Source organism: Zingiber officinale, chromosome 4A (assembly GCF_018446385.1).
Source record: "Zingiber officinale cultivar Zhangliang chromosome 4A, Zo_v1.1, whole genome shotgun sequence".
Classification (NCBI taxonomy): domain Eukaryota; kingdom Viridiplantae; phylum Streptophyta; class Magnoliopsida; order Zingiberales; family Zingiberaceae; genus Zingiber; species Zingiber officinale.
Window position 1 is genome coordinate 154,157,978 of NC_055992.1, and position 72,089 is coordinate 154,230,066.

General features: G+C 37.8%; 3 protein-coding genes across 3 annotated transcripts in view; all 3 read left to right on the forward strand.

Annotated features, from left to right (window-relative positions):
- Positions 1-1,209: 1,209 nt before the first annotated feature.
- On the forward strand, positions 1,210-2,855 carry LOC121972943 (probable polygalacturonase At1g80170). Its single transcript, XM_042524553.1, has 7 exons — positions 1,210-1,344; positions 1,425-1,733; positions 1,813-2,020; positions 2,094-2,175; positions 2,249-2,357; positions 2,436-2,552; positions 2,622-2,855. The coding sequence occupies exons 1-7, from the start codon at positions 1,210-1,212 to the stop codon at positions 2,853-2,855; spliced, it is 1,194 nt and encodes a 397-aa protein (XP_042380487.1).
- Positions 2,856-25,264: 22,409 nt separating this feature from the next.
- On the forward strand, positions 25,265-29,701 carry LOC121971766 (phosphomannomutase). Its single transcript, XM_042523196.1, has 11 exons — positions 25,265-25,622; positions 25,695-25,739; positions 25,844-25,910; positions 26,472-26,548; positions 27,168-27,203; positions 27,275-27,330; positions 27,414-27,513; positions 27,620-27,715; positions 27,822-27,911; positions 29,089-29,140; positions 29,429-29,701. Exons 1-11 carry the CDS (start codon positions 25,554-25,556, stop codon positions 29,482-29,484), a joined length of 744 nt encoding a protein of 247 aa, XP_042379130.1. The 5' UTR covers positions 25,265-25,553; the 3' UTR covers positions 29,485-29,701.
- A 41,840-nt stretch (positions 29,702-71,541) lies between these two features.
- Positions 71,542-72,089, forward strand: part of LOC121971767 (RNA-binding NOB1-like protein) — an 8,838-nt gene continuing 8,290 nt past the window's right edge. The window contains exons 1-2 of the mRNA XM_042523197.1: positions 71,542-71,959; positions 72,071-72,089. The exon at positions 72,071-72,089 is cut by the window's right edge and continues 1,074 nt beyond it. Of these exons, the coding sequence (XP_042379131.1) occupies positions 71,614-71,959; positions 72,071-72,089 (365 nt within the window). The 5' untranslated portion in view covers positions 71,542-71,613. The remainder of the gene's footprint in view (positions 71,960-72,070) is intronic.

A 72,089-nucleotide genomic window follows, 5' to 3' on the forward strand; every position in this document is an offset into this window, starting at 1 on the left:
TATGTTTTTACCTCACTCTATATCATTGAAGCCGACACTAGAGAGGCAATTAAGGTAGTATATCTATCTTTTTTAAATTAAAAGTTTAATAATATCTAAACAAACCAAACTCAAACCAAACTTGAACAATTATTTTAAAAACTTAGTATATTTTAGGTTTGGTTTTACTCGATTATCTTATCAAACAAACTTGAACACCTCAAATCTTGGCTCAACTTGGCTTGTTTATAGCCCTTGACAAAGTTGGTATTTGTATTAGTGATTGTTTCAATATATTTTAGGGTCAAAATATCTCATTAATTTAATAAATTAACTTTTTTTTATCATAAATTTAATAAACTATGCTCTAAATAAGGTTGACATGTTGGACACTATGTAAATGAGGTTGACAATTAAGTAGAAGACGGATCAAAATAAATCTAAATTATTCCTAAAATTTTGGAAAGACAGGTTAATTAACAATAAAATTAGCAAAACTTTCCACAATTCCACATTTATTTATAGAATAATTTCAATACTCTCTCCACAAGTCTAAAAAATAAATAAAACTCTAAATTTCACTTTTAAGTCAACTTCGAATACCTTACATTACTAAAACATTCCTTTAAATCGTAATTTTTGAAACTAATTAACGACCCTAAATTTGTCCGAAACCCACAAATAGACATGCTATAGTGTTCAAAGCATCTTGTAATACTAAATCGATCAACCCATATACTTTCGTAACTAACACAACGTGTGGAATACTCAATAAATGAGATAAGGAACAAGTTTATCGTCCCTACATATATAAAATGTCCGTCGAATGCCTGATCTTCTTTGGGGTCCCAGTCCAATTAGACTTATCGCCAACCTAAACAACACCACTTGATTCTCATTCAACTAGTTGATTCGATCGGTGTCTAACCCATTCATAACATTTTGGAAAGGCAGCATAACTTCCTAAAATATATTATGAATCCTCACTTCCCTTGAATTTTCAGGATTTTTTCGTCCGGACATGAATGCCTTCCCTACATAATTTTTACTATTTTGCAAAAATATTAAATTATTTCCAAAACCCTTTTTTCCCCCCAAATATTAAAAATCACATCGAAGAACCATATCCCTGACAACTTTCATCTTCTTTCCAAACAAACTACTCCGCAGTATAAATAGAGAGGAAGCACAAGGGTCAACGCGAGCCCAGGACCTTCGATCTCAATCGCCATGGAAAAGGGCGGCGTCGGCGTTAGGGTTCTTGCTCTGTGCTTTCTGTCCCTGCTTCATCTCGCTGCTGCCGGTAGAGTTTACGACGTGTTACGCTACGGGGCAAAGGGAAATGGAAGAACTGACGATTCCAGAGTCAGCACTGGCTCTCAAACTCGATCGGTTTTAATCATTCGAAATAAAAAATATATATATATTTATCTGAAATTTTACAGGCGTTCCTGAATGCTTGGAGAGATGTCTGCGCGGACAGGGATAATCCGACTCTGCTCATCCCTTACAGAGCAAGGTTCCTTGTCAAAGGGTTGACCTTCCAAGGAAAGTGCAGTTCGAGTGTTACTGTGAAGATTGACGGAGACATCGTGGCGCCGGAGTGGTTTTGGACGAACGAGTACGTCAGCCTGATGGCGTTCCACAACGTCAACAGACTCACCGTCGTCGGCGGCGGGGAGATCGACGGCAAGGGCAAAATCTGGTGGGACTGTTTCAACCGCAAGGAAGGGAAGTGCGTAAACCGGCCGAATGTAAGTGCTCGCCGGCGACTCTGTCTTTATCATCCTCGACGCGAGAGTTCAAATGGATCTCACTTGTTTCTCGTCGCAGATTATGAGCTTCGCGTTCTGCAACGACCTGACGCTGAGAGGCATCGCGCTCAGGGACAGCCCCAGCAAGCATCTGACCTTCTTCGCCTCCGCCCGCATTTCCATGAGCAGGCTCCGGATCAGCGCGCCCGGCGATAGCCCCAACACCGACGGGATGCTCATCGCTCTGTGCAAGCATGTCGTCGTCTCGAGTTCAACGATCGGAGTAGGTTCGTGCCGAAGTTTCGCCTAAACTTGTGTGATTTTACCACTACTTGATTGTGTCGCTTCTCGCCGGAGCAGGGGACGACTGCGTCGCCATCGGCAGCAACACCACCAACGTCACCGTATCGAACGTCAAGTGCGGCCCCGGCCATGGATTCAGGTAGCCTCCGTCATAGAGACACCTTCGAAGATTAACCTATCGCATCCAAATTGCTCGGTCGTGTTTTTTGCAGCATCGGAAGTCTGGGAGGCGACAGTTCGCCGGCCACTGTGAAGAGGGTTCACTTCTTGAACTCTACGTTGACGAACACGACGGTGGGAGTCAGGATCAAGACATGGATGGTAGTTTCACCGCAGATTTTCTCGATAAAATTAAGAATCGTGTATTATTTTCGATCCAATCTGTTTACTTTTCTTCAGTCTGGAGGCACTGGCCAAGTCAGAAACGTTATGTTCAAGCACATAAATTTCACTTCAGTGCGCAAGCCGATTCAGATCGATCAGTACTACTGCCCTGCTCGAAATTGTCAAAACAGGGTTTGAATTCTCAAATTATTCTCCTTCTTCTCGTTCTTCGATTTATGATTCTGTCTGCGAAATCTACAGACAAGCTCGTTGACGATAGAAAACGTCGAGTTCGCGCATCTACACGGGTCGTCGTCCGACGAGCTGGCCACCGAGTTGCTCTGCAGCAAGTACCACCCGTGCCGAGGTATCGTGATGCGGGACGTGCATTTCACGTGGAATGGAGTGGCTCCGGCGAAATCTGCCTGCTTCAACGTTCTCAGCAGCAGATCCTACGGTCGCGTTCTTCCGAGTTTAAACTGCGTCGCCGGCTGATTCGTTTTGTTCTCTTTAATTTGGTCAGGGAGAGAAAGAAGTTGTAGCGATCGTGTGATAATTCATTGCGACCAATGTAAATAACTCCCCTGGTGTCTGCAATCAAGAATTGTTCGATTATGAACGTACGTACTATGCATTCAATTGTTTCGCCGCCTCGTCATCACCTTTTTCCTTCAGACACGTCTACCTGCTCCGGTGGCTGAGAGTGATGGGAGGGAGGACGGGAATCGGCAAGGCAGCGGCGGCGGCCGCCGAGACGGCAATTAATACATTGTTTTACAGCGAATATTTCATTTTACTCTTTACCTTTCCATTAATGACACAAATATAAATTGGTAAGTTTATAAAAGGAATTAATTTTTAATTCCCTGGTGTAAATGAATAATAAAAAAAAACATTAATATTTTTGTCAATTTCCATTAAAAAAAAGTTAATTAGAAATTAAGTTGAAGTTTGCATATAGATAAATAAAAAGAAAAACGTACCGCATTGCAATTTGCAATATGAATCGAAAGTCGCAGCGCTCGAATGCAAATTCTATTCGTACCAAATCAGGAACTCCCTCGATCGCCTACCTCCCTCAGATCTCTGCTGAAATCCACATCGCCTTCGCCTTGCTCCGCCGCGGCCGCTGCCTTCTTCTTTCTCACCATCTTCCACGTCGCCTCGTAGAGCTCCCGAATCGTGACCATGTTCCGGCGAGAGCCCACCCCCGCCTCCGCCAAACCTTCGCCCCCCTTTATCCCTTCCGCCAAGTTTTGGATCGTCAAGATCGCCGACATCATCGTCGTCAGAGTATCGTCAAGCCTCACCAGGCCCTGCTCCAGAGAAGCCCTCGCCGTCGGCCAGCTCAGCCTCCCGCAAGAAGCGGCGGCGGCGCCCTTAATCGTGTGGCGGGCGATGGTTAGCGCGAAGCCGCGCTGCCGAGTCTCACTGTTGGAAAAAAAAATTATGGGAAAAAAAATAAAAGAGTTAAGAAAAATCAACTCTAGGGGAGCAGAATCTCTATATGAAAAAACAGGAGAATAAAATAAATAAACTCAAACTTATTTTATTTATTGAAAAAGATAAATATTTATAGATTTATTAGATAAGTATTAGTCTAGATTTTTTTTTTAATTCTATCTCTACGAACTTTTATCTTTATCAATATCTCATCAAATTCTATTCCTATTTTCTTATCACGAACTCTCATTCTTATCAAAATTATCACCTCATCTCATAATATTCTATCAACACTTTTATCTTTATTAATAAAATAAAGTTTAATTTCCAACAACTTGATTTTGTAACTCCAAGCGCATATCGCAACTTGATGAAGTCTTCAAATTTGAGTGGCTTGATAAAAGTATCAGTAACTTGATCTTGAGATTTTATGTATTCCACTTAAACTCTTTTCTTATAATGCACTCTATGATATAGTGATAGCACATGTCGATGTGCTTGCTTCTATCATGGAAGACTATATTTTTTGCTAGTACTATTGCAGACTTGTTATCAACTTGAATCTTGATTGTCTCTTCTTGTGGAAAACTTAACTCATTCAACAAATTTCGGAGTCAAATAGCATGACAAACACATGACGTCGTAGCCGCGTACTTTACTTCACAAGTAGAAAATGTGACAATAGGTTGTTTCTTCGATATCCGAGTGCAAGTTGTATCTCCCATAAAGAACATAAATTCTGTAGTACTCTTTATATCATCCATATCTCCACCTCAATCACTGTCGCTATATCTTTGAAGTTTGAAATGGTTAGATGTTGAATAAAGTAATTCAAAATTTGTTGTACCTTTGATATAACACAAAATTCTCTTAGCGATCTTAAGATAGGTGATAGTTGGAGCTTCCATGTAGCGGCTAACAAGTCCAACAACATAAAGAATAGTAGGCCTTGTGCACGTCAAGTATCATAAACTTCCAACCAAGTTCTTGAAAAATGTTAGATCAGCTCTTTCTCCTTCATCATGCTTTGATAGCTTGACTCCACATTCTACTGGGGAATTTATGGGCTTACTATTATCCATCTTGAACTTTTTAAATATCTCTCTTGTATAAGCTACTTGTGAGATGAAGATTCCATCTTCCCTTTGGTTGACTTCGATGCCCAGATAGTATGCCATGAGCCCAATATCAATCATCTTAAATTCCTTAGTCATCACTTCTTTGAATTCTCCAAACATACTTGGATTGTTTCCTGTGAAGATCAAGTCATCAACATATAGACATACAATCAAAACATCTTTATCATTATTCTGAATGTATAGTGCATGTTCATAAAGACATTTGATGAAACCTTTTTCTCACAGGTACTTGTCTATCCGACTATTTCATACCCTTGGTGCTTGCTTTAGCCTGTTGAGAGTCTTCTTTAATTTTAAAACTCTATCTTCTTGTCCTTTGACTTTGTAACCTGATGGCTACTGAATATAGACTTCTTCTTCGAGAATTCCATTCAAAAAAATATTTTTTACATCCATTTGATGTATTCTCCACTTATTTTGGGCTACTAAGAAAATTATTAGTCTGATAGTTTCTAAGCGAGCAATGGGAGCAAATACCTCATCATAGTCAATGTCAGATCTCTGACTGTAACCTTTTGCCACTAATCCTGCTTTCTATCTTTCAACTTCTCCTTTAGCATTTTTCTTTATCTTGTACACCCACTTCACACCAATCGCCTTATATCCTTTAGGAAGTAGAGTTAACTCCCATGTACCATTCTTCTTGATCACATTGATTTCTTCATCCATCACATCTTTCCACTTTTTACTCTTTATAGCTTCTTGGAAATCTATAGGCTCACAATCGACAAAGAGACAAAATAGAGTAATATTATCTTGATTTTTAGTTACCTCATAAATGTCCCGTAAACTTCTAAAGTTTGGTACTCTTTCACTTGAATTTCCACTTGAAGTTGATGCAGATGAATTTCCTTGAGTACTTGATGTTGGTGTTACTAGTGGAGTAGTAGACTCCTCTCTTGTTTGCTCCACCCTTGGTTGCTCAACATCTTTTTCTTCGAAGTATGGGAAGAAGTTGTAATCTCCATTTTGAGATGCTCAATTCCATTCTTCTTCTTCATTAAATATGACATCCAGTTGATGATTGTATTCCCAGTATCTGGATTGTATATCTTATATCCTTTTGAGTTAGTATTATAGCCAATAAAAATAAACTTCTTACTTTTATCATCTAATTTGTTTCTTGCTTCATCAGGCATATGAATGTGGGCTATACTCCAAAAAATTCTTAGATCAGAAATCCCAGGTTTCCTTCCGCTCCATGCTTCTTGCGGTGTCTTGCCCCCATACACTCTTTGTTGGTGATCAGTTGGATAGGTAAACTGCACATGCAACTGCTTCAGCCCAAAGTTCTTTTGGTAGCCTTTTGCTTTTGAGAATGCTTCTTGCCATGTCAAGGATGGTTTGATTCTTTCTTTCTGCCACTCCATTTTGTTGAGGAAATCTTGGAACCGTCAAGGGTCGTCGTATTCCGTTAGCTTCACAAAATTCTTGAAACTCCTTTGAGGTAAATTCTCCTACTCGATCAGAACGCATAGCTTTGATTTCGAGACCGCTCTCCTTTTCTACTGTAGCTTTAAATTTCTTGAATATGCCGAAGACCTCTGATTTTTTGCTTCAAGAAATATACCCAAGTTTTTCGAGAAAAGTCATCTATGAAAAGAATGAACTAATCACGCTTACCAAGTGAACTTGACTTTATCCGACCGCAAACATCTGTATGTATAAGGTCAAGTAGCTTTTAGGCTCTTGAACTTGACTCCTTTGGAAAACTTCTTCTAAATTGCTTCCCACGTAGACATGCTTCACATAATTGATCAAGATGTTTGATGCAAGCTAAGGTAGTCCTCTCACATCTCTTTCTTTGAAAGCAATTCTAGTCCTCCAAAATTGAGATGCCCAAATCGAAGATGTCGTAGCCAAGTGATGTCTTTATAACAAGCTTTGAGACATTTGACAGCATCATTTTGAATATTAAGCAAGTACATTCTATTTCTTGGCATAGGTACTTTAGTAATTAGGCAACTAATATCATCTTTTAGATGAATATCATATCCTCTTTCCAAGAGTTGTCCTAAGCTCAAAATATTGCTCTTCATAATTGACACAAAGAAAACATTCGAAATAAATTCAGGTTTTCCATTCTTCAAACGGATGAGAATGTTACCTTTGTCTTTCACCTCGATCTTTGATTCATCTCCGAAGGATACATTACCACCAACTAATTCATCAAGCTCTAGAACATGTTTCTTTTACTACACATATGGTTGTTTGCACCAGTGTCGAGATACCAGATTATATCTTCGCCTTTTTCATTATCTTTATATGCAAGCAGTAAGGTGTCATCTTCTTCTTTCCTTTCTTCTATATAATTTGCTCTTTCATATACTTTATTCTTGGGCGATCTACATGTTGGGATATGCCCGATACGGTGTGTGCTAAAACATGTTTCGTAAACATGCGCAGCGAAAAATAAAACAATAATAATTCCTAAATTATTACATCACACACACCACATGTATATAAGGATACAATATACCAAACATAATCGTATAATTAAATTTTTATGGAAAGTAAATTTACATTAGGTGTACCTTATGGATGACTTGTAACGAGAAAGACATCAATCGTAGCGACGTTGTCGAACCTCGCCTCTATTCGTATCCACGTCAAGCTCCTCAAAACAACTTCTTAAGTACAAGTCTCTCCTTCGGAAGTTACTAGCCACGAGCGAAGAAGAGGGATCAAGAGGAATAGGAAGAGAAGCACACAAAGGAGAGTATGGTGGTCACGACAATAAGGGGAATTGTTGGCGGCGACAAAGAGAGAGGGGAGAGGGAGAGGAGAAGTGAAATTTGGTTAAGATTTTCCTAAAATCTTACAAGCCAATTAATGCTCTCATGTGTGTAATTTTCTCTCAACCATATCAATATATAACCCTCATTAATGAGTTGGATTATAAATCCCAAATTCAACCCATTATCCCTTAACAAAAAATTAGTCTATTAACCTCTTGATTTGGTTCACAACTAAACCAAATTGGTTCATGACTAATTCATTATTAAACCAAATATGTCCAACTCTTCCATAAGAGATGTGGCCCATCCATGCTTCCATTGTGACAAATATTTCTATATTTGTCTTATGTGTGGTTCAACCAAATATTTATCTCTTGATCTAAGAATCATATTCTTTAACTTGTTTTACATCTTTTAGAGACTTGTTAGTGTGTGTGACCCAATAGGTTCCCAGTTTATCTTGGTTGTGTTGGTGCAATATTTCCTATGTCAAGGTTGACCTGGTTGACTGAGCTTGAATTGGTTCAAGCTCGAGTCTTGATGTTTGAGTTTCGATGTTTGACAATACATGGAGACAAGACATGGAGATTGCAGGTGCAATTATTCTTGTGAAGGAGAGTCAAGTAGGTCAAGGTTGACTGGATACTTGACTGGAAAATCCTGGTGAGTGAAGCCAGGTGAAAGTCCTAACTGGGAGGTTAGGCAGACTGGAAAGTCCTAACTGGGAGGTTAGGCAGACTGGAAAGTCCTAGTGAGTGAAGCTAGGCAGTATCGAAAGTCCTGGTGAGTGAAGCCAGACAAATGAGAAGTCCTAGTGAGTGAAGCTAAGCAGAAGGAAAAATCCTGGTGAGTGAAGTCAGGTGAAAGACCTAGCGAGTGAAGCTAGGAAGTATGGAAAGTCCTAGTGAGTGAAGCCAGGCAAATGAGAAGTCCTAGTGAGTGAAGGTAGGAAGAAGGAAAGTCTTGGTGAGTGAAGCCAGACACAGGAAATCCAGATGGATCAAGTTTGATCAGACATCTAGTGTTGGGAAGCCCAAGTAGGTCAAAGGAATTGATCGGATACTTGGCACGAGAAATCCAGGTGGATCAAGGTTGATCGGACACCTGGTGGAGATAAGTCCAAGTGGGTCAAGGATGACCGGACACTTGGTACGAGGAGAAAAGTCCAAGTGGGTCAAAGGAATTGATCAGACACTTGGTGAGGGAGTCCTAGCAGGTCAAGGGTGACCGGATGCTAGACATGATGTACCAACAGGTCATGGTTGACCAGATGTTGGTTTAGGGGACTTTGGACTTGTTTTTGGGCAAAAACAAGAGTTGGATCGATCAGTCGATCGATTGGCTCATGCCCAATCGATCAGTGGATCGATCGGGGAGAAGTGTCGCGCGAACAGAAAGCCTCCAAATCGATCAGCCGATCGATTGGGAGCCTCCGATCGATCGGTCGATCGATTGGGAGGCTCCGATCGATCGGTCGATCGATTGGGAGCCTCCGATCGATCGGTCGATCGATTGGGAGGTGTGATTTCTCACGATAAGCCTTGGATCGATCAGCCGATCGATCCAGGCGATTCCCAAGAGCACAGAGGCGCTCTGGATCGATCGATCGATCAATCCAAAGCCTTCCCGATCGATTGGGAGCAATCTGATCGATTGAGATTTGACCGTTGGTACAGGATATAGCTGTTGGCGTGCGTTCTTCTTCGGAAGAACTTCCAGAGCTCACGATTTTCATCCCAGATCTTCACAGTAACTCCACAAAGCTCTCACGTCAGATCTTGAAGGTTCTTGGAGGCTTGTGCTGGTGCACGTCCAAGTCAAGAGGCGAGGAAGAAGCTAGGGTTAGGGTTTTTGTGCATCTCTTGTAAGCTTTTGTATTTCCCTTCCCTTTCTTCTTGTACTGTGAGCTTGTAGGGCTTCTCTGCCTTTAGTAGTTACCGAAAAGGAGTGTTTACATAGTGGAGGGTGTGTGAGTGTGTGGATCCTTGGATTAGTCACTCATTCTTGAGGTGGATACCAAGTAAATCCTTGTGTTAGCATTGTATGTATTATTTCTTATTTTTTTCACTCCAAATGTAAGGCTCTTCTTGGTGTCCAAGAAGGGGGTCAGACCATTGCTTGGTGACCAAGCAATGGCCGGCCACATCCTCTTATAGGGGCCGACCCTATTGCTTGGTGACCAAGTTTGTAGGGGCCGACCAATATTAATTCAAATAGGAGGGTTGTTTTGAATTTTTAAAATCTTCTCTTTGTAGAAAACTATAAGTTTTAAAAGAGAGATTTTAATTTTTAAAACTTTCCTTATTTGAATTTAGGACACATGTTTTAATAGAGAGTTTTAAAAGTTTTAAAACTTTCATTTTTTAATCATCCTCATGGTTTAAGAAAAAAAAGGAGATAAGTTTTAAAATTAAAATTTTCTATCGTCATGTTAAAAAAGGAAATTTTATAAGAGAGTTTTTAAATTTTAAAACATGGTTTTAATTTTTAGAAACTTTCCTTTTTTAACTCCTACTTTAGGAAAGAGAGCTTGTAAAATTTTATAAGAGTTTTTCTTATAAAATTTTATAAAAAAAATAATTTCTTTTTCCTCTTGATGAGGTGGCCGACCACCTTGCTTGGTGCCCAAGCAAGGGGCCGACCATAATAAAAAATATAAAATCATCACAAAAATTAATTTTGGTGATTGATTCAATCAAGAGGAAAGAAAAGGAAAAATTAAAAGGGAAAAGGAAAAACTCTTAGATGATTTTATTTTTGTAAAAAGTTTTTCCTTATTTGCCTTGGGCAAGTAATATAAAAGAAGGGGTGAGAGTGCTTCATAAGACACAACTCTTATTCTCTTGCTTGGAGATCTCTTGGTGGCCGTCCCTCTCCCTTCTCCCTTTCCCTTTGCGCTCTTCTCCTTGGTGGTGGTGGTGGCCAGATTTTAAAAGAAGAGGAGAAAGCTTTTGGGTGGTGTTCATCTTGGAGGATCGTCGCCCACACGACGTCCAAGGCGAGGCGAGGAATACGGCAGAAGATCTCGAGGTCATTAGCTTACAAAGAGAAGGTATAACTAGTAATTTTCTTCCGCATCATACTAGTTATTTTCTTTGTAAGAATTCTAAATACAAGAGGCAATTAGATCTAGTTTATCGAATTTATTTTTCAAGTTTATGTTTTCTTCTTTTTCGAATTTATGATTCAATTGTTCTTTTTTGGTTAACATAGAGTTATTTAAGGAAATAAATATTAGATTTCCTTAAAAGGCTTTGCCTAGGCGGTGGTGGTTGCTCCCATATCCAAGAAGGCCATGTGCCTCGCCATGCAGTCCTGGAAGCCAATTTTGGAAATTAATATTTATGGAATTAATAACTTAGGTAGATTTGAATCAATAGTGTTAAGTTCTGCTTGCGATTCAAATCTAAACCATTAAGAACAGCTAAGTTAAAATTGGAATCAATGATGTTAAGTTTCGTCTGCAATTCCCAATTTAACTTCTAAAGAACATAATAGGTTATTTAAGGAAAGGTTCAACACTTGTACAAAAAATTTTTGTACAGTGGAACCGGTACGTTTTCCTTGGACTAACCAACAATAATATGTACTCAAATAATGAATCTATACTTATCAAATAAATAGAAAAAATCGTAAGGTGATTGCCTTAGAACATCCCTCAAATTCTAACATTCTCACTTGGCCTAAAGTCAATTGCCACAGTGTCCTAAATCGTAAGCACAGACGTGACTCTTAAACTTGTTTTATGATAGAGCCTTTGTCAAAAGATCCACTAGATTCCATTTAGTGAGAATTTTCTTGAGTTGTATTTCTTTCCTACTAACGATCTCCCTGATAAGATGATAACGACGAAGCACATGTTTTGATCACTGATGAAACCTCGGTTCCATTGCTTGCGCAATGGCTCCAAAGTTGTCACAGTAAACAGGTAATGCTTCAATAATGGATGGAACCACTCCAATTTTAGTAACAAACTTTTTGATCCAAACCGCTTATTTTGCTGCTTCCGAAGTTGCAATGTATTTCACCTCACAGGTAGAATTTGCAACAGTGTCTTGCTTGAAACTTGTCCAACTAACTGCGCCTCTATTTAATATGAATATGAATCCAGACTAGGACTTGGAGTCATCCTTATTCGTTTGGAAACTAGCATATGTATATTCGTGTATGGTCATATCACCATCTCCAAAAACTAAAAACATATCCTTAGTTTTTCTTAAATACTTAAGGATCATCTTGAAAGCCACTCAGTGATATATTTATGGATCAGACTGGCATCTGCTCATAACACTCAAAGCACATGATACATCGGGTATTGTATATAATATAGCATACATGATATATCCTATTGCGGACGCATAAGGTATCTTATCCATGCAAATCCTCTCGTCTTCTGTACGTGGGCACATAGACTTCGAAAGTTAAATTCCATGGCTCATGGGTATGAAACCTTTCTTGGATTCAGATATGCTAAATCATTTTAACACTCTGTTTATATATGTCGGCCGTGAAAGACTAAACAACTTTTTCGATCTATCTCTATAGATTTTTATCCCGAGGATGTAAGTTGTTTCTCCCATGTCTTTCATCGAGAATGTATTGGACAACCAAACTTTAACTGACTGTAGAACCGACACATTATTTCCTATAAGTAATATGCCATCAACATATAATATTAGGAATATGACTATACTCCCACTAACCTTTTGATATACACAAGGTTCGTCTGGATTTTGTGAGAAATCAAACTGTTTGATCGTTTCATCAAAACGGATATTCCAACTCCTGGATGCTTGCTTTAGTCCATAAATGGACAGTTGAAGCTTGCATAATTTATTCTTGTTGACAGATGTGAAGCCTTCGGGATGTGTAATATACACATCCTCGAGCAGATTTCCATTAAAGAAAGTTGTTTTCACTTCTATCTGTCATATCTTCATAATCATGATAAGCTGATATGGCCAGGAGTATCCGAATGGATTTAAGCATGGCCACAGGTGAAAAACTTTTATCATAGTCAATGTATTGCCTTTGACGATAGTCTTTCACCATTAAGAAAAGTTATTTTTACATCTATATGTCAAATCTCATAATCATAATGAGCTGATATGGCCAGAAGTATCCGAATGAATTTAAGTATGGGCACAGGTGAGAAAGTTTTGTCATAGTCAATACCTTGCCTTTGACGATAGTCTTTTCACCACCAACCTTGCCTTATAGGTAATAATCTTACCATCCATGTCGGTTTTCTTCTTGAAAATCCATTTGTACCCTATAGGCATAATGCCTTCAAGTGGGTCCACCAAGTTCCAAACTTGATTTTTGTACATGGAATATATTTCTGACTTCCTGGCTATTAGTCACTTATCCTTTTCTAAACTATTCAGAGTCTCTTCATAATCAGTAGGTTCCTCATCCTCAAGGAGTAACACATCATTCGATTATCTTATAAGAGATCCATATCTGTCAGGAATATTGTGTGTCCTACTTGATCTATATGGAGGTTGTGTCATAATCGATTGTGGTTCTTGACTAGACATCTCATTAGTATTTATTAGAGTCTCTTAACTTCATCAAGTTCAACCATACTCCCACTTGCTTCCTGTAAGAGAAATTTTTTCTCTAGGAAGGTAACATGCCTTGAAACAAACACTTTTTGTTCTAAGGGGTGATAAAATTGGTAACCTTTAGTTTCCTTAAGGTATCCAATAAATAAATACTTATCAGACTTGACGTCCACTTGTCTGATATAATCCTCTTCACATAAGCAGGACATCCCCATATTTTCAAATAAGATATGAGGAGTTTCATACTAGTTCATACCTCATATAGAGTAGTTGAGATTGTCTTTATCAGGACTCTGTTTAGCAAGTAAACAACTGTCATGAGTGCATAACCCCAAAAGGTCTTGGGAAGATCTGTACGATCCATTATTGATCTAACCATGTCTAACAAGGTTCGATTATGCCTTTCTGATACACCATTATGTTATGGTGTATAAGGCAGAGTCCATTGAGACAATATACCATTATCACTTAGATAATCTAGAAACTTTTGGTTTAAATATTCACCACCTCGATCGGATCGAAGTATCTTAATATTTTTACTGAGTTGTTTCTCTAAATCACTTCTGAATTCTCTAAACTTTTCAAAGACTTCAGACTTGTGTTTCATTATATACATATACCCATAACGAGAGTAATCATCAATGAAAGTAATGAAGTAGCTATAGCCTCCTAATGCATGAGTTGCTATTGGTCCACATACATCGGTATGTATGAGCCCAAGTAACTCATCAACTCGTTCACCCTTTCGAGAAAATGGTAACTATGTCATCTTATCTTTTAAACATGAATCATATGTATCAAATGGATTTAATTCAAATGATTTGAGAACTGTAATCTTTTACAATTCGAACATGCATTTCTTGCTTATATGGCCAAGGCGACAATGCCACGAGTAAGACGTTAATTGATTATCTATTCGGGTACATTTATTGCTCTTTTCGATATTAAGTACGTCACTAGATATATCTAATGTGTAGATGTCATTGCATAAAGTTTCAGTGCCATAAAAAACGTCATTTAAGGTTATATAACAATAATTGTTACTAAAAGTTAAATGAAAATATTTTCTATTTAAGCAAGAAATAGAAAAATATTCTTTATTAATGTTGGAACAAAATAACAATTATCTAGTTCTAAGACAAGTCCACTAGGAAGCTTTAACAAGTATGTTCTGACGGCGACTACAGCAACCTTTGCTCCATTCCCAACTTGCGATTTGTTTCTCCCTTGACGAGTCTTCTGCTATTTTTTAGCCCCTGTATGTTATTACATATATGTGAACCACACGCAGTATCTAATATCCAAGTGTCTGAGGAAATAGCATGACAATCAATAATGAACATACCTGAAAAGGATGAGACATCGGATGTTTTATTCTTCTTCACGGACTCAAGATAGATCTTGCAATTCCTTCGCCAGTGTTCCATCTTGCCATAATGATGTCTTGAGCCCTTTTGTGCTGGTTCTACTATCTTGGCCTTTTTGCACTTTCCTTTAGCCTATTGTTTTGGCTTCCTCTTAGAACATTTCTTGGAGGAGTCTACTAACACCATAGTTTTCTATTCACCCTTAACAGAAGGCTCTATAGTCTTGAGCATATTTATCATCTCGAGGATAGCCGATTCCAAATTGTTCATCTGATAGTTTATCACAAATTGTGAATAACTTTTTGGTAAATTATGCAGAATTAAGTCAATACTTAACTCATGATCCATTATAAAATCGAGCGATGCTAAATACTCTATGTAGTTGTTCATCTTTAATATATATTGTACTACAGACAAACCCTCTTGCATCTTTGGGCAAAAGAGAAACTTGGAGACCTCGCTCCTTTTGGATCTAGCTTGCTCATCAAATAGCTTACGAAGATGATATACAATATCATAAGCATCTAAATGCTCATGCTGTTTTTGTAATTCAGGAGTCATAACGGCTAGCATTATGCAACTAGCAAGTACAGAATCATCCTTATATTTCTGAAGGGTCAACAGTTGGTCCGCAGTTGCATCGACATCAGGACTGGTGGGAAGAGACTGATCAAGGACATAAGCTAGCTTCTCAGCTTTTAGAACAATTCTCAAATTTCGAAACCAATCCAAGAAGTTCGACCCAGTTAGTTTGTTCGAGTCCAAAATTAATCGCAGATTAATAGAAGTCATAATTAAATGATTAACCTAGAAATACAAAAACGAGAATGTATAAGAGACATAATTTTATTTATGTAAATAATTTACATAAAAGTCTGTTTATTTATCAAATTCAAATACCCTTATTTTGAATTCGGGAGATGGTAGGTTTTCTCCAAGTGGGTTGATATCCACCATAGATAAGAATAATCTTGACTTTGGCCAACAAGTCATTCTTAGCTATAGCAGTAGATAACATATTTACCGATTACATATCACTTATATGCAACTATCACATTATGCTAGCAACTAATTGATCTTCGCATAAACATCAGGTTGTTAACATATTAACAAGTATACATCAAATGTACATCACCCAACTTCACCTCTATCCACATTGATCATGGCTTTGGCACAACAAATCAACACTTCAAGTTTAAAACCAACCCGTTAATCATGAGATTGTATCTCTATAGTTTGAACATGTTTAATTTTAAGTTGATCTTGACTTTGGCCAACAACTCAAATAAGAACTTAAACTCTGGTTCTAAGCATATTAACGGAAGGTGTAGGTTTTAATATTAAGTAAGGGATTTAGTCTCATCTACATCATGCAAAATTCTATGTACATGACATTACACGCATGATATAAATGATGACATGGCATGTCGCACGCATGACATAAATAATAACATGACGCATCACACGCATGACATAGCATAACACATCATACATATGGTAAGATCTAATAACATCACACGTATGACAAAATCTAATCATGTCATAATTAATGCATTTACATGACATACAATATGGTATGTTCATGGTCTAAATTTACATATGTTATAATTCTATTTTAGAAATAAAAAATATGTTATAAATCTGATTTTAATAAATAAAGATTTATTTAATCAAATTAGGAAACTAATTTCTAAATTTAATTAATATATCTCATCAAGAATCTTTCTATCAATCAAGAATCTTTAATTATTACGAAAATAAAATTTCAAATTTATTTCCTAACCATTTAGGAAATACATAATTAATATTTCTTAATTTATTACAGAATCATTTAAATCTAGATTTGTTGTGATTTTTAATTTTTTTCAAATTAATATTTCCTAACAATTTAGGAAACTTTCCAAAAATAGAATATTTTAATAAATCTGAAAATTTTAGAAAATATTAATTCTATAATTTAATTTAGAATATCTCAAATCTGTATTTTTATGATTTTTTAAATCTTTCCAAATTTAGTATTTCTAACAATTTAGGAAATTATTCAAAAATAGAATATTTTAATAAATCTAAAAATTCTAGAAAAAATAATTTCTAAATTAATAGAATATTTCTAAATTTAATTTTCTAAAATTATATCAGAAATTTAAAAAAAATAAAATTTCCTAACAATTTAGGAAACTTTCCAAAAATAAACAAATTATAATAATTCTAGAAAAATTCTAAATTAATTACAACACAAATTATGAACTATAAAATAATTTTACGATCTTGTCGAAGCACGATCTAACTCTGATACTATTGTTGGGATATGTCTGATACAATGTGTGCTAAAACATGTTTCGTAAACATGTGCAGCGGAAAATAAAACAATGATAATTCCTAAATTATTATATCACACGTATCACACACATACAAGGATACAACATGCCAAAAATGATCGCATAATTAAATTTTTATGGAAAGTAAATTTACGCTAGGTGTACCTTACGGATGACCTGTAATAAGAAGGGCATCAACCGTAGTGACGTTGTCGAACCTTGCCTCTATTCATATCTATGCCGAGCTCCTCAAAACAACTCCTTAAGTACAAGCCTCTCATTCGGAAGTTACTAGCCACGAGCGAATAAAAGGGATCAAGAGGAAGAGAAATAGGAGCACACAAGTGAGAGTTTGGTGGTCACAGCAACAAGGGGAATTGTTGGCGGTGGCAAAGAGAGAGGGGAGAGGGAGAGGAGAAGAGAAATTTGGTTAAGGTTTTCCAAAAATCTTACAAGCCAAGATCTCATGTGTATAATTTTCTCTCAACCATATCAATATATAGTCCTTATTAATGAGTCGGATTAGAAAGCTCAAATCCAATCCATTATCTCTTAACAAAAAATTAGCCCATTAATCCCTTAGTTTGGTTCACAACTAAACCAAGTTGGTTCATGACTAATTCATGATTAAACCAAATATGGCTCAACTCTTCCATAAGAGATGTGACTCATCCATGCTTCTATTGTGACAAATATTTCCATATTTGTCTTATGTATGGTTCAACCAAATATTTATCTCTTGATCTAAGAATCCTATTGTTTAATTTGTTTTACGTCTTTTAGAGACTCGTTAGTGCGTGTGACTCAATAGGCTCCCGGTTGATCTTGACAGTTCATAATTAACTACTTAATTATAGAACGATAATGTGTAACATCTAGTAGTACATCATGATCCCCAATTAGTCGGAAAATCATAGTTGATCTTAGAATTAATTCTAAACCCTTCAACAACTATAGTGAGTCATGTCTCGTTCCTTTCACTTGTCTTATACCCACTTGGTTCAGGACATGATCTGTGTGTTTTGTCCCCACTAGCTGACTACGTCACACCTAGCTAGCCCAAGTAATACTTCTTTGTTCTGCGGATTCAAATTATTTGTACATGTGTACAAGAGTCTCGTACTCTTAACATGTGATGTTTTGACCAAAGATTTTGAGTAATAATCCTAACAAGTGGCCATAGGGTATACGTCTCCTCGCAAGAAGCGGTGAGTCCTTTGTGGGCTATCCAAACACTTTCGGGCACTTCAACTTATACCCAATCATACCAGGTCCACACTTCAATGAGATGCTTACTTAAGATGTTAAAGTATAAGTCTCCATGATCAAGATGACTTGTATACCTCAAGTCAAAGGAAACTTACACTCGTGCTATAGTAAAAACTTCATAGACATATTTATATATATGTAGAGAACTATATGAAGTCTTACAGCAAGTCACTCCAATGAACTAGTTACCATAACCAGCATCCATGTTTAACTCTCAACATCCTAATGTCTCTAGTGAGTGAGAAAACAACTGCTTGGCCGAACCAAGGAGTATAGCCCGTGCTAATCTTACAGAATTGATGATGTTCGAATACATCAATTCGACGACTAAGAAAATTTCAATATATTCATAATTATACATGTAGAGATAATCATTAAAATTAAATGAAAATTTAAACATTAAATACACTCCTTTGAAGAAGGACAATTTGACTCATCTAATTAATTCAAAATTAAAAACTTACAAATTAAATAAAAATATACAAAAATCTTAAAAAGAAAATCAATAATTTAGGGAAGGCTCCAACCTAGTTGGTACCTCCAAAAATAATCTACCCGACAGGGTAATTAGGATTAAAAAAAAAGGACAAAGTTTAATTTTGCCTACGGTACTAGTGAAGTTTTGGATGATAGTATGTTAGGGAAGCTTAGTCTATGCATGTTTAGGAAGATATGACTTCGACCTGGTGCATTTGGCTAAGTGGAACTAACCGAAGTTACCCTTTATGAATCTTAACTAGTTATACCAAAGTTTTGTATTAAATTCAGTGGATGGGACTATTTGGAAAATCTCGAAGGATGGTTACTTTAATGATGTCCAAGTGACTCACCATAGCCCAAAAGTTTATCCAGAGAATGTCTATTTGTTGAGCTTAAAACTAAACCTGAATCTAACACAAAGTTAAACCAAATCCTGAAATTGAATCCAACTCATCTCAAAAAAATTATAGGATTCCCTGATTGGAAATTTAGATCGGGTGAAATGACTAATGATTTCAAATCGAATCGAAACACATCGAACCAATTCGAATCAAATCGAACCAATTTGAATCAAATTGAACCAATTCGAATCAAATCGAAATGAATCGAAGCGAATCGAATCGAACCAATTTGAATCAAATCGAACCAATTCGAATCAAATCGAATCGAATCGAAACAATTCGAATCGAATCGAACCAATTCGAATCGAATCGAACTAATTCGAATCAAATCGAATTGAATTGAAAAAATCGAATCGAATCGAACTAAATTAAATTAAATTAAATTTAAAATTAAATTAAAAATAATATTAAAAATAATTTTAAAAATCATTTTAAAATTATTTAAAAAAATATTTTAAAAATATTTTTTTTTTAAAATATTTTTTAAAAAATTATTTTAAAATTTTAAAAATTATTTAAAAATTCTTTTGAAAATTATTTTAAAATATTTTTAAAATGATTTAAATATTATTTTAAAAATATTTTAAAACTTATTTTAAAAATATTTCAAAACTTATTTTAAAAATATTTTTTTAAAAATTATTTTAAAATCTTTTTAAAAATATTTAGAAATTATTTTAAAATTATTTTAATAACTATTTAAAAATTATTTTAAAAATTATTTTTCAAAATTATTTTAAAAATCCTTTAAAATAACATTTTTAAAAAATTATTTTTTTAAAAACAAACTGTTTTAAAAATTCTTTAAAAAAATCATTTTAAAAATCCTTTTAACAATTATTTTAAAAATTATTTTAAAAATTCTTATTAAAAATCTAAAAAAAAATCATTTTAAAAATCTTTTTAACAATTCTTTTAAAAATTCATTTTAAAATTCATTTAAAAAATTCTTTGAAAATAATTTTAAAAAATTCTTTAAAAATTATTTTAAATTCTTTAAAAATCATTTTAAAAAATATTTTAAATTCTTTAAAAATCATTTTAAAAATTCTTTTAAAGATCTTTAAAAAAAACATTTGAAAAAAAATCATTTAAAAAATTATTTTAAAAAACTCTTTTAAAAATTCTTTAAAAATATTCTAAAAATTATTTGAAAATCATTTTAAAAATTCTTTTGAAAATCTTTTAAATAATTTAAAAATTATTTAAAAATTATTTTAACTTAAAAATTAATTTAAATTAAAAATTATTTTAAAAATTAATTTAACTTAAAAATTATTTCAAAAATTAATTTAACTTAAAAATTATTTTAAAAAATTAATTTAACTTAAAAATTATTTTAAAAATTAATTTAGATTAACAAATTAATTTAAAAATTATTTACTAAACTAAAATTAAACTAATTTAATTATGTAAACTTAAAACTTAAATAATGTTAAAAATTAAACTTTAAACTTAAAATTTAAACTCAAAATAAAACTTAAATTTTAAATTAAAATTACACTTTAAAATTAAATTTCGATTAAGTTAAACTTAAGTTATTTAAAACTTATATTAAAATTTAAATTTTAAACTTAAATTATAACTTTAAATATATACCTAATTTAAAACTTATAATTCAAACTTAATTTAAGATTTAAAATTAAAATTAAACTTAAATCTTTTTATTATTTTTTAAATTACTTTAAATTATCTTAAATTTCTTTAAAATTATTTTAAATAATAATAATAATAATTTAAAAGTTAGATATTTTATAAAATGATTAAATCTCTCAAAATTGAAACTTTAAATTTAATTAAGTAAATAATAAGTAAATAACTAAAACTTAATTGTTTAACTCTAACATTATTTGTGAACTAAGGTTGACTTGATTAGGAGCTAGATTTAACCTAATTAAAAACATTAAATTGACTCTAAATATTTTTTAATCAACAATGGCTTTACATTAAAGTATTAATGAAAATTCTAACTATTTTAATTGAAACATAATTGACTTAAATTGAACCTTACTTAACCTTGTTTAATAACTTTAATAAATTTAACTTCAAATTACTACTAACCTTAAACTAAGTTAATCCTACTTAAATGGAAGTAAATGAAAAGTTAAATTATAACGAACACTTTCATTAATCAACTCAATCAATTAATATGAAATTTTAATTATTATTGAATCAAGTAAAAGTGTGTTAAATTAAATCTCCTAAAACACTTAGGCACAAAAATATGTTAACATACCCAAATATTAATGTTAAATTCAGGGGGAGTAATAAATTCAGGGGAAGATAAATTAAGGAAGAGTAATAAATTAAGGGAATATCAAATTCAGGGGGAGGTTCAAATTTTATAATTTACTTAAAAAATTATGTGATTCAGGGGGAAAATTAATTATTTTTTCCTTTATTTTGAAATTAGTTTTTGGAAAATATTTTCTTAAAATTTTTTTCAATGTGTTTGAAAAATCTAACTTATTTTTGCAAATCTAATTTGATAAACCTATATTTGAAAACTAACTCATATAAAACTAAGTTATTTTTAAGAATTGGATCCAACTTAGTTTTGAAAGTTGATTTTGAAAATTAGATTTTACTTAGTTTTGAAAATTTATTTTTTCAAACATATTTTGAAAATGTAATAAAATTAGTTTTGAAATTTGGAACTTACAAACTTAGGTTTAAAAATTGGTTTTATTTAGTTTCGAACTTTAAACTTTTCAAATTTAATTTTGAAAATCGTATTTATCTGCTTAATCTGGAACTTACAAACTTAGTTTTGAAGTTTGATTTTTCTGCTTAGTTTTGAAATTTAAAACTTATAAACTTATAAACTTATGTTTGAAAAGTGTTCAAACTTAGTTTGAAAATTTAATAAAATTAGTATTAAAATTTGATAAACTTCATTTAAAAATTTTACTTTTGTAAAATTGTCTTTATAAAACTTATGTTTAAAAATGTGTTTTAAAAACTTACTTTTGAAATTTGGTTAATTTTGCAAAGTTTATTTTTAAAAATAATTTTCAAACTTAGCTTTTTTTGAAAAAGATAAAAAAAGAAAGCTGAAAACGAAATTTTCAAGAGTTTTCTATGCTTTTCATTTAAACTCCCCCAAGAAAATCTGACTTACACTTCTAGACTTTTCTAGACTTCCTTGCAATGTTAATTTGTTCTATGTTAATTTTTTATGAATGCCAAAGGTGGAGGGTTAGGTGGTTTAAGTTAGTTAAACAACAAATTTTTTTAAAAAAGTTGAAACAAAGCTAAGCTAACTTAACAACCTAATAAATGCTTACTTTTACTTGCATATGTTTTTCACTAACTTAACTAGGTTGTCATTTCATCAAAAAGGGGGAGATTGTTGGTGTGGTTAGCACTAACGGTCTAACTCAAGTTTTGATGAATGACAAAAATAGGTTAAGTTAGTTTCGTCATTATCTAGCATTCTGATCGAGTGTGCAAGAGAAGTCCAGACAGGTTGACAGCTGACCTGATGTTTGACACGAAGGTCAGCTAGGTCAACATGTTGATCGGATAGCTGGCACGAAGTCCAAACGGGTCGACGGGCTGACCGGATAGCTGGCACGAAGCCCAGACGGGTCGAAGGGCTGACCAGACGTCTGGCAGGTAAGTGAAGGTAAGCCACTGGAGGGGAGTGACTGTGAGGACGCACTCTCAAGAAGGGAACATTAGGCGTCGATTTGACTTAGTCCCATTTTGGATATCTAAGTTGAGATCGTGACTAGATTCTGGTCTCAAGGAGACGGAATTTAGCTAATACTCTGCTTGTTAATTTTAAACTGTGCTAACACTTTCTTTTGCAGGATAATATTATTTGTATTTTGCCTCGGACTAACTCTTTCGTGCAGGAGAAGGACTTGCTGGAGAAGAGTGGTCCGGGCGCCCGGAATGCAATATTTATCCAAAACATCGCTTTGCCACGTGGAGCACCCTGGTTGGCTCGGCTACGTCATATTCAGGACGCCCGAAAAGATCCAGGCGCCCTGAACCTCCTATATAAGGAGGGTAAAGGCTGGAGTCAAGACACGACAACAAACGATCCGCTCTCCCGTGCTCTTGCGACGTCTCCCGACAAAGTGTTGCCGTTTTTTCTTTTCTTATTGTCGGTATTAAGTTTCTATTAGCATTCTTGTACTTTAATTGTAATTACCTTTCGAATTGCTAGTGGATTGCCCATCGAAAACACCCTTGCGTGCGGGTCTTGGACTAGGAGTCGACAAAGGTTCTGAACCAAGTAAAACAACTTGCGTTAGCATTGTGTTTTCGTTTTCCGCTGCTTACTCTATACGTAATTTTTTTTAAATCGATATTCACCACCCCCCCTCCTCTATCGAATTCACGACCCAACAGTCTTGAGGAACTCGACGTGGATACGAATAGAGGCGAGGTTCGACAACGTTGTATGGTTGATGTCTTTCTCATTACAGGTAATCCATAAGGTACACCTAACATAAATTTACTTTCCGTAAAAATTTAATTATACGATTATTTTTGACATGTTGTATCATTGTATGCATGTGGTGCATGTGATGAAATAATTTAGGAATTATTATTATTTTATTTTCTATTGCGCATGTTTACGAAACGTGTTTTAGCACACACTGCATTGGACATATCCCAACATATACATAGTGTGAGACCGTAAATACGCTAGAGGGGGGGGGTGAATAGCATTTTTCGAAAATCGAGAGCGAATTACGCAGCGGAATAATAAAAGAAAAAGACTAGAAAGAAAAAGATAATCACATGCTAACACAAGTAGTTTTTATTTGGTTAGGAGCATTCAACGACTTCTACTCCAAGGTTCACACTTGTTGAATGTTTTCATTGGACAATCCACTAATAGCTCGAATGATTACAAAAGTTAAGTACAAGACCTAAAAATAATGTTATTGACAACAGAGAAAATAAGATCTTAATCGTCGGTTGTCAAAGGAGCTTTACAGAGTCGTAGGAGCTTTTTTGGAGCACTGCGTATAATAGTGAAAGTCATAACAGTTGATGTCATGAATCTGCTACTCAAAGACCCTTATATAGGCTCATTCCGGGCGCTTGGAACCCCTCCGGGTGCCTAGACCATGCTGACGTTGCTCGACCAGTCGACGTGCTCCAACTCAGCTCCTAGATAAGTTTTTTAGTCTAGGCGCCTGGACCAACTTCGGGCGCTAGGACCACCCGGGTGCCTGCGACACCCGCTCGGGCGAGCAGGTCTCGACGCTCGAAGTCCGAGCACCCGGATCCCTTCCAAGCACCTGGACTCCCCTTTTCTTTAACAGCTTCTTCCTTGCCAAAGAGAATTAGTTCAGACAACAAAAAATATATTTACTCTATAAAATAGAGTTACCACAACACAATAAAATAGTAGTAGTAATGAGATCCTGTCTCTCCGAGATCAGATCTAGTCAAGGTCTCAGCTTAGGTTTTCCAAATAGACCTAAGCTGGACCGACACCTACATTTCCTTTAAGGGGGAACACGTCCTTACTGGATCTTTCCTCAGTTGCTTACCTCCACTTACCAACTGCAGTCGCTTGACATACCTTTGACCACCAGGTCTTTCCACCAGTTGTCAGGTCCACAGATCCAATTGGATTTTAGCCGATTGTCAGGTCCCGTTGCCCCAACTGGACTTCTCGTCAAATATTGGGCCTCGCGGATCTATCTAGACTTCCCATCAGCTATCGGGTCCCACAGACCTAACTAAATTTCAGTATGGTGTTAGGTCTTTCAGACTTGTTAACTTCTACACACTTAGTAAAACAATTAGATCACAAAATACTTTAACTTTAATCCACTTATCATTCATCAAAATCTTAATTAGATCATTAATGTAAATTGCATCAACGCATAGTTATATTAATAGTAATAAAAAATTATTAAATATATAAATAAATTAAAAAAAAACCTTTTAAAATGTACCAATATATTGATAAGTTGATAACCTTCAACTCACTAACGAATTAAACAAAAATATACAATTGAAATAATCAACCAACTTCAAAATTAAGGCTGCATCCAAACTACAATTGTTAGACTAGTTTTTTTTGGTTAGTTTACGGATAATAAAAATGGAGTTAATTAATTGATAACATATAGCTTAAAGATAATTGAAATGCTATTAATTAATTGATAAAATATCTAGGGTATTTTTAAGTGAGCCTTGAAAGAATATCGGAGCGGCCGCTCATATCCTTCGGCCGCAAAAGGCGTGAGATCTGGATTCACGCGTTCTGTTTCTTATAGCGCACACAATCTTGCTACCTTTTCGTCTCTAGATCTGAGTTAATCCCATCTGCTTATTCTGGGAAATCTTTACAACCTAAGCCGTTGCTGCACTCGTCAGATCCCCTCGGCTTTGCGATCCCTCCCTCGGCTTTGCGATTTCCTTTGCGATCCCTCCCGTGTATTTGGATCCATAAAGACTCGATCTTTCGGCGATTTTTGGGTGAACTGGTGGGGAATGGCAGCGAGAATGTCCGGCGTTATCGCCCTTTTCGACGTCGATGGGACGCTCACTTCACCTAGGAAGGTTGATTTTTGGCTTCCGGGGATTGAGTGAATCCCTCTCTCTGTACAACTAACTCTTGATTTCTTTTCTTAGGAGATAACGCCGCAAATGCTCGAGTTCATGCGGGAACTCAGGAAGGTAGGCCGCAAACACTTGTCCGGATCTGCGTTTTTTTTTTTTTTTGGTGGAAATGTGGAATTTTGCTTAGTTTATCGAATGTTTAAGTGGCTTCGTTTCGGCAGGTTGTCACCGTAGGTGTTGTGGGGGGATCTGACCTGATTAAGATTACAGAACAACTTGGAAATTCAGGTCAGTTCCAACCTTTCGTTGAAACAGTATTTATATTGCAGGATGTACTCTAACGATATGATCTCATTTGCTGGTTGTATATTAAGAATGAATAACTATTAATAATTTAAAAGCTCGATTTTCAATCATTCTACGAAGCAAACAATGACGTTCTTCAACGGAAATGTCCCGTTTCGACAACCAAGTTTGATTGTCTAGTGCTGCTACTACTCCGAACCTGCAGTTTTGCTAATGGTTCTTATCACAAATGCTAGCCAAACACCTGCTGATTGACTTGAATAAAGATCAATTTTATTAACATAGTGACGTCTCTTCTACCGGCAAAGATTTAATCGTCCTTCTGTCACGCTTTCACTTAATGGATTAGCATGAACTGAGTTCAATGCTTCAATTGGTTGATTTCAAGATGAAGATATTATGTTTTATTCATTTCTTACTGCTTGAGTTGGTGAAGACAAGCAATGCTGGTTTTCCTGATATTTTATTATGGTACCATCTATATGCATCTTTACATTTCTTTATCATTGTGGTACACTCCTAATGTCTAACCTTCTTATGCAGTTCTAAATGACTATGACTATGTATTCTCTGAAAATGGTCTTCTTGCTCACAAAAATCAGAAACTAATTGGTCGACAGGTAACGATGACTTTATACTATAACTTGGTTGTCATAAGATAATATTTAGTACGATTTATATCATGGTGAATGACACTTGATCTGTTTTTCCCTCTGGAAAATATTTTTTGAAGATTAAAAAAAAAGAGGAACCAATTAATAGGCAGAAATATAATTGCATTTTCCAATATTTAGTTTTTTCTTATCTAATTTACAGGGTACTACTTGCTTTATTTAATAATTTGATCTGTAAATCTTATTTACTATAGGCTTTTATGGTTCATTGTTGTTGGACTAAACCAATGTTTGTTTGCAAAATATTATGATTTTAATTAGATCTGTTTACTATGTGGCATGCCTACAATCATTCAACCTTCTATCCCTGAACATGACAGTTTGTATCATTGACGGAGGTTTATTCTTCTATTAGTCAAGGAGCCTTGTCAATATTTTTTCTTATTTGTATTATTCATTGAAGTTTAGCTAATCATATTCAGGTAATCTAGTTCTCTTAATTTTACAGCATAAGAGAGATTCGGTGTAGAATTCAAATGAATGTTCAGTATTACACTACATAAGTTATAGAATTGTAAGTGGTTCTGGTCTTGGTAATCTAAAGAATTTCTCTGATGTCTTACAGAGTTTGAAATCATTCCTCGGGGAGGATAAATTGAAGGTGAGGTACTATATTTAGACTGCTATTTGCTACAGTGTTTAACTATAGCTAAATATTAACTTCTTTTATAGGAGTTCATTAATTTTACTCTCCATTATCTCGCTGATTTGGAGATTCCAATAAAAAGGTGACACAATATTTTTTAATAACAATTTGCAGTTTAACCTTTATACTTCCAACTCATTTCCCTTGAGAGTTATTGGTGTTCAGAGGGACTTTTATAGAGTTTCGAAGTGGAATGTTGAATGTCTCTCCAATTGGAAGGAACTGCAGCCAAGAGGAACGTGATGAATTTGAAAAATATGATAAGGCTTGTACATTTTTGTAAAATATGTTTATAATGTTCACTGTTTTGGATTTAATATTGGATGTCTCCTTGAACTATTGGTGGAATTTTATGTACTATTATCTTTTAGGTTCATAATGTACGACCGAAGATGGTCTCTGTGTTGCGTGAAAAGTTTGCACATATGGATCTAACATTCTCAATTGGGGGGCAAATAAGTTTTGACGTAAGTTAACTTATAAGTATTACAATGCGTTTATATTTTGTAGATATAATATATGACCTCAATAGCAAGATTAATCACCATTTTACTTGTTTGTTTCTGATTGTAGGTATTCCCTAGAGGTTGGGACAAGACTTACTGCTTGAAATACCTTGATGAATTTCAGGAAATCCACTTTTTCGGTGACAAAACCTACAATGTATTTTTTCTTCAACTTTCTTCTTGAGTGCCAGTTGCTTGTCTCTTTCACAAAAATTGGACTTGCTAGCAATAAGTAGTTTCACATGGATTAATTACTCTTTGCTAAGTTACTCCATAGAAATTAGTTCACAAATCTAAGTTGGATTTGATTTTATATTCATTTGGTCCTTTTTAATTGCAAATTACATCAATCTCGGACTATATACACACACTGACAGTTTAGTTTAAATGAAGATACAAGCAAATAGGGATTACTCTTTATTTCTCATGTCCAATTTGTTTACTATTCTAGGAGTAATTGCTTGACCTAGTTTAGTAAATTGAGTTTGTAAGAGAGAGGAAAGTAATCCTCAAGTAGCTAAATCTTAAATGAAAGTTCAGTACATGAATTTTATATGGTTGTTACAATAGATTTGGATGTGATATTAATCAAATCCAACTTTTGGCTATCAATAATGATGGGGTTTGAGGGATGGATGGCAATGGGTCAGATTCCATATCCTCTGTTACCATACCTGTTGGGGATTGGATATCCATCCCTATACCTATATTCATACTCATTAAAAGATTGGATATCTTCTATACTAATAATTTGTTTCTTTCCATCCAATTATCATCATTCAACAAAAGCATATTAGAATTAACATCCTATTAAAAAAGAAAATATAATTAAAAAAATAGATTAAACATCTATATAGCCCACTCCTAACGCAACAAAAAAAATAGTTATTAGGTTTTGGGAAAAGAAAATTTTCTTATATATATATATTCGGGTATTCGAGTCGGATATTGGATATCTGTAGTCTCTCTATACTCATTCATTCGGGTTGGATATCAGATCTTTTATCAGGTTTGGAGAAAATTACCATCCCCACTAATAGGCTTTAAAATCATATAGGAAAATGTATTGTAATTTTTAGATTTAGTAACTTGACTATTCATTACTGCGACCTCAAATCATTGAAATCTTGGAAATTCTTTTCTTAATCTTTCTTGGTGATACCCCAAACATATTTTTTGAAGAATGTCAAATTTGTCATTGCCAGTAAAAATAATTCTTGGTATTATATATATTTTTTCTTTAGATTACTTTACTATTGTTTGCATAAAAGAATCAGATTCTTCAACGGAGGTTTCCTCTTCATATTACTAATATGTGATTTATCAATGTTCAGGGAGGAAATGACTATGAAATATACGAGTCTGAACGAACTGTTGGTCATACAGGTATGCCTTATGGATATGGTATGCTCTTAACATGTATAGTAATTTTTCACTAAGTATTATTTTTCATGTCTAGAACAGTCGACTAGTATTATCTCATGGTTGTATCCTCGTGAAACGTCCTGAGTCATTAAATAAAAAACGATATTGTTTTTTCTGGAGTATACTCTACCTTCTTGACATGAAATAAAATTCTAATAGCAACGAAAGAACTATTAATACTTTTATCCAGTTAGTTGTAAGCTTGCTTGGTTATTCCGACTAATACAAAGATATTTGCTCTTTATGCAGTCACAAGTCCAGATGATACAGCAGCGCAGTGCAAATCTCTGTTCTTTGAAAATTAATTGGAGATGAACACATCAGATTGTTCGATTCAATACTGATACTTCCTGAAAGTTACATACAAATTCCTAATAGGTCTTCTTGTTCTCAAACATTTTATGTTCTCCAAGTTTGTAATAAATTGGCTAATTAGCCACTAGAATTTATAACAGCACAAAGTTGTTTCGCTCCTTCCCAAAGAAGTGTGATAATAAATTCTGATTTAGTTCATTTGTTTCATTGATAGTGTTTTACAATGAATTAAAGATTGAAACAGAAAATTGTTCGATGTATGTGTGGATGCAGTAATTAAGTAATGGAGATCGCCGGTAAAGGAAGCATATTTTTAAAAATAAAAAATCATAATCTTGTATCAAATTGTAATAGTCAGGAGGATTGCAAATCTAGGATTGCACTAAATTAAGTTGCAGTGAACCAAATTGAACGTGTCCATGATCTGTACATGTCGAATGTTGGATCGGTTGGAGTAAAAATTTATTAAAGTGAATGAACGTTGCTCATTGATTTGAGCTTTTATATAAGGAGGTTGCGATCACAGACAAAGGGTATATACTGAAGCTCTCTAGTTACGTTTCCTCTCGCTCTTTTCTATCGTGCATTTCTTACTCGGCGGTGTATCTATGATAATAATCGAGTATCTCTCAGTTCGTCGTGACCATCAGTGCTAGGTGTGTATCATGGTTAACCGTTATATCTTGAGAAACATGTACACTCAGTGGTGCGACCATTATGCATTGGCAGAAATCAGTCTCCGCTGATAGCCTACGATAGTCGACAGATAAATTAAATTTAATTAAATATAATTTTAATTCAACTAATTCTTCAAAATATCCAATTGATTATTCAACAAACACAAAACACACAATGCTCTTCGATTTATCAAACCTCTTATGGGAGACATTGCGGTTTGATTTCAATATGTTTTGTTCAAGCACTACCGAACTACTAGTTAAACTGACGTTGTACTGATACTCTTTGATATGCAGCACCATGATCAGATATTCGTCCCCTCGGGGCGGTGCGATGGTTAAGACATGGGGTGTTGCCACATGAGGTCTTGGGGTCGAAACTCGGCGTGACCGAGCATAACCTCCCCCATGTCTTGACCATTTGCACTAATAGCCACCCGTGATTTACCTCCTCCGTGTTAGCCTAGGGACGGGTTGGCGGGGATGCTGGGGGCGAACGAATCGTCTTTTGCCACATGATTAGATATTCGCTCAATAGCACATATATATATGAATAATATTTATAAATTAAATTTATGAGTCCTATTAATCAATAAAAAATATATTAAATATGTAAAAAAATTCTTAAAATGCACAAACAAATTGATAAGTTTATAGCTAACTAAAAAAACAAAATCTAAAAATTTTAAATAATCAAGCAAATTCTAATCAAGAGCTCCATTCAAACTCTGACAATTGTTAGACTATTTTTTTTAGTTTAAAGATAACAGAAATGATATTAATAAATTTATTATATTATATTATTAATTTATGGATTTTACTGAACCCCATAAGAAAATTTTGGTATTATTTAAATTATATACCCAACTTTCATAATGCCTGATAGCATTTTTTTTTTTATTTGCTTGGGTTTCTCCTCTGCAAGTCTTCTCTCGCACAACCTTTAGATATGAGAAAGTAATACTGATTAGAGTTGGGTCGGCTCCTTCGGCATGACCCCTCCGATGATCAAGCTAGTAATTGGTAGACAGAGAGTAAAAGAAGAAAAAGAACTCGAAGAAGAAAGAATTACCTTCACTAATTAGAAACATAAGACCATCTTACCTAGAAACTAACATTCAAGGTGTTTATATAGTTGTTAGAAGGAATCTCATATCACCTACTTTGCGTCTTTCTACTTCTTCCCGCCTTAGTAAGTGAGGGCATCGTTTCTGATGATTCGTTATGGTGCTTCCAATCCTTGACTGCCACATATGATGAAGAAGGCTTATAGGGAACCACTTTTGACACCTATTACTTATCTCTCATTCATTGATTGCCACGTATTATGTAGAAGGAATTAAGGAAACCATCTCAGAAATTCATTTCTTGTGTTTCCAATCATCGATCGCCGCGTAAAATGGGGAAAGGATTAAAGGAACTGTCTCCGACACCTCTCCATTCAACCATCACCATGTGTTGATAATCAGAAGCTTCATAGCGAAAGAGTAGTTGATTCTTTAATAGAGGCTTTTCATATAACCATTTATCAATGTTAAGGGAGGAAATGACTATGAAATATACGAATCTGAACTTGTGAATGTTTAACATGTAAAGTATGCTTAGCTTGTGGATGTTTAACATGTATAGTATGCTTTCACTAAGTATTATTTTTCATATCTAGAGTAGTTGATTAATATTAACTCATGATTGTAGCCTTGTGAAACAGCCTGAGTCATTAGATAAAAATTGATATCATTTTCTTTCGAGTATACTCTTCCTTCTTGACATGAAATAAAATTAAATAACTACTAATACTTTTATCTGGCTAATAATAAGCTTGTTTAGTTATTACCACTAATACAAAGATCTTACTATCTATATTGCCCTTAATACAAAGATCTTTTTCTATTCATTGATTTTGCTCTTTATTCAGTCACATGTCCAGATGGCATAGCAGCGCAGTATTGCAAATCTCTGTTCCTCAGAAATTAATTGAAGATGAACGCATCATATTGTGGTAATAAATTCTGATTTTGTTCATTTATTTTATTGAAAGTATTATCTAAATTATGTACCAAATTTTCATAATAATCAAATCATGTACTTTTCTCGAAATATCCCTCCTCTTTATGTATAGGTCCATTAATCCAATTTCATCTAAAATTTATTGATGGACCTAGAAAAATTTGAATCAATTTAAACCAAGATTAATGTTCTATTGGAAATCTCTTTAATGTATTATGCCTCTGAATTTAAATTTGATAGCGTAAATTGAGAAGAGTGAATTAAATTGAAAACATTAAATTAAGTTGAGAACATATTTCTAAATTTTTACCATACCAAATTAAAAATTGACAATTTATGCTATTGAATTTAGATTGAAAGCCACAGATATATTAATGAGGTTTGCAAGAGTATATTAGTTTTGAATTAAAGTGATTCGGAGTGTAGGAGGATCGGTGGTCGGCTTGAAGGGGGGTTGGATAGACGACGCCCCCAAATACTCGCTTCCTACGTATTTGTTAGCACAGCGGAATGCAAACAATACAAATATAAATACGAAAGCTAAGAAAAGAAACACAAATCGCTAACACGTTCGTTTACGTGGTTCGGAGATAACTTGCTCCTACTCCATGGCTGTCCGTAAGGTGGACGATCCCTCAATCCGTCGGTGGATTAGTCCCCGGAAACTCCGGCTAGCACAATCCTCCTTGTAGGTGGAGAAACCTCACCACAACTTGATCAAGAACACTTGGATTGCTAGAGCACTAGATGACTACTAATTAGGTTTTAACCAAGTCTAATTTTGTCACCTTGGCCGGCCATCCCAAGCTCCTTCTTATAGAGCTTGGAAGAAATCAGCAAGCTGATTTGCCCGTTACCAGTCAACTGATCCTTGCACCAGTCGACTGGTGCCAGCCAACGACTATCTATCTGTCGACTGGTCCCAGGACCAGTCGACTGATCCCAGCCATTTCGGGCACAGAGAGCTTCTGTGCTCACCACCAGTCGACTGATCCCAGTACCTGTCGACTGGTACAACCCTATACCTAGGGTTCCGATCCCGAGTACATTTCTCTCAGCACTCGGACCCTCACGACTCACTTGACTCTTCTTTGCAGCTTTGACCTCTTGCCTTCAAGCTTACTTCCTTTGACTCTTGTCTCTCGGATGCATCCAAGCCCGCGGCTCGTTCACAATGGCATCTTTCGCGTATGCCTCGAAGTCGCTTCCCTTAGCACTTGTCCTTGCTGCCTTGTCCACGGTCCCTCGGATGCTCCATCCTTCATCGTGTTGGAGTGTATATTAAAAGCCTAGTTTTTGTAAACATTTAGAATCACATTGGTCAATATCTGCATTTATTTATTAAATGTAATTGTTCAATTAATTTATATAGTAGACAACATGGAGTGTGGTGTCACACTCAAAAGATCATGTTGTCGGTTCTCTATAAATTATAAACAGTTGCTCGCGACTAAGATAGAAAGGAACAAACTATCAGTATAGTCGTAGTGTAATAAAGTATTAGTTTATCTTGACTAATAAATTACACTAATACACTTTAAGTGTATTGAGTAAGATCATTTAGGTATGTTCTTTTTGTACTGACTTAGTAAAAGAACTAAACCTTAGTTATTATGAAAGTGTGTGCTCTTAATCCTAATATAATAACAAGCACGTATATTTAATATTTATTTATTTGATTTATCAAAGGGTGAGGTTTAGCTCGATAAATCAATATGCCCGATAAGTTGGGAAATGATATTACTTATAGTGTGTGTTGTTGATTATAGAAGGAATCTGTGTCCTAGTTATCTAGGTTGAGAATGTCCCCAAGAGGAGCTCATAAGGATTGCCATGTTAAACCCTACAGGTGGACCTAGTCCAACATGACAATAAAGTTGAGTGGTACTACTCTTGGAGCTAGATATTAATTAAGTGAGTTGTCAGTAACTTACTTAATTAATGGACATTCGTAATCTTAAATACAGGGAGACAAACACACTCATGATAAGAAGGAGTCCATAATGTAATTTGGGATTGGTGCGGTAGTGCGGTAATAACTCTCTAGTGGAATGAGTTATTATCGATGAACTTGAGTTGTGTGTTCGGGGCGAACACGGGATACTCAAGCTCATCGGAAGGCCAAAACCAATTTCTCCTCTAGGTCCCTGTCGTAGCCTCATTATAGCCTCAAGTCCATCCAAATGTAAGGCTCTTCTTGGTGTCCAAGAAGAGGGTCGGACCATTGCTTGGTGACCAAGCAATGGCCGGCCACATCCTCTTGAAAGGGGTCGGCCCTATAGCTTGGTGACTAAGCTTGTAGGGGCCGGACATAATAATTCAAAAAGGGAGGGTTATTTTGAATTTTTAAAATCTTCTTTTTGTAGAAAACTATAAGTTTTAAAAGAGAGATTTTAATTTTTAAAACTTTCCTTATTTGAATTAAGCCACATGTTTAAATAGAGAGTTTAAAAGATTTTAAAACTTTTCTTTTTTAACCATCCTTATGGTTTAAGAAAAAAAAGGAAAATAAGTTTTAAAATTTAAATTTTCTATCACCGTGTTAAAAAAGGAAATTTTATAAGAGAGTTTTTAAATTTTAAAACATGGTTTTAATTTTTAGAAACTTTCCTTTTTTAACTCATACTTTAGGAAAGAGAGCTTGTAAATTTTATAAGAGGATTTCTTCTTGTAAAATTTTTAAAAATTATTTTTCCTTTCCTTTTAATTGTGGCCGGCCACCTTGCTTGGTGCCCAAGCAAGGGCCGGCCAATAGGATTAAACCAAATTCAATCCTAAACCAAATAGGATTGATCATAACCATTGATTGGTGATTGATTCAATCAAGAGGAAAGAAAATGAAAAATAAAAAGGGAAAAGGAAAAACTCTTGGATGATTTTATTTTTTATAAAAGGTTTTTCCTTATTTGCCTTGGGCAAATAATATAAAAGAAGGGGTGAGGGGGCTTCATGAAATACAACTCTTATTCTTTTCCTTGGGTGATCTCTTGGTGTGGCTGACCCTCTCCCTTCTTCCTCTCCCTTTGCTCTCTTCTCCTTGGTGGTGGTGGTGGCCGGATTTTAGAAGAAGAAGGAGGAAGTTTTTGGGTGGTGTTCATCTTGGAGGATCGTCGCCCACACGACGTCCAAGGCAAGGCGAGGAATACGGCAGAAGATCTAGAGGCCATTAGCTTACAAAGAGAAGGTATAACTGGTATTTTTCTTCCGCATCATACTAGTTATTTTTCTTTGTATGAATTCTAAATACAAGAGGCAATTATATCTAGTTTATCGAATTTATTTTTCGATTTTGTGTTTTCTTCTTTTTTGAATTTGTGATTCGATTGTTCCTTGTGGTTAACCTAGAGTTATTTAAGGAAATAAATATTAGCTTTCCTTAAAAGGTTTTGCCTAGGCGGTGGTGGTTGCTCCCATATCCAAGAAGGTCATGTGCCTCGCCATGCAGTCCTGGAAGCCAATTTTAGAAATTAATATTTATGGAATTAATAACCTAGGTAGATTTGAATCAATAGTGTTAAGTTCCGCTTGCGATTCAAATCTAAACCATTAAGAGCAGATAAGTTAAATATGGAATCAATGATGTTAAGTTCCGTCTGCGATTCCTTATTTAATTTCTAAAGAACACAATAGGTTATTTAAGAAAAGGTTCGACACTTGTACAAAAATTTTTGTACAGTGGAACCGTCACGTTTTCCTAGGTCTAACCAACACATCGGATCCAATGTCATCAAGCTGAATCACATGTGTATCCTACAAACATGCACACTCACATACACATATCAAATAACGAGAGTAATCCTAACTTAAAATCTTTGCCCAAACACCAAAACACATGGTCGCACGGACCATTGAGATTGCTCCAACAATCTCCCTTTTTTGGTGTTTGACAATACGTTTAAGTTAGGGAAAACAAATAGCAAATAAACATGCTAAAAACAATGGGCTTACGATGCCTAGGCTACACACTTGGACTTACACCACCGAATGAACTTACGTTGCCAAGACTACACACTTGGACTTACACTGCCGAATGGACTTACGTTGCCAAGGATACACACTTGGACTTACGTTGCCAAGGCTAGACACTTGGACTTACACTGCTGAAACAAAATGCAACATGCATTGGAACCTATCAAAAGGCTCCCCCTACACCTAAGCTCCCCAATGAGCTAGGATTTTTCCACAGGGATATTTAAGAATCAATCACAAGGCTCCCCCTACGCAAAGACACTTAAGATTTTCCTAACTAAACCTTACTTCTCCCCCTTTGCCTAACATCCAAAAAGTTCTCCAACAATATCCCAATTGTTGAAAATTTGTCATCTAAACTGACCCTAAACTCATGTATTTATCCCCCCATGGATCTCATACATCTAAACGAATTGACATGGTCAAGAACAACGCTGAAAAACACTATCAGGCTGATATCAGTCGACTGCCCCAAGTGTTAGTCGACTGCCCCCTTCGACACAATCTTACAGAAGCATACTGTGATCGAAAAATACTGTTACCAGTCGACTGGTATCTGCACCAGTCGACTGATACCCTATTTTTGCAAAAATCAACCTTTTCAGACCAACTTCAGAAATGCACCAGAAATTCCATAGACCTCTAAAAATTCTGAAATTTTATGGAGAGGTCTATTGTACCCTTGTCTACTTGGAAAAAATACATTACAAAATGTATCTATCACCAATCTCAAGATTCATAGAAAATCCAAAACTAGCTAAATGGTTCAATTGAATCTTGACCTAAAGACCTAGTTTTGGCATCCTCTTGATGTATTTGCCCATACTAACCCACAATGCATCCCTAGCATTGGTATATATGACATCTATACATCCAAAATCAATTGTCGTGTATTATGACCCCAATGTCATATTTCTTGCATGAAACACAACCCAATTGTGTCAATTCCCTGAGGTTGAGACTCAAATCCGTCTCCAAACCTTTTGACACATTTCATAACTCATCTAGAATCTCAAGTAGTACCCACTTGAGATCCATTGGTCATGGGTCCCAAATTGACTCTTTGAGCTCCCCCTAGAGCTCTTAGCCTTAGCCACCTCCCTAGGTGACTCATCCAGAATCGCTAGGTCACATCGGTGCACCTCCGGTGACACTTGGCCTACAAACCTAACCTTCTTAACCTTGGGCACTTTATCCTTGGTTAATTTAATCTTACCTTTAAATGGCTTTCCCTTGCCATTTATTGACTTCTCCTTTCTATAGTCATATGCAACCCTAGCATAAGACTTTCCCTTAGCATTGGAGCTACTAGATCGGTATCCCAAACCCGATCTATCATTGTTGGGTCTTTGGCTACCCAACACCATACCTAAATCCTTAGATCCAACATTGAATCTTTCTAGGGTTTCTCCAACTTATCAAGCTTTGCCTTCAAAGCTTGATTTTCCTTTTCTAGGTTCCTAAACCTAGAGTCGACATGTCCATATTGGACATTCCTAGACCTACCCATTTTTCTAGGCATATGTCTTCCCTTCTTGGGATTAATGTCTTGGGTCTCCTTGGGTCTACCATTTCTAGAGTTATCATGAATTGGTCTCCTAGGGGTTTGATCTACACTTACCCTATTCCTATCATGATATTTAAATACAAAATTTTGCATAGGCATGTAATGATTAACATTATTTTTCCTAGCATGCAAGGAGGAATGAAAATTTGAATTGCATTTCAAATTAGAGTATACCTCCCTTACCCTTGAAGCTCCCCCTTGACTTGAGCTCTTCTTCTTTTTATTCTCCTTCTCCCATTTCTTCAATTGCGCTAGCTTCTTGATCTCTCCCTTCTTGGGGCATTTTGTGTGGCAGTGACCCTTCTCTCCACACGTAAAGCATATAATGCACATTTTCCTTCTTTGGACTTCTTCATTCCTACAACCCTTGTTAGTGTCTAAAATAACTTGATTGAGTTTAGGAGTTACCTTCTTCTTACCCAATGGACACCTATTCTTCTAGTGTCCCTTCTCATTGCACCCGAAGCACACAATATGACCCTTTGACTTTGCTTCGGTGGAGGTGCTCACTAGGTTGACCTCCAAGACCTCTTCTTCGCTTGTCTTGGATTCTTCTTCACCCCTTGAGGATATGGATGATGTCTCATTTTCCTCATCTACACTTGTGGATGGCCTCTCTTCATCCTCCTCCTCGGACGTGACCGAATTCACTTCCTCTTCTTCTTTTGATGTTGAATTGGTCTCCACATCCAATTGGTCCTTCTTCTCCTCTTGGACCACTTCATCCTTTTCTTCGGATTTTTCCTCTTCGTGTGTTGGCATGAGTTCTTCCCATTGAACCTTCTTTATCTTGCTCCATAAATTGTGAGCATTCTTGTACTCACCTACACACCTCATCACATCATTAGGCAAAATATCAATTAAAATCGATATTACCTTTGAATTTGCTTTTGACCGTGAGGTTTGCTCTTCCGTCCAATATCGCGGTCGGAGTTTCTTCCCTTTCTTATCCTTCGGGACTTCGAACGGTTCCTTGATCACCATCATGGTGTCCCAATCCATATTGAAGAAGACTTCCATCTTCATCATCCAAAATGTGATGTCCCCAAGGCTTCCTCCTCCAAACTTTGGAGGTTCAATCAAACCGATCATCTTCTTGTAGTTGCTCTTCTCGGCGGTTAGTCCGGTGAAGTGCGAACCTCGCTCTGATACCACTTGTAGGAGGATCGGTGGTCGGCTTGAAGGGGGGTTGGATAGACGGCGCCCCCAAATACTCGCTTCCTATGTATCTGTTAGCACAGCGGAATACAAACAATACAAATATAAATACGAAAGCTAAGAAAGGAAACGCAAATCGCTAACACGTTCGTTTACGTGGTTCGGAGATAACTTGCTCCTACTCCACAGCTGTCCGTAAGGTGGACGATCCCTCAATTCGTCGGTGGATTAGTCCCCAGAAACTCCGGCTAGCACAATTCTCCTTGTCGGTGGAAAAACCTCACCACAACTCGATCAAGAACACTTGGATTGCTAGAGCACTAGATGACTACTAATTAGGCTTTAACCAAGTCTAATTTCGTCACTTTGGTTGGTCATCCCAAGCTCCTTCTTATAGAGCTTGGAAGAAATCAACAAGCTGATTTACCCATTACCAGTCGACTGATCCTTGCACCAGTTGACTGGTGCCAGCCCAACGACATGCCAATGACTATCTACCAGTCGACTGGTCCCAGGACCAGCCGACTGATCTCAACCATTTCGGGCACAGAGAGCTTCTGTGCTCACCACCAGTCGACTTATCCCAGTACTAGTCGACTAGTACAACCCTATAGCTAGGGTTCCCATCCCGAGTATATTTCTCTCAGCACTCGGACCCTCACAACTCACTTGACTCTTCTTTGCATCTTTCACCTCTTGCCTTCAAGCTTACTTCCTTTGGCTCTTGTCCCTCGGATGCATCCAAGCCCGCAGCTCGTCCACAATGTCATCCTTCGCGTATGCCTCGAAGTCGCTTCCCTCGGCCCTTGTCCTTGCTGCCTTGTCCACGGTCCCTCGGATGCTCCATCCTTCACCAGACTCGAAGACATCAAGCTGAATCACATGTGTATCCTGCAAACCTGCACACTCACATACACATATCATATAATGAGAGTAATCTTAACTTAAACCCTTTGCCCAAACACCAAAACACATGGTCGCACGGACCACTGGGATTGCTCCAACAAGGAGTTCTTATAGATCCATCAGTCAATTACGAATAAAACTGATTGATAGATCTACATCATTTGAAAATTCAAAAGTTTGATATATATATTTTTTAAAATCAGGGAGTTCTAGGAACCCATGAGTATCATTATCATAAGCCTTATAATGAGCTCTCATAAATTTTATCAAACCTTTGAAAATTAAACAAATTTATTGTTTTCAATTTATGCCATCGAATTTTGATCGGAGGCATAAATACATTAAGGAAGTTTTCAAGAGTAGGGGGGGGGGGGGGAGTATTTAGTGAAAATCTTATCAAATCGAACCGAATTAACTGAAGTCAATTAAATCAAACTTTTTTCGAGTCAACCAAACCAATTAAAATTTTCAACAAAAACTAAACTGACAGAACCAAAAAATCGATTAATTCAATCTTAAACCAAATTAACTGAGTACTTTTGGGTTAATTAATTAAGTCCCCATCGAAGCAAAAGCAAAAGGCAAAGAGATTGTATAACAATTGTGGTCCATGTTGATACTGAGAATTTTTAGCAGCTCTTCTTTGCATTTCAACATCAAGCAATCACAGGAGGCATAGCTCCGCTGTGGCCATATTCCATGGTGAAGTCTTACAAGTCTCCGTCTTCTTCGACTTCCTTTGTTTCCCACAAGAACCCAACATATGTTGCGATGTGGTGGAGCTGCTCAAGAGATTTAGTATTGACCTTGGTTCGAAAATAAAGATATGAAGAATAAAGAGTTGAAAATGGATATAATTTGTTCTACAAGTCAAGAACATGATCAAAAGATTTAGGGCTAACCTTGGTTCGAATTTCAAAATTTCCTCTAGATGTTCCTCTTCTGATCATTCCACTAGACTTTCCTTGCCAAAGCTGGGTGCGTTAGAGCATGGAATCCAAGAGATGTCTTATCAAAGCCGATCTGGAGAAAAGGTGCGGAGTGAAAGAGCGAAAGAAATAGCAGAAGCTCTTACATGCTTGAGACTAGATGTTGGATATTGGGGCCTAAATGGACCAATACGATTTTGAGGAGGAAAAATCGGAAGCCATCAATTGTTGAAAGTCGTAATTGACTTCAAAATTGAAATCTACGTTTCGCGTAGATAGATTTAGACTATTAATTTGCTCAAAACCGATTAAGGGTGAATGAGAAATTAATATTCAAAGTCGACCCAAAATAACGTTGGTTATTCATTAAGGAAATTTTCGATGTGCATTCCTTACTTATTAATGATGTTGAGTTATTGGAGTTAACTCAGAAAAGTACCAGGTACTCTCTGCTCAGGGGCGAGCAGGTGCTCGCACCTGTGAGCCCGCCACCCGCCACGTGCGCACGTGCGCAATGGGCGCTTTGGGCGCTTTGTAGGCGCACTTTGCAGATCCGATGGCTGATAGATCTGAGGGTCACAACTCTTAGATCTGATGGATGAGATTAAAGGGGCTATGTGAAGGGTTATAACTCTTCAGTCCGGACGGCCCAGATTAATCCACCCAAAGGTCACACCCCTCCCTAAAGCCTCTTCCTTCTGTATAAATAGAACCCTCCAGATTGGAATCAAATCACTCAACTTAATCTTCTCTTCCTCAAGTATTCACTCACTCATCTTGTGCATTCAAGAGTCCAAGAAGCCTACGAGAAGGTTCGCTGGTCTCGGAAGTCGGAGTGCTACGATTCCGAGACGATTGTCGTCGTTGTATCTTGGGAACGAATTGTAACAATCCGTTAAGCACCGTAGCGGAGCAATATTGTTTACGGAGATAGTGTCGAACACTAGCCTCGACGATCAGTTTGCATACTCCGGAATTTACCGGAAACAACAGTCGTAAACGATATTCCGTACAAACTGATATGGCTACCAACGACGTTCCAACCGCCATTCCGACCGCTGTTCCGACCGCCGTTCCGACATCCATTCCGCACGGAGAAAAGCCGGAGAAATTCACCGGAGCCGACTTCAAAAGATGGCAGCAGAAGATGCTGTTCTACTTAACAACGCTAAACCTTGTACGGTTTTTGCGTGAAGACCCGCCAGTCGCTACGGACGGTAGCAAGGCTGCTTGCGATACGTGGACGCACGGAGATTTTCTGTGTCGCAACTACATTCTCAACGCCTTGGACAACACGTTGTATAACGTGTATTGTTCATTGGAGACAGCGAAATCTTTGTGGGAATCGCTTGAGAAGAAATACAAGACCGAAAATGCCGGACTGAAGAAATTCATCGTCGGCCGGTTTCTGGATTTCAAGATGGTGGACTCAAAGAGCGTCTCATCTCAAGTCCAAGATATGCAATTAATACTGCATGATCTGGACGCCGAAGGAATGAAGCTGAACGAGTCATTCGCAGTTGCTGCGGTAATTGAGAAGCTCCCTCCGTCATGGAAGGATTTCAAGAATTACCTAAAGCATAAGCAAAAGGAGATAGGGCTGCAAGACCTGATCCTGAGGCTACGAATAGAGGAGGATAATCGAAAGTTATCCGACTGCAGAGGAACCAAGCGGACTATAGACGATATGTCCAACCTGGTCGAGCCGAACGCTAAAAAGCCGAAACAGTTCAAGAAGAAGGCACAAGCGAAGAAGTTCAAGGGATCCTGCTACAACTGTGGAAAGGCAGGACACCTGTCCAAGGACTGCAGACGCCCGAAGAAGCCAACCAAGGGGCCAAAGGATGCTGCGAACCACGTCGCAACCTCTCTTGAGGACTTGGATCTCACTGCGGTTGTATTTGAAGCCAACTTGGTGGATACCAACCCGAAGCAGTGGTTCATTGATACTGGAGCAACTCGTCATATCTGTTCCGATAAGGCGATGTTCTCCAAGTATACTCCGATAAATGGCAGGAAGCTCTATATGGGTAATTCCACGGCGTCGCCAATTGTCGGACTCGGAAAGTTGTTACGAAGATGACGTCCGGAAAGGAGCTAACCCCCATTGATGTACTACATGGTCCCGACAACCATAAGAACCTAGTTTCTGGAGCGGCACTAGTTAAGGCCGGATTTAGGCTAGTGTTCCAGTCAGACAACTTTGTACTTACGAAGAATAATATCTTCGTAGGAAAGGGGTACCTAGAAAAGGGTCTATTCAAAATGGTTGTAATGCATGTTGAAATATTGATGGTAATAAAATAAATGCTTCCAGCTATGTTGTTGAGTGTTTTAATTTGTGGCATGATCGACTCGGACATGTGCATAATAATACTCTTAAACGTCTCGTCAAATTAAATTTATTACCAAACGTCAATGTTGACGGAACACACAAATGTGAAGTGTGCGTGGAAGCAAAAAATGACGAAACTACCTTTTCATTCGGTGGAAAGGTCAACGACTCCTCTAGAGTTAATACATAGTGATCTATGCGACTTGAAATTTGTGCAAACTAGAGGAGGTAAAAAGTATTTTATTACTTTTATCGATGACTACACAAAGTTCTGTTATGTCTTTCTTTTAAGAAGTAAAGACGAAGCCCTAGAGGCATTTAGAACTTATAAAACAGAAGTTGAAAATCAACTTGACAAACGAATTAAAATAATTCGTAGCGATAGAGGTGGAGAATATGGTGCACCGTTTAATGAATTTTGTTCAGAATCTGGCATTATTCATCAAACAACGGCACCTTACTCACCTCAATCGAACGGTGTTGCCGAACGTAAAAATCGGACACTAAAAGAGATGATGAATGCCTTGTTGATAAATTCAGGCTTACCTCAAAACTTGTGGGGGGAAGCAATATTATCGGCAAATCACATTCTCAACAAAATCCCTCATAAGAAAAGTGATAAAACTCCTTATGAACTATGGAAAGGCCGCGAGCCATCGTACAAATACCTGAAAGTGTGGGGGTGCTTGGCAAAGGTCGAAGTACCTAAACCAAAGCAAGTAAAGATCGGACCTAAAACGTTCGATGCGGTATTTGTCGGATATGCCCATAATAGTAGTGCATATCGTTTCCTAGTTCACAAATCAGACATTCCTGATATTCATGTGGGAACAACCATAGAATCTCGGAATGCAATATTCTTTGAAAACGTATTCCCAAATAAGAAGGGAAATGTTGGAAATGATAACAACGGAAGTTCAAACGAGAATGTCGTTACCGAACTTAGCTGTTATAAAAGAACTATTGACGATCAAAACAAAGAGCCACATCGTAGCAAACGGGCTAGAGTTGAGAAATCGTTCGGGCCAGATTACATGACTTTCATGTCAGAAATGGAACCAAGAACATTAAGTGAGGCTCTCTCTAGTCCCGATGCTCCAATGTGGAAAGAAGCTGTCAATAGTGAGATTGAGTCTATCATGAATAATCATACTTGGGAATTAGTAGACCTTCCTTCTGGTACCAAACCATTAGGTTGTAAGTGGATACTAAAACGCAAGTATAAAGCTGATGGATCAATTGACAAGTATAAGGTCACACTTGTAGTCAAAGGGTACAAGCAAAAGGAAGACCTTGACTACTTTGATACCTACTCACCGGTGACAAGGATTACATCTATACGAGTGCTAATAGCCATTGCAGCACTGTATGACCTTGAAATACATCAAATGGATGTTAAGACTGCGTTCTTAAATGGTGAGTTGGAAGAAGAAATCTATATGGAGCAACCCGAGGGGTTCGTAGCTCTAGGAAAAGAGGAAAAGGTGTGTCGACTTGTTAAGTCGTTGTACGGACTTAAACAAGCGCCTAAACAATGACACGAAAAATTTGACAAAATAATGTTGTCAAATTCAGAATAAATGAATGTGACAAATGCATTTATGTCAAAGACACACCCAAAGGCTATATAATCGTCTGTCATACGTAGACGACATGCTAATAATGGGCAGTAATCATGATGTAATCATGACTACAAAGAAAATGTTGACCAAAAATTTCGATATGAAAGATATGGGTCAAGCAGATGTTATATTGGGAATTAAAATTCTCAGGACATCAGAGGGGATAGTTCTAACACAATCCCATTATGTAGAATCAGTATTGAAAAGATTCAATGCGTACGATCTTTCTACTGTAAAAACACCTATGGATCTAAGTCAACACTTAGCGAAAAACCATGGTGAGACCATATCGCAGTTGGAATACTCTCGGATAATAGGCAGTTTGATGTATCTTACAAACTGCACACGTCCGGATATTGCCTGTACGGTCAACAAGCTGAGTCGTTTCACCAGTAATCCAAACGACGCCCATTGGAAGGCATTGATGCGAGTTCTTAGATATTTGAAATATACTATGAACTATGGATTACATTATGGAAAATATCCCGCTGTGTTGGAGGGATATTGTGATGCTAATTGGATATCAGATACAAAAGACTCCAAATCCACTAGTGGATATGTATTCACGATCGGTGGGGGAGCAGTATCTTGGAAATCCACTAAGCAGACGTGCATTGCTCGGTCAACTATGGAATCCGAGTTTATAGCACTAGACAAAGCAGCTGAGGAAGCTGAATGACTGCGGAACTTCTTAGAAGATATTCCGAGCTGGAAAACCTGTACCTGCCGTCTTGATCCATTGTGATAGTCAATCGGCGATTGGAAGGGCACAGAGTAGTATGTATAATGGGAAGTCAAGACATATCGTCGTAGACATAATACCATTAGGCAGTTGATCTCGAATGGAGTGATTGCAATCGACTATGTTAAGTCCAAAGATAATTTGGCAGATCCTCTTACGAAAGGGTTGAGTCGAGATCAAGTATACTGCTCATCAAGAGGAATGAGATTAAAAAATCTACAACTGAAAACGACTGAAGTGGAAAACCCAACCTTGTTGACTGGAGATCCCAAAATCTTGGTTCAATGGGACAACAAAGTTTCAGAAGTTGTGGTTCAGCACAGGAGATAGTTTATCTCTATCCCAATCCTAGGATGAATTTGTGCTGTCCTACCTCATGTAGTGAGGTTAAGCTTATGCTTTTAGTGACTTCTATACCTTATAAGGTGGAGTATGGTAGGATACTCTTGATAGAAGTGTCACCTATGTGAGTGTGAAGACAGGCCGCTTCAATGAAACACTCATGAATCCAAGATGGTGTCCATGGCCAAAACGGAACCAACCATGAGAACCTAAAGTAGGTGAGATAGGTCTCTGTGTGGGTGTTATTGTCTTAGTATACACAAACAGCTGAGCAGTTCAAGACATCACGTTCACTGCGCAGCCTAGTATACTCGATAGCATTCCACTACGGAAGGTTCAAAGCCACAAGCTACCTCTCCCGATGCAGTGACTTATCGATTGGACTCTTGTAAAGTGTCAGCATGCATACACGCATTATATTAATTTCCATTCATGTGGGGGATTGTTGGATATTGGGGCCTAAATGGACCAATACGATTTTGAGGAGGAAAAATCGGAAGCCATCAATTGTTGAAAGTCGTAATTGACTTCAAAATTGAAATCTACGTTTCGCGTAGATAGATTTAGACTATTAATTTGCTCAAAACCGATTAAGGGTGAATGAGAAATTAATGTTCAAAGTCGGCCCAAAATAACGTTGGTTATTCATTAAGGAAATGCAAGGGAGAATAGTCCCACATCGGAAATTTCCGATGTGCATTCCTTACTTATTAATGATGTTGAGTTATTGAAGTTAACTCAGAAAAGTACCAGGTACTCTCTGCTCAGGGGCGAGCAGGTGCTCGCACCTGTGAGCCCGCCACGTGCGCACGTGCGCTTTGGGCGCTTTGTAGGCGCACTTTGCACTTCGCATCGTCGCGAGGAGCTTAAATTTATGCTCCAGGTGACATTGCAGTGCCTACATGGCACTCGGGTGACGTGTCAGGCTAGTACCTGACATGGCAGTGCCTATGTGGCATCCTCGTGGGCAAAGAGAGATGACTGGACAGTTGGTTGGGCGAACGGATGGCAGCCATTGATCAACGTTGATCAAAGAAGTATGGTGGATCGCTTGTGATGCGATCTAGAGCGTTGGATCACAATGAGTCACGATCTGACGGCTTGGGATGAGACATGATCTGAAGCATCGGATCAATGGATCCAGATCTGAGGGTCACAACTCTTAGATCTGATGGATGAGATTAAAGGGGCTATGTGAAGGGTTATAACTCTTCAGTCCGGACGGCCCAGATTAATCCACCCAAAGGTCACACCCCTCCCTAAAGCCTCTTCCTTCTGTATAAATAGAACCCTCCAGATTGGAATCAAATCACTCAACTTAATCTTCTCTTCCTCAAGTATTCACTCACTCATCTTGTGCATTCAAGAGTCCAAGAAGCCTACGAGAAGGTTCGCTGGTCTCGGAAGTCGGAGTGCTACGATTCCGAGACGATTGTCGTCGTTGTATCTTGGGAACGAATTGCAACAATCCGTTAAGCACCGTAGCGGAGCAATATCGTTTACGGAGATAGTGTCGAACACTAGCCTCGACGATCAGTTTGCATACTCCGGAATTTACCGGAAACAACACTAGACAGTGAGAGATCCTTAGCGACCATATGGGAGAGTTGGGCGAGAGTATCCAGAGGAGTTCTTCTTGTCAGATTAGCGATCACATCTTCCTCTTATCAGTTGTCAATGTCCCTTTCTCTAAATTTCAAGCCCAAAGGTCTCCTTGGCTTTCGTCGTCTTTTTCTTGTTTATGCCCTCCATCGAAATATTGGTTTAACCAAATTTTGATTTTTTAAATCAAAACTAACTGATTAAACCAATATAACCAATATTTTAAAGGAAAAAAAAAATGAATTTACCTAAATTTTTAATTTCGATCCTTTTGGTAGGTTAATTTGATTTAACTAAACTTTTGCTTACTCCTATTCAGGAGTACACTATTTTTGATTTGGAGTGATTTAGAGTTCTCTAGGTCTATCATTCAGTTTCATCCGAAATTGACTAATAGATTAGAGAGAAAGAGGGGTATTTCAGAAATATGGTATGTGATTTGAATACTATGAAAGTTGAGTATATGATTTGAATAATATCAAAACTTTTTTACACGGTTGAGTAAAATGTGATTAATTTATTGTTAAGTTGATAAAACATCTTGGGAGTTTTAAGTGGGCCATAAAAGCATATCGGGTGACCCACGTGCTGCTTGTCGTTTATGCCCTCTCCTTTAGTTGCAAAACTACGATGAGACCTGGATTCACGCGCTTCTGTTCCTTATCGTGCACAAAATCTACCTACGTTTTTGTCTTTAGATCCGAGTTGATTTTCACCGGCTTAATTTGGGATATCTTCTGTAGCTTAGTCATTGCTACACTCGTTAGATAGCATTGGGTATTGTGATTTCCTTACTTGTGCGTTGCAATCCCTCCCCATGTATCAGATCCATAAAGACTAGGCGTGAGCAAAAATTTGGTTAAATCGAACAAATCAGTTGAACCGACCGAATTTAAAAATTCAGTTCGGTTATTTCATAATTTTATTTTATTTTCTAAAAAATGATTACTTTGGTTCAGTTTTAATTTGAAAATCTCTTATTCTATTTACCAAATAAACTAAAATAAAAAGGTAATCGGTAAATTTAAACTTATAAATATCTAATTAATCGATAAATGCTTCATGATACGACTAAATTTTTTTATTAATTCGGTTAATTCAATTTGTGATTGAATTAACTGATATTTTATCGGTTTAATTGGTTTGATTTTTATTAAAAAATTTGATTGATTTGTTAGTTAAAAAATTGATTTATTCACTTTCAAATAATTCAATTAGTTTGGTTTAATTCTATTCGGATTTAACCAAAACATATTGCTTTGCCCACAGGTGCTACCAGATGCCTTTTTTAACATATGAATTTTTTTAATAGATAATTAGTATAAGAATATTAGATTGATGGACCGTTTCTCAATTTATGTAGATGGACCATTGGAAACTTTTGGGCTAGACTAGTCACCTCATCAACTCAATGTTAATTCTATTCATGTTGAATCAGCTCAGTCGACTTCCTCTCTCCTATCGTCCTTTGCTTCCTCAGCAGCCGCCTTCTTTTTCCTTCCGGTGAGCGCCCACCCCACCTTTGCCAACCCTTTGCCACCCTTATCCCCTCCACCAAGTCCTAGATCTTGAGATCGCCGACATCATCCCAAGCCTCTCCAGGCCCTGCTCCAGTGAAGCCCTTGCCGTCGGTCCGATCAGCCTCCCGCGAGAAGCGGCGGCGCCCTTGATCGTGTGGCAGGTGATGGTGAACCCTAGGTCGTGTCACTGAGTGTAATCGAAGGGGAGAGGAAGATTAGGAAGGAGGGGGTGGGAGGTGTTAGAGAAGGAGAACGAGATGGGGGAAGGAGGGCGGAAGGCGACGGGGAAGGAAAGATCGGAGGGCGGCAGAGGGGTCGGAGGAGGAGAGTGGCCTGGGAGAGGAGGATGGGTGACGACGTGTAAAATCCGGCAATTAAATAATAGAGGTTTTTAGACGAATAACTTTAACAGAATTTTTAGGAATTTTTTAAGAATTTTTTGGAATATGATATATATTAAAGGGATAAATTATTGGGTCAAAGAAATTTTTTTTAGAAATATCCATTTAAATGAGGAGTTATTGAATATAAATATAATTTGTAACGATACAAAACCTAAGTTTAATTACAACCCTTCGGCCACCTCCCTACTTGTGCACACGATGCGACCTTGCCGCGGCAGTTGTCCGCGAGCCCTCGCCGGCGCCGCGTTTCCCCGCTTTCGCCCCGCTGTTCGCCAAAGAAACACCTCCTCTATCTCCGGGAATGACCAGCGACGATCCTGTCACGAGCAATCAGCGGCACAAGCTGCTTTTCTTTCCCCCACCGCGACCAGATTGCCGCCGTGGCCGCCTGTCTCTGCTCCTCGACGATGGACAGCCGAGACTCGGTAACTTGCGAAGGACCATCGTCGTTGATAACTCCGGTCACCAAGGGTAGCCCTGCCTCGTCAGCCGATGCTCCGCCAGAACCGTCGCCGCCTGCGTCCGCCCATGGTTGCCTCAACGTAGCTCCTCCTTCCGCCATTGGGTGTGGCCGCTGAAGAGGAAAGGAGAGGGACAATGGGGTAACAAATATTAAACTAGAAGCTGAAATTATTTAAGTGATTAATCAATTAAGGTTAATTTATTACTATCGTACTGATTAACGGAGGTCCTTAAACATTGATTCATTAATTAGTTATTATATGATTAAGCAACGGAGTGGATAAGTTATTGATTAATTGTAGTAATGGAACAATTAATCATATGAGGCAGTTATGGATAAATTAGTTTTAATAATCATTGGATTAATTGGATGATTAATTAATTAATAAGTTGGATTAATTTGGATGTTAATAATTTGATTAATTAATCAATAGGGTTTGATTATTGATTAATAAACTTTTAGGGTTTTTTTTCGTATCCTTTAATTGTAGATGTCGGCTCGAGATAGACCTTTGACCGGAAGATTGGCAGCATATTCTACATTTAAGGCGGACACTTCTTACTTTGTCTTTTTAGTTCTTTGAACTTGGTGCATGAGCTATTTTTGTATAACTAAGACTGCTTTACCTTGACTCCACTCTTATTTTCTTGCGTTTGATACTTCCACGCAATCTTTGAGAAATTTGTTTCCATATCTATACAGTCTCTTTTGTTGTCCATGATCGGTAGCAGATACTAGATATCATGTTTGTATGCTTTGAGTGTTGCTTATTTATGTACGATATTGAGCATGCTGGCTTCATGTAACATACCCGTTTCTGCTTATATATATATGATGACTGTTGCATTGTTCGCATCATGTCATTGCATGCATGCCGCATCCTCGGCCACTAGAGAGAGTGGTAGCTGGAGTTGATGCCGCTTGTCCTGTCGTGCCGCACTCGGCCACTCGTGTGAGTGGTAGCTGGAGTACGAGCAGCAGGGACCCCCTTCGCTGTGTAGCTAGTTAGCTACTTAGCACCTGTCTATCCAGTCACTCGCGGGAGTGGCGGCCTTTGGGTGGTACAGTTGTCATTGATCCGGCCTCTCGACCATACAGGGGTCATGGTGCAGAGAGGTGGGCGGGGTGACCATCCGTGCATACGCTGTTATTATGCCTGTTTTGGCTGCTGCTGTTTACTTATGTTGTTATTGCTTACTTATGTTGTTGTGGTATCTTTATGTTGCCGTTGTTTCTTGCTGTTGTTCACTTATGCTGATATGCTGTCTTATGTTGAGATATGTTTACGTTGTAGGTGATTAAACCTTGGTTTATTAATTAGAAATGTTTATATACCTTACCCATTACCTCTGTAGTTATGAGCAGTACTGTAGCAGGTTGGTACCATTTCTAACTTTCTATATCTAGCCTAGGATACGGTTCCAGGTATGAACCTTTAACATGGTTTTAGTTTCGTATCTGCTATTCTCTTATGAGACTGTATTCCTTTTGGGTATTCTTTATTGGTTGATTATGTTCATGCACTATCTCTTTCCTTACCCGCTGAGTTCCAATACTCACCACCCCGTAAAATGGTTTTCTTTCGTCAGGTAACAGATAGATGAGTCATGGATGCTTGGAGAGATGCCGGCTGTCAGTCCTGGGTCCCGCGTCATATTCAAAAATTGATTTTGGTTCTGTTTCTCTTTACTTGCATTTCGTATTCGTTGGATTTGGTGTTGTGAGAACTATGTTTTGATATTTGTTGGATGAACTTGGTATTTGAGATGTTTTGATAACTTTGCAATTTGTGGGTTTTTCTCTTCGTTTTCTTTCCGCTGTGCTTATTTTATCTTTTGTCTAGCCGAGTAGGCTGATTATATTAAACTGAGTGGTTGTGTGTTATTTCATTGTTGTCCAGCTGGGTAGGCTGCGTATATTAAATTGCATGGTTATGTTGTTTCCATTTTCTATGGTATATATATTCTAGCCGAGTGTGACTGATGTATATTTTGTATGTAGTAATGTTTCAGATTGTCCCTCGTACAGGGGAGATGCTGCCGAAATTCCTTCGGACAGGGACTTCTCTGGGGCGTGACACGACGTCGATGAAGGAGTCAATTTGCATGCAGTCCCTAAACACAAATTAAACCTTACATGCAGTCTCCATTGCCAAAAATCTTTGTTTTCACTCCCTAACCAAACATAATGGATACTAATTTACCTAATTGTCTCTCATTTTTTAGGTATAAAAAGTTTTAAAATGAGTACAATTCTACTTAAATTTAGCACATTAAACTAGAATCTAGTATATTTTCTATCAAATTGAGCACACACTTTTTTCATCTCAATTAGATGAAAAAAATTTTAGATTCTCTTTAAATGGTGCTCAATTAGATGGAAAATATACAAGAGTTTCTTTAAATGGTACTGAATTTAGGAGGAATTATATTAAGTAGTAAATAAGCTGTGCTCAATTTGATAAAAAATATACTTGATTTTAGTTTAAAGTGTTGAATTGAATCAGAATTATACTCTTTTTTAGTCTTTTTTATCTAAAAAATATAAAAAGTAATTTTGATAGAAAATATATTTGATTCTAATTTAAAGCGCTGAATTTAATAAAAATTATACTCATTTTTAGACTTTTTATATGTAAAAAATATGAAGAGTAATTTGATAATAATATTTATACGATGGAGTTGTAACAAATAAATTTTTACATATTAGAAGTTAAAATATTTTTTTTTATTTTTTTTTAAGATATAGAGACTACATGCCGGTTAAAAATGTGAGCGGGGATTTTCTTTTATTAACCATCTTATTTATTTATAAATAAGGATCCGAAGCATTGCATTACGTCAACAATCTGTGTACTAATATTTTCTTCTTTCAATTTTAATTATTTTTTTTTTTCAATCTTTAGGTGCCTGCACTGTGCCTGACTACTTTAGGAGCGTGGCTTTTATTTTATTAATAATTATAGTTAAAATAATAAAACTAAAATTTGGATTAAAATAATTATAGTTAATAATGACGAGATTTAAAAATAAATAAGCATTCCCCACCCAAATTTAATTAATCGGCACATGGATTTTGTAATTTCAGAATTTCAAAAGTATCATTCAAAATAGTTGTTTTTTTGTTTAATTGTACAAGAATTAAGAGGGGACATTTCATTTCATTTTTTATTTTTATGGAAGGGTGCCTGGACATTTCATTTTGATTTTTTTTTTAAATGGCTGTCCTTCATTATACTTACTGTATGATATTATTATATTATTTCCATTATTATTTCAGTTATAAAACAGTAGTTGCTATAAATACCACAACTGTAACTTGTAATAGTATACATAGCACTTGTTTATAGTAATTATACCTTCGTAGTTGATACATGAAAAATAATTTTAAAAAAAGAATAAAATTTTTGAGAATATCTGAAAAAGACTTTAAATGATATTTTTGGATTTATGATTGGGTCATTAAAAGTTATACGGTAACAAATCTAGATATATGAAAGAGCTTTGATTTTACTTGATATTTTTAATTTTTTTTATTATATTTCAAAATAATCATGTTATTCAATTCTTTATTTTACTGTCCATTTTATAGGCTTGTCAAAATATTTTGATCGCATGTTGAAAGGATGATTATATTTTGAAATGTGAATGATTTTTTTAATCTAAATAGCATTAAGACATTGTAAGGGTCTTTTTTATTAAAGCTTTAACTTAGGCCATCAACATTTCAGGTATGACATTATCGGAAGACATAAATATATTAAAAAAGCTTTCAAGAGTATATTTGTTTTGGTTTAAAGTGATTCAAAATTTTATGGTCCATTATCCTGTTCTGTTGGATTAGCCAATTTCAAATAAAACTGGTTGATGAACTTACATTATTTAAAATTCAAAGTTTGAAAATGTTGAAATTTCATTGGTAGTGTTGATTAGTGAGTATTATTGTATAAACTTTATAATGAGTTTCTCATAAATTTTATCAAATATTTGAAAGTTTAAAAATTTAATATTTTCAATTTACGTTATGTGATCCGAGAGAATAAATACATTGAGGAGGTTTTCAAGAGTACATTATTTTTAGTTTGAAGTGATTCGAAGTTCTTAGGTCTATTAGCTAATTTTGTCGGAAATTAATTGATGGACCTAGAGAGAAAGGGGGTATTTCAGAAAATATGGTACGTGATTAGGATATTATGAAAGTTGGGTACGTGATTTGGATAATATCGAAACGTATTTACATGGTTGAGTAAAATGTGATTAATTTATTATTAAGTTGATAAAATATCTTGGGCAATTTTAAGTGAGTCGTAAAAGCATATTGGGCAGCCTACCGCTGGGCCTTTTTAGTTGGTCAACTTTGCCAAATAATTTAAATAGATTGAATTAAAATTTTATCAACTCATTTATAAAATGGATTTAGGCAGACCGATCCGCTTGGGCCATGACCCGTGTTGATCAGCTCGCAGTGGGTTTGATTTGGCTAAAATAAATTTCCTAGCACGGTAACAAAGATTGTTTGGAGCAAGTTGTGCAGGGCTACTGATAAATGAGGTTTAGGAATGAGATGGTTATCTTATTAGCATGCTAAGCATAAGAAGGGGAATCATATCTCTCCTCTGGATTAAGAGAGACTAAGCATCTAAAAGAGCTCTAGATATATTTATACGGAAGACGATTATAAATCAAGGTATGAAAAGTGGTGTGGTAATGTGCCATCCTTATTACCAGGAGAATTACCAGGTCATCTTAAGGGGCAAATAGCGCCCAGCTTTAGGAAATCTCCTTTCCAAGCATGAGAAGGTTAAATAGAAATGGAGTGGTTCGCGTAACACGAAGGAAAGGGGTCCATTGATCTGATTGCGCTTGATTCTAATTATTATCTTTGTGCCTCCAAGTCGTTGTAATAATAATAATAATCATGTCATATCTTCACCAAGTCATGAATGACTATGAGAAATTACAAAAGATCTATCGTAAAGTAGCAGTCATGAATCGTATGCGCCATTACTCTACCCTTTACTTTAATACGAGCTATTATATAAAATAAAAGTGAAAAATTCAATGTGCTCGTGGTTTGATTTGCCTAAATTGTAATTGTCGTTTATGTTCTCTCCTTCGACCGCAAAGATGCGATGAGATCAGGTCGGATCCATAAAGACTAGGGGTTAGTAAAAATTAGGTTAAATTAAATAAATTGACTGAACCTATGCCTACCGACTTTAAAAGTTCGGTTTAATTATTTCAGAATTTATATTTTTTTAAAAAAAATAATTATATCGATTAATTTGGTTCTGTTTCGATTTTAAAATATCTCGGTTTAATTGAATTAGAACTTTTTTAGCTAGAGTTTGAGACTGAACCGATTAAATTAACTAAATTAAACTTTTAAATTTGATTAATTCAATCGATTAATTCAGTTTAATCGACCTCTTACTCACCTGCATAAATCCGCCTTCTTTCAACTCCAAGTAATATGATATTCACATCAATATAATAAGAATTATCATTTCACTCATTCTTGTATCAAAGGTGAACAATATTTAAAGTGCAGGGGTAAAATAATAAAAGTGATCTTAAGGAAAGTAAAACTACATTTTATCAAAACGCATTAAAAGTATTTTATCAAAGGCCCATTAAAAATATGTTATTTAAATAAAAATTATATAATATAATTAACTAGGAATTAAGATGTACTTATTCATGCAAAGTATTTTCAGATGTTTAACACCACTAATGGTTTAACAATATAGGATTAATTGAAATATAATGACTAGTGGTTTAACATGTTTCACTTTTGTGGTTGCATTGTCCATATTCTAATAATTATATATGATTAATAGAAATATAGTGACTTTACTTCAATGACGGGTGGTGTAATATACTTTTTAATTAGTTCACTTTCATGGTTACATTGTCCTAAGTCCTAACTATTTTGCTTTTATTTTCTATGTGGTTTATGCTTCCCGACAAAACAGAAATATTTTGGTATCACTTATATCTCGTCCGATCTAGTATAAGTAAGTTTACTAGATCTTTAGCTTATATTTTACCTTGTATGTATGTACGTTCAATAATATTTTGTATCATACATTTCAAATCTAACTTTTCAATTTGTTTAAAATGATACTAGAGTTTTCTTAATACAAGTTCCTTGTATTTCCTTAATTTTTAAAAATTTCATGACTTTTATATCAAAAACAATGAGATATTTTAAAGTATTATAGCAAGCCATCTTTATTTATATTCCAAATTCTTATTGTGCAGGGTACATTCTAATCCTTCTTTTTTATTTTCCTTTTAAACAAAAATTAGGCACTCTGCTATAAGCGTCACACTAATGAACTCTCCAATGGACTGTCTTATGTATTATTTAATTCAGCTAATAAATCAATTACTGAACTTATAAAAGTACAAATACTAGAATTTATTGTTTGGAATATTTGTGTTTAATAAAAGATCAATTGGAAAAAAAAAATGGTTTCATTATTCGCTTGTGCATTGTATTCACATTGTTACTGATCCTGTCCGAAAATCGAGTCGACGGACGCTGGGAGCGTGACACTCGTTGTTATCTTCAGATGACCTCTCAGATGACGTGGACCTCCGGTGAATCTGCAACAAAGTCAAGCCGGGAAGGGGTTCCCGGCTGATCCGGTGGTAAGAGCCCGGGACCCCCTAACGAGGGGTCAAGGCCACGTGGGGGTCAGAGGACCAGGTGGTCCGTCGAAGAAGGGTGAGCCGACCGGACGTATGACAAAAGGGCAGGCCAATCGGCCTGCTCGTACACGTCTGATAGTGAAAGACGCCTTGACAGGGGTCGGGGTTCCGACGCTCAATGAAGTAGTAAATGGCCGAGCGGAAGGGCTAAGAGAGGGCAGGACATAATGGGCGCGGCGCCCGGCCGACGCGGGAAATTAGGGCCATCCGGACGACACTATTCACGCCGGTCGGCCGGACAGATGTCCCGGCCGGGCGGTGGGTGAAGGATAGGAACATCTTCTGACAGCCGTCAAGTCCTATGGCTAGGCCATACTCTAAGTCTGACAACAAGGTGTTCTGTTGTCCCATCGAAGACATGATTGAACTGTAGCAGTATGGTGTCAGGTAAGCTCTCTGACAGGTACATACCGAGGTATGGGCTGCAGACACGTATGCGCCCCGGGGGACGTGCATTAGTTCTTTCATTGTTCTATATAAAGAGCCTCTTCCTTTGCCGGAGGTACGCAATTTTTCGACAAGCTTGGGAGCTCCTTTTTCCACTACTTACCTGACTTGAGCGTCGGAGGGTCGCCGCCGGGAACCCCTGCCCGGCCCGACTTCTGTGCAGGATCGCCGGAGCTTCGGAGGCCTGCGTCATCGACTAGGAGAGCGCCACGTGCCCAGCATCCTTTGGTTCGGCGATTCGGATAGGATCAATTTGGCGCCGTCTGTGGGAACGCTCCTGCATCCGAACGGAAACAATGGACGAGGCTGGACGACAACACACGGTGACGCTTTCGACGGAGGAACTCGACGCTCTGATCGAGATAAGGGCCGCCACGCTTGTGGAGCAAAAACAGAAAGCAACAGCCGAGCGGCCGGAGAAGCAAGCAATGTCAGCCTCTGGTGGTCGAGCGGAAACACCACCGGCTACCGTTCTATTTCGTCGGGCACTATTCCGGACGCCTCCTGATGCTGTAGCAGTGAATCGCAATCGGGAATCTTCGTCAGATGAAATACCAATACGGGACAACAGAAAAGGCAAGGCCCTCCGAGCGGACGCTTCTCCCGAGTGGAAGCACCAACTGCCACAGTCCCATTTCCCTCAAAAGCAGATACTTCATCTCCCGAATTCAACTTATAGCAAGCCCCTCCTTCTGGAACCTCAAGAGCGGGAGTTTGATGTCAGGCGATGGATCGACCGCATACGAGGGGGTTGGGTGGACGAGCTGCCGAGCGGATGAAGATGGATTGACACTTGGATCCACCATGAAGCGCAAATTATCTCCAGCCTATCCGGAGCAGGGTGAAAGGTGCACCAATAGGATATGTGCTGTATATTTTTCGTTTGGTTGTATATTTGAAATGTAGAAGGTAAAATGTTATAATGTGCGCAATTGGCGTTATCGGCCGAGCGGCCTATCTTCATGGTGTATAAGATCCGAGCCAAGCGCTCGAGGCCGAAGGCCCCGAGCCATTCGGCCGGAGGTATAATATCTGAGCCAAGCGCTCGATGAAGAAGACCTCGAGCCGTTCGGCTGGAGGTATAGTATCCGAGCCAAGCGCTCAATGACGAAGGCTCGTGGAGCAACGGGAGCGGAAGGCTCAAGTAAAAGGATAACGCAGCAGGCCGCCTCCACCTCTGGTGGGCCGAGCGGCCATGGCGGACCGACCGGGGAGTTTCGCCATCCTCCTGGCCTTGATAAATTTCGACGAGTACACTGTATCCACCTCACTCCACGGGTATTCGGGAGTTGAGAAATTGAGTTAGATTTTATGCTGATCGGCAGGTTAGTTTTTCAGATATAGTTTCTTTCGGGCATAGAATTCATCATAATTTTCTGAAAGAAGGCCCATGCCGTTCGGCCGGGCGTATATCATTGGAGCCAAAGGCTCGATAACGAAGGCCCCGAGGCGTTCGGCCAGAGGTATAATAACCGAGCCAAGCTCTCGACGACGAAGGCTCGAGCCGTTCGGCCGGAGGTATAGTATCCGAGCCAAAGGCTCGACAATGAAGGCCCCGAGCCGCTCGGCCGGAGGTAATAGTATCTGAGCCAATCGCTCGATGTCGAAGGCCTCAAGCCGTTCGACCGGAGGTATAATATTCGAGCCAAACGCTTGACGAGGAAGACCCTGCACCGTTCGACCAGGAGTACAGTATCTGAGCCAAGCGCTCGACGAAGAAGACCTCGAGCCGTTCGGCCAGGAGTATGTTATCCGAGCCAAGCGCTCGACGAAGAAGACCCCTAGCTGTTCGGCCGGGAGTACGTTATCCGAGCTGGGTGAAAGGTGCGCTAAATGTAAATTTATATACATCTCGGTCGCCTATGTCCTTGTAATGCAAGAAGCAAAATTAATGCAAAGGATGACCCATGGGTCCGGCGATCGGCAGTATTAAAATTAGCCTTGAAGGTCGTCGAGCTCCGACGTTAAATATCGAGAGACGAGCCGGCGTCTATAAACGTCCGAGCGGAAGACCGTCGAGCTCCGACGTTAAATATCGAGAGACGAGCCGGCGTCTATAAACGTCCGAGCGGAAGACCGTCGAGCTCCGACGTTAAATATCGAGAGACGAGCCGGCGTCTATAAATCATCCGGGCGGAAGACCGTCGGGCTCCGACGTTAAATATCGAGAGACGAGCCGGCGTCTATAAACATCCGAGCGGAAGACCGTCGAGCTCCGACGTTAAATATCGAGAGACGAGCCGGCATCTATAAATCATCCAAGCGGAAGACCGTCGAGCTTCGACGTTAAATATCGAGAGACGAGCCGGCGTCTATAGACGTCCGAGCGGAAGACCGTCGAGCTCCGACGTTAAATATCGAGAGACGAGCCGACGTCTATAAACGTCCGAGCGGATAGCCAGTCGCATGATACAATCAACGATAGCCTGGTTATACGGCTGAGCGGCTCGCTCATCAAAAATGTACGGAAAATCCCTTTGGGGGTAAGGCACAAAGAAAAAGTTGGTCAGTGAAAGTTAGGGATATTAGCATGTAAATGCCGAGCGGTTACGTCCGAAAACTTAGCGGCTGCGCAGTCGCATGATAGATGTAATTAAGACGATCGAATTGAGCCGAGCGGAAAGGATATAAAGAACACTTGCGTCATTACAAAGATAAGTTGGGCCGAACGGCTGGAATACAAAAAAGTTTATACACAGAAAACGCTTATCACGCGTCAAAGTCAAAAAGAGTGTCGGGGATGGCGCCCATCACGGTCGCAAGGTCCTCGGGGGGGGGTTCCGGCGGCGGTCCGGTGGCCCTTGGTCTTCAGGTAATCCACCGCCGCCTTGATCGCTTCTTCGAAAGTGAGGGATATCTTGTCGGTAAACTTCTCTCCGAAATCATCCGAGCGGAGATACGCCTTCCTCACTTCGTCAGAGCGTACCGACTCCCCTTCTTGATATTCTTTAAGCGCGGCGTGGGCATCGTCGCTGGCGGCTTGGAGATCCTTCAAGTCTCCATCAAATCTTTGGAGATCGCCCGAGCGGCTCTCCTTCTCGGCAGCCAGCAGAGCATCCAGATCCTCGATGGCCTGGAGCTTCCTGGTGGTCGCCGTCTTGATCTCCTTATCTCGTTGCTTGATCATCGCCTCAAGCCGAACGACCTTGCTCGCCAGATCGGAAGCCCTTTTCCGTTCGGCTTCCAGTGATTTCTTGGCCTTCTCCAGAGCGGCCGTCGATTGTTGGTTGTCCCCGGAGGCTTTAAGTTTTCTCAGCTCATCCTCCAGCTCGGCCAACCGATTGCTAATGGCAATCTGCTCCACCCAGTTCTACGTGCAAAGGTGAATAAGTTAAAAACTTAATTCAACTACACGAATAAAGAAGAAGAGCATACCCCGGCGGCCTGTTGGAGGTTGCTGTCGCCGAGCTGCCCTGGAGTCATCCCTTTTATGCGACGCTGAGCGTCCTCCCAAGCTTTTGCAAGGTGGCCCGTCAAGGTGATCTGCTGCTCGGGGACCACTGGCCGATCAGTAGCAGCCATGTATTTCTCTGAGGCGAGGGGCAGAACGGTCTTAATTAAATTCGAGCCGCTTGGCTCGCTCTAAGAGGCATCGGCCTTACCGGTGGACGAGGAGGGAAGGTCACCCAAACGCCTGATACGGCGCAGAGTTCTAGAAGGGCTGGATGGCGGCACCTCAGAGCTAGCCCTCGGAGAGCCATGTGGGGTCAGAGTATTCTCGAGGGAAATCGTCCTGGACAACATCGGAGCATCCGCGCCCCGCTCGGGCTGTGGCTCATCAAGTGGAGTGGAGGCAGACGCAGATTCCGGGCGGCGGCGCTTCCGAGTGACTAGCGGAACATCGTCGGTCGAACGGCCCTCCACCTCAGCTTGGGTAGGAGGTTCTGTGTCGCCAGATGCCTCCTCGAGGGAGGCAATAGCGGCTGAGGCTTCAGGGGCATTCTGAGGCCCCTCACTTGCTTCGCCGGTCGGATCACCAAGTCCCCGCTCGGCGACCTCTTTGTTCGTCACCGCCTCAATCTAAGCGACTTTCAACTTGAGCTTCTCAGTCGCCTTGGCGCGCCACATGACTTCAGCTGCAGAAGCAAAAAATAAATCAGTTAGAACAAAACAAACGGGAAGATAAGGGAACTTACTCATGCTGCAGGGCAGGTCGGCTGTAGTAGAGGACAAGCCAAATATGTGCATTACTCCCGGAAGGAGCAGCTTGTCCATATGATAACGCTGACCAACCAGCCGTTCGGCTGCATGAAGGTAGGCCGCGTCGCCTCTAAATTTGCCAAGCTCCGGCTGCGCTGGCATCGCCGTCTGCCACTTGGTACGAAAAGTTGGCCGCTCGGGAAAACGTATATAGAAAAAGTGCTCCTTCCAATGTTTGTTGGAGCTCGACATGCCATCGAAGAGGACAAAACCTATCCTAGATTGAAAAACAAAAGTTCCCCACTCGGCCTGCTTGGGATAGTAAAAGTAGTGGAAGATTTTTGGATCTAAGGGGATGTCGTTCAGTTTGAACAAAACTATTACTCCGCTCAGCAGCCTAATAGAGTTGGGAACTACCTGGCCGAGCGGAATGCAGAAGTAATTGCAGACTTGCAGGAAAAATTCATGGGGTGGGAAGCGTAGTCCGGCCAGAAATTGGTCTCGGAAAAAAAGAACTGTGCCGATCGGCGGTTCATGAGGCCGATCGGCCAGTGTGGCTAATACTATTTGGTAGTCGGAAGGAATGTCGTAAGTCCGAGCGAGACGCAATGCGTCCTCCTCGTCAAAACGACTTTCCATGGTCGAGTACCATAGACCCGGAGCACCTCCGGTTGACTGCGAAGTACTAGTCATGACCGAGAGACAGGAATGCGGGACAAAGGTGGAAGGTTCAAGCAAGGAATGGAGGAAAACCGAATGAAGGAAACGATTAACAGCAAGAAGAAAACGTTGGGAACGAGAAAGAGGGTCTTACGAGCAAGAAAGATGATCGACGGGGGCCTGGGGTTGCCGAAAAGTTGAGGTGCGAGGTCGTCGAAGAAAAAAACGGGCAGAGGAGCGCCGGAGGAGGAGGAACCGACAATGCGGCGGAAACGAAGTCGTGAGCTTTATATCGCCGCCCGGGAGCAACCTCCACCGTCCGATCCAGGTCGTTGATAACGAGGCCATCATCCAGCCGTTCATTTCAAACGGCGGCTGTCCCATCGGAAGTGACGCCACCGCCATACGCTGACAAACGCACGATCGCCACGTGTCAGCAGGATATTGGCCACATTTAATGAGCTCCCCTTACCGTGCGCAGCGCACGTGATGGGTAGTAAGGGAGAGCATAGGGCATGGATTCCAAGAGAACACAAGGCATGGACAAGATACCGCTGAGCGGCCCAATGCAGCAATCATTGCTCAGTCAGATCGGCAGTCCAGTCAGTCGGACTTCGCCTCCTTCGACTAGACTCGAGGGGGAGGCAAGTGATCCGGTGGTAAGAGCCCGGGACCCCCTAACGAGGGGTCAAGGCCATGTGGGGGTCAGAGGACCAGGTGGTCCGTCGAAGAAGGGTGAGCCGACCGGACGTATGACAAAAGGGCAGGCCAATCGGCCTGCTCGTACACGTCTGATAGTGAAAGACGCCTTGACAGGGGTCGGGGTTCCGACGCTCAATGAAGTAGTAAATGGCCGAGCGGAAGGGCTAAGAGAGGGCAGGACATAATGGGCGCGGCGCCCGGCCGGCGCGGGAAATTAGGGCCATCCGGACGATACTATTCATGCTGGTCGGCCGGACAGACGTCCCGGCCGGGCGGTGGGTGAAGGATAGGAACATCTTCTGACAACCGTCAAGTCCTATGGCTAGGCCATACTCTAAGTCTGACAACAAGGTGTTCTGTTGTCCCATCGAAGACATGATTGAACTGTAGCAGTATGATGTCAGGTAAGCTCTTTGACAGGTACATACCGAGGTATGAGCTGCGGACACGTATGTGCCCCGGGGGACGTGCATTAGTTCTTTCATCGCTCTATATAAAGAGCCTCTTCCTTTGCCGGAGGTACGCAATTTTTCGACAAGCTTGGGAGCTCCTTTTTCCACTACTTACCTGACTTGAGCGTCGGAGGGTCGCCGCCGGGAACCCCTGCCCGGCCCGACTTCTGTGCAGGATCGCCGGAGCTTCGGAGGCCTGCGTCATCGACTAGGAGAGTGTCACGTGCCCAGCGTCCTTTGGTTCGGCGATTCGGACAGGATCACCGGCGATGACCCTCCGACGCTCAAGTCAGGCACCGGTGGAATAAAGTGGAAGTAGAGTAACGAGGCTGTAGCTACAGTGAAGAATCGTGCATACCTCCGTTGAAGTCTAGGGATCCTTATATAGGATCCAGGGGGTGCGTGCACGCTTCCCGAGGCGTGCACGCTCCTCAAAGCATACCTCATAATAGACGTGTCAGAAAAGTGCGTCTGACGTCATACCGCAACCGTCCGAGCATATCTCCGACATAACAGTGGAAACTTCCACCGTACGATCTTCTGTCCGGTCTGGTCGCCGACCATACTGTCCGTCGGCGGTGCATGTCTCGAGAAGGATATCGCCAGCTGTCCATTTTGTCCTCTTCTCTCTCGTCTGTTACTAGGCCGAGCGGGGGAGCCGCTCGGTCGCATACTCGGACGGGCATGCAACCTTAGTTGTTCGGTAGCTCGGTCGAGCGGACATATGTCACTCGACGAATCGACTCTTTCATGCGAGAACCCTTGAGCATCAAAAACCCGACCTTCGATAGAGCTGTCTTCGCACCGGCCTGGGCGCTATCGCAGCCGATCGGCAAGGTGACCTCCCCGCTCGGCAAGAACATTGGGTTGTCTATCTTGACTTTGACTTTCACATGTCGTTGACCACTATACGACCGGGTCCTCTTCTTCATCATCGGATCAGTTACCATATCCAGGAGTTAGAAGGAAGTCATTCAATATAAGAGACAACATTATAGCCATATCTATATTATCTAATAAAATATTTAATGATATAATATCCCATGTGGACTAAAACCTATATATTTAAACATTCTCCCTCAAGCCAAAAACATAAATATTGATCAATGTCTAATTTGTTACACAAATAGGAAAATAAGACTGATAAGAAACTTAGCAAAAGTAATGCAAAGGCAATACTTTGTTGTAGTTGAGAGACTAACAACAAAATGCTTTGTACTTTGATAACTCTACAGAAGTGTAAAAATTTTTCAGAGACACTCTTCTTTAACTCTTACTCATTGAAGATAATTGAAGAAGTTTGTGCAAGTGAAAAGTGACAAACTGTGAAGGGTTCCAATGAAACAAGTTAAATTAGGGTTCCACTATATGGGCTTGTGATATAAATGACGAGAAAATAACATGTGAAAAATTGAGTGAAGTCAAAGATTAATAAAAGAAAGATGTTAGAGAAGAGTCTAACTAAAGTTTTGACATATGCTTATGAAAAGAATAACATTATATTGCCAAGATAATAATGACTCAGCTCTCTTTTGAAATTGCAAGTGACAGAGAAAATGATAAAAATATTATATACAAAAGGTGAGATTAGAGTTCCAACACCCTATTTGAGTGAGAATAATTACTGGAATAGAAGAGTTTGTCTTTATTTAATTTGACAGAGAGAAAATCTATCATGAAAGGCAAGGTGAAAAATTGTTGGTTACTTTGACTGTGAGAGAAGATTTTGGAAGAGAGAAAAATCTGAAAAGCAAACGATTATTGATATAAATAAGAATGGCAAAGGAAGATAAAGCTATTATAATTGTAATTTGACTTAATGAAAGAGGAAACAGGAAGAAAGTTTTCCAACTTAAGATGAAAAGTTTATGAGCTCTTTTAGTTTAACTTTGTTGTTTGGAATGAGAAATGTTTTTGAGACATCATATCAAACTAGGAGCCCTAGTGCTCAAGTCTTGCTAGTATAAATCATATAATCCTTATTTTGTTGCAACAAACCATTTGTTAGGCTTGTGATGAGGTGGAAGCAAATAAGACGAAGATTAATTAAGGAAAAGTAAGTAATTAAGGAAAAAATATAAATCATGTCTAAAGAATAAGGAAATCAAATAGGAATTGAATTTTGATTTTCTCAGGCTGATTTATTGCAATTCAAATAAAAAAAGTAAAACATAAATTTGAGATGTGATTGTATAAAATTTTCAAAAATCCACGGATTTAGATATTTTAAATTATTTGACCTTGGGTGATTCAATATGCCTAAAAGGTATCTTGCATCACATAAGCTTGACCATACACACTATATTTGAATCCTGCCAAAGTTATTTTTGTTGTATTGTTTTGTGCACAAATATTTTGTTCGCAGTTAAAAGATCTGATGAGGTTAATGAGGAATAAAAGTGGAGGTTTTGGAGTTAGAAAGGCACATGAATACCCATAATTTAAGGGGATATTGGATATATGTAGGGGTGGATCCAGAAATTTTATCAAGGGGGATAAAATATCATAAAAACATATATAAAAAAAATCATCACATAACAAAAATTAATTGATGAAGACTACCGACAAAGAACATCTCTGAAGAAAAATAATTCCTTTTGATTCAAACATTCTGTTGCAGATTAATGGAGGAGTTTTTGAAGAATATTTTATTAATTATAATTTATATGTAAAATTTTTAAAACATAATCGTACTATAGTAATAGTTATAAATAATAGATTAGTAAAATTTATTTAAAACATAAGGGTATTATTACTATAACTCTATTAGTATAATACTATAGTACTCTATTATTTTATAGCAAAATATTTAAGAGAAGAAGGGGGTGGGTACCCCCTTGACCCTTAGTCGAGTTGCCCCTAGATAGATGTTGTAGGATCAGTGCACGAGAAAGAGGAGAGAGGAGATGAATCACATGATTTAAAAAAAAAAACTATATTTTTTAGTTTTGAAAATGAGTACACAGCGAAATTAAAACAAACTAAATAAGAAAACAAAAGTACGTGATCGATTACTTGGTTCGGAGCCTTTGGCGACTCTAGGGGTGGAGCCATCCTTGGGCTAGGGTGGGCTACAGCCCCACCTCCTTTCTAAAAAATATCATTAATAATTTTAATTTTTTATGCATCAGCCCCATATAAATTCATTAATTGGTCATTCCATGCGCTACAAATTTTAAAATATCAAATTCAAAAATAATGTTTTAAAATATCAAATTCTAAATTAGAATGATAAATTTTACAAAATTCATTATAAATATATTTATAAGTTAATAAACATATTAATTCTAACTTTTTTTTTTTTATGTTTTTATCGTAAACTTACTCGCAGCACGATCTTCTTTACTCTCCGTAGCAAACGAGGAATTCATTATTCAAAGTTAATCTAAATTTTTTATTTCTTATTCAACAAAATAAAATTCCATCAATAAGAGCCAATGAGCATCAACCACTCGAGTGGTGGTCGACGAGGCAACGAGCGATAATCGCTCGTGATTCGGACGTTACCTCGCCAAGTGACCAGCAACCAATTAGCTTGTGATCACCCGCAAAGCAACCGCACACGAGGCACTGCCTCACCAGGTGATGAGCAACCGCTTCGCTAGCGGCTACACGTGAGGAGGCCACTGCCTTGCCAGACAATGAGCGACATAAGTCTAGGTCAGCAAATAGAGGTTATGTCTTGTCGATAGTTAGCCCCACCTAAATTGGAATTCTGCCTACGCCCCTGAGGCCAACTACGGGGAAAACAAATGTTTAATTAATGGACATCTTGCCCATAGATCATAGTTGGATATTTTAAGTCCCCTCGGGGCGGTGCGATGGTTAAGACATGGGGTGTTGCCACATGAGGTCTCGGGGTCGAAACTCGGCGTGACCGAGTATAACCTCTCCCATGTCTTGGCCATTTGCACTAATGGCTAGTAGCCACCCATGATTTACCTCCTCCATGTTGGCCTAGGGACGGGTTGGCGGGGGCGCTGGGGGCGAGCGAATTGCCTTTTACCACATAGTTGGATATTTTAAAATGTTTTAAAAATAATTCTATGTTTTATTTACTGTTGTATAGTTATGTTGAAACATATGATTGCAAAACTATGGTTCAAATTGATACAAACTTGAGTGATTTTCAAGGTATTTGAGTTTTTATCAAAACTTAAAAAATATGATGAATTTTCATGGAAATGTATTTTTCCTTGTTAAAGAACATTATAAGAAATATGTGTTAAGAATTTCATGATTTTTCGAATTTTCTAGAATTTTTTATGCATTTCTGAAGTTGGATTCAGAACGCTGAAATTCAGATTGGGTTTGTGCCAGTCGACTGCAATAGTTAGCAGTCGACTGATACCTATTTTCTAGCACCTTCAATACCTGGTTTTCGGTATTTTTAAGTCCACATTGATACCATGGTATGTGTACTTGTTTGGTACAATTTTTGATGGTGTCAAAGGGGGAGAAATGAGAAGGTTTAAGTTAGAAACCTACTTGTGTGCAAACATGAAAATTAAGGTTGTGAGCATATGTTAAGGGGGAGCTTGGGTATTATACTTCATGTTTACATATTGCTTTTAATTTTCATGTTGTTATTTATATCTAACTTAAACATATTGCCACACATCAAAAGAGGGGAGATTGTTGATGCAATGGACCTATGCTTGATCGGTACGATCACGATTTTGATGTGTGTGTCAAAGAGTTTAAGTTAGGATTTCATATGTGTTTGATATGTGTGTTTGAGTCTTGCAGGACTTGGTGAAACACACATGAGAAGCTTGGTGCAGCTAAGTTTGGAAAGCTCATTCTAGGGCTCGGATCCTTGAGTCGGTGAAGGATGGTGTGGAAGACATCCGAGGGACCGTCGAACGAGGAGCAACGGAGTGGAGCCTGTTGGAAATTAAACTTGATTTTAGATGTTGATAAAATTTGTGAAGATAGAAGGATGAGGTGACAAGTTTGACTAACTTTGTGATAGGATAAAATTGTTGAGTTGTCATGATAAGGATAAGAGTTTCGTAGAGATAGAATTAAAAAAGAAAAAAATCTAAATTATTAGTGTTTATCCAATAAGCCTATAAATATGTACTTCTTTTCACTGAATGAAGTAAGTTGAGTGTTTTGTTTTATTCTTCTTCTCTTCCACGTAGAGATTCTCCTCCTCCTCCATATTATTGTCTTCCATATTTTCCTTTTATTTCTTCTCTAATAGTTCTTTTTCCAACATAGTGGTATCAGAGCCATGACTAATGGAGGTATGGTTCCCTTCCAAGTTCCAGTACTCAAAGCGAGTAATTATGACAATTGGAGTATCAAGATGAAGGCGCTTCTTGGAGCTCATGATGTTTGGGAAGTTATAGAAAAAGGCTGCGTTGAGCCTCGTGATGACTCGACGTTATCTCCAACTAAAAAAGACAGTCTGAGAGATTTAAGAAAGAGAGACAAAAAGGCTCTCTTCCTCATTTATCAAGCTTTAGATGAGGATGACTTTGAAAATATTTCAAGTGCTACTTCAGCCAAGCAAGCACGGGAAAAGCTCTAAGTCTTATATCAAGGAGAAGAAAAGGTAAAAAAAGGTACAACTTCAGACATTAAGAGGTCAATTTGATGCTCTTCGTATGAAAGAAAGTGAGTTAGTATCAGATTATTTTTCTAGAGTCTCTACCATTTCCAATCAACTAAAGAGAAAATGGCGAGAAACTATAAAAAGTAACTATTATTAAGAAATTCTTTGATCATTGGATTCAAAATTTGATAGCATTACAACCATCATCGAAGAGACCAAGGATCTACAAGTCATGACGATTGAGCAACTCCTGGGTTCATTACAAGCCTATGAAGAAAAGAAGAAGATAAATGAAGAACTTACTCAACAACTCCTAAAGACGACTCTTCAACCGACAAAGAAAGATGAAAGCTCCAGTAACAATATAAGTCAACGTGGAAGAGGTCGTGGATATGGACGAGGTCGTTCTAATGAGCAAGGATGGGTTTCCAATAACAACAATGAAAGATGAGAACATTCAACAAGAGAACGTGGAAGAGGGTACACAAACTCGAGGTACGATAAATCTCAAGTTAAGTGCTACAATTGTGACAAATTTGGGCATTATGCAAAAGAATGTAGATTGCCCAAGAATAAAGTATATGAAAGAGCAAATTATATGGAAGAAAGAAAAGAAGAAGATGACACCCTACTGCTAGCGTATAAAGATAATGAAAGAGAAGAAGATACAATTTAGTATCTCGACACTGGTGCAAGCAATTATATGTGCGACAAAAGAAACATGTTCATAGAGTTTGATGAATCAGTTGGTGGTAATGTATCCTTCGGAGATGAATCAAAGATTGAGGTAAAAGGCAAAGGTAACATTCTCATCCGTTTAAAGAATGGAAAATATGAATTTATCTCAAATGTTTTCTTTGTGCCAAATATGAAGAGAAACATCCTAAGCTTAGGACAACTTTTGGCAAAAGGATATGATATTCATCTAAAAGATGGTATGCTCATCTTGAAATATCATATTGGTTGCTTAATTGCTAAGGTGTCTATGTCAAAAAATAGAATGTTCTTACTTAATATTCAAAATGATGTTGTCAACTGTCTCAAAACTTGTTACAAAGACATCACTTGGCTATGACATCTTCGATTTGGACATCTCAATTTCGGAGGACTAGAACTGCTTTCAAAGAAAGAGATGGTGAGAGGACTACCTTGCATCAAACATCCTGATCAAGTTTGTGAAGCATGTCTACATGGAAAGCAATTTAGAAGAGATTTTCCAAAGGAGTCAAGTTCAAGAGCTCAAAAGCCTCTTGGACTTATACATATAGATGTTTGCGGTCCGATAAAGCCAAGTTCACTTGGTAAGAGTAATTATTTCATTCTTTTCATAGATGATTTTTCTCGGAAAACTTGGGTATACTTCTTGAAGTAAAAATCGGAGGTCTTCGGTATATTCAAGAAATTTAAAGTTACCATAGAAAAGGAGAGCGGTCTCGAGGTCAAAGCTATGCATTTTGATCGAGGAGGAGAATTTATCTCAAAGGAGTTTCAAGAATTTTGTGAAACCAAAGGAGTTTAATGATATATTTTTGAAAAATAATTGGATTTTTTTAATTATCAATGGCTTTCTTTTATGAAACTTTGATGAAATAATTAAAAATTTTATATTTATTTTTCATTTGGTTTGATTAAGTTTAATTTAATTATATTTAAATAAAAAAAATATATTTTTACTTTAATTTAGTGTTAAAAACCTAGATGTAAGGCTTTTGAGAAAAACAAAAATATGATATTCCTTTTAAAAATTTTAGAATTTTGAATGCCGTCCAAAATAAAATATCAATTATGTAAAAATAATATTTACAATTCAGAAACACTAAAAATTCTACTACCGCCCCATGAATTTTTAAATTTGATAGGTTAGTTGTTTGTTCGATTTAATTAAATTTTTATCCATCCTTAATACCTCTATGAAAAAAATTAATAGTATTACATTATACCCACAAGTAAGGATGGATAATGAAACCCTCACCAAGATCCATTGGAGAAGGAGGAGTCATGAAAGGAAAATGAGGAAAAAGAAACTTCTATATTCATCATCTTCATTTTTTATCTATTTTTATTTTACAAAGGAGTTAGTAGATTGTTCCATTCACTCCTTATAAAATAAAAGGACCGTCTTAATATCTTATTAACTTGGTAGCCGATAGCGATTAATATCTGCTTTTTAATTTAAATTTACTTGTAGTATATCATGAGAGAGAAGATTACAATTTTTTTATATTATTATTATTATTATTTGCTAACATTAACAACAACATAGTAATATAATAAACATTTTCTTATGAAATTTCAACTTATTTTATTAGCAAAATAATATCAGTTTGGAATGATATTTTAAGTCATTTTATACTCAGTATAAGTTGACATAAGTATCAATATGGACTAGTCCCACCCTTTACCTTCCCTTCATTTTAGTTTGCTTACTTTTGAAAAGTAAGCACGTAGTATTTCAAATAAACTTTAGAATTTTTAAATAAAAAAATACATATTATTAAAAAAAACTTGGATTATGAACAATGTAAAGTATTCGAAATTTAGATTAGAAAGTCTAAATATTTTATCTAGAATTTTCAAAAAAGTATATCATAATTTAAATCCTAAAAAATTAATTGTTTAAAAAAATGTCGATAATCTTCTAAATTTATCTATCTATTTTTAATTTTTTAAAAAATTTTGATAAAAGAAATTAAAAATTTAAAAGAAGATTAATAAAAAATTATAAATTATTTTTTAGATTAATATTTTTTATTTTATTGTTTCTTTAATTTTATAATTTATTATTACATTTTTAATATTTTTTATTTTTTTATTAAAAAACTAACTTTTTTTAAAAAATAGATAAATTTAATATCATCATGAGTTTAATGATGTATTTTTTGAAAAATAATTGTGATTTTTTGAAATTAACTTTTGTATAAAACTTTGATGAAATAATTAAATTTTTATTATTATTTTTATTCATGTTTAATTTAATTCGATTTAAATAATTTTTTTATTGTAATATAGTCTATAGGGTTAAAAAATTTAGAAGGATTAAAATTTTTATTATTATTTTTCTGCATATTTAATTTAATTCGATTTAAATAATTTTTTTTATTGTAACATAGTCCATAGGGTTGAAAAATCTAGAAGGATTTCATAAACCCTAACAATTCTACAATCGCCGCATCTACTGCGCCGGATCATCGGTTCCATGGACGCCGATGCGCTCTCATCTTCCTCTCCGGCGGTTGCCTCGGTTCCTCCGGTGCAGACCGCGTGCTGGAGCTCTGTGTTGCAGAAGAAGCCGACGGTGCATCCCCAAGAGGCGATCTCCACGCGAGTGTTCGGAAGCCTCACGTCGAGCAAAGGCATCTCGGTGGCGGTGCTCGATGCCAACGCTCTGATCCATGGCGACAAGCTTGCCAATTCTGCTGACAAGTTCGTGTCTGTGCCCGAGGTCCTGGACGAGGTACGCGATCATGTCTCGCGTCAGCGCCTCTCCTTCCTGCCCTTCCCCGTCGAGACCATGGAACCCTCTCCTGAATTTATCAAGAAAGGTTGGTTATTTCGCCACGCCACAGGATGATCTTTTTTTTTTTTTTTAAAGTTTTCATATGGATTTACATACTTTGAAGGTGCTATACTTACTTGACATGTCTCTGTAACAGTTGTCAATTTTGCACGAGA

What these genes read in the sequence shown, in the direction of transcription:
- LOC121972943 (XM_042524553.1), top strand. Translation starts at nt 1,210, where the DNA reads ATGGAAAAGGGCGGCGTCGGCGTTAGGGTTCTTGCTCTGTGCTTTCTG. An exon ending in GAAGAACTGACGATTCCAGA is followed by an intron (nt 1,345 to 1,424) that starts GTCAGCACTGGC and finishes GAAATTTTACAG; the next exon opens with GCGTTCCTGAATGCTTGGAG. An exon ending in GAGTTCAACGATCGGAGTAG is followed by an intron (nt 2,021 to 2,093) that starts GTTCGTGCCGAA and finishes TCGCCGGAGCAG; the next exon opens with GGGACGACTGCGTCGCCATC.
- LOC121971766 (XM_042523196.1), top strand. Translation starts at nt 25,554, where the DNA reads ATGGCAGCGAGAATGTCCGGCGTTATCGCCCTTTTCGACGTCGATGGG. An exon ending in TCATGCGGGAACTCAGGAAG is followed by an intron (nt 25,740 to 25,843) that starts GTAGGCCGCAAA and finishes TCGTTTCGGCAG; the next exon opens with GTTGTCACCGTAGGTGTTGT. An exon ending in AATTTGAAAAATATGATAAG is followed by an intron (nt 27,514 to 27,619) that starts GCTTGTACATTT and finishes ATTATCTTTTAG; the next exon opens with GTTCATAATGTACGACCGAA.